The sequence below is a fragment of the Capsicum annuum genome, chromosome 2, assembly GCF_002878395.1.
Source record: "Capsicum annuum cultivar UCD-10X-F1 chromosome 2, UCD10Xv1.1, whole genome shotgun sequence".
Lineage (NCBI taxonomy): Eukaryota > Viridiplantae > Streptophyta > Magnoliopsida > Solanales > Solanaceae > Capsicum > Capsicum annuum.
In genome coordinates this window covers 28,531,895-28,603,983 of record NC_061112.1, presented here as the reverse complement: position 1 = coordinate 28,603,983, position 72,089 = coordinate 28,531,895, and the positions used below count along the sequence as shown (strand labels likewise).

The window sequence follows — 72,089 nt, the reverse complement described above, 5'->3', positions numbered from 1 at the left end:
AACTCATTTAATATTTTTATTGGATTGATTTCGAGGTAAAAGACCAAAATGCCCTACAGAAACTGAAGATAATTGAAATTTGGCATCACTGTGCCCTTAGGACTAGCATGGCCTTATCGCGCCACACCAAGTGTGGCATACCCTTATTGCAGCAACTAACTGGAGCGGCATTCCCTTATCGTGTTAGGCCATCAATTTTCACATTAGGGTAGGCCATGCCTCTGTGGAATTTCCTTATCACAAACCCTTACTATTTTGGGGTCCCAAAATACCTCAAAACACATTCCAAAAATTTTGAAACACTCCCTAATAGTGTCGTTAACATTTCTTATCATTATTCAACTTAGCAATCACATTAAAACAAAACAGAACTATAAAAATAAAATTGGAATTTTTGGGGTCCAACACACTCTCTCCCTTAGGACCATTCATCCTCAAATGAAGGTTGGTATGGGAAAAATCTATTTTATGGGTTCTTTAGGCTAATTTATGGAGCTTAACTTTTCTCAAAACTAAAACTACTCAGCCCAACTACAAACTTACAACTGAAATGACTTACTACACATGAACTTCATAGGTTAAGACTAATATGAGTAAGAGTATTGGATAGGATAATAGAGGTGAAGGGGATTCTTAACTTAATTTGACTCCTTTCTAGGAGAAAATAGGTGAGGATATCAACTGATCATGTCTTCTTCTACTTCCCATGTCACTTCCTCTAATAACTACTTTCTCCATAGAAATCTTACTAAAGATACTTCCTTATTCCTGAACCTTCGAACTTGTTGATCAAGGATATTAATTAAAATCTCCTTATAGAACAAACTATCTTTTACCCCAGTACTTTCTACGGTCACTACCAAGGATGGGTCTCTAATGCACTTCTTCAGCATAGAAACATGGAAAATTAGATGAACGACGGTAATTTTAATGGAAGAGCTAGCTCATAGGCAACATATCTGATACACATTATGATCCCATAAGGACCAATATAACAGGGACTGAGCTTTCCTTTCTTTCAAACCTCATTACCCCCTTCATGGGTGGCACCTTAAGAAATTCTCAATCACTAACTATGAATTTTATATCTCTTCTCCTAACATCTACATATGATTTCTGCCGACTTTGAGAAATTGTCAATCTCTCATGAATCAATTGAACCTTCTCTATCACTCAAATAATAGAATATGACCCAACTAAATCCACTTTACCCAATTCAAACCAACTTATAGGTAATCTACACCTACGCCCATATAAGGCCTCAAATAAAGCCATCTGAATACTAGCATGGTAGGTGTTACTAAAGGCAAACTCGATCCGGGGAAGATGATTATCCCAGTTCCCCTTGAATTTAATCACATAATCTCTCAGTATGTCCTCTACATTTTGGATGGTTCGCTCAGCTTGACCATCTATTAAAGGGTAGAAGGTGGTACTAAACTTTAACTTTGTACCAAGGCCTTTCTAAGTGATCGCCAAAAATGTAGAGTGAACTAAGTACCTCAATCTAAAATGATGGATAAGGAAATCCCATAGAGCCTCACTAACTCATGAATATATAACTTAATATAATCTTCAGTCGAATCTGAGGTCTTAACTTGTAAGAAATGAGCTGACTGGGTCACTCGATCTACAATGACCCAAATCAAATCATGCTAACATTTGGTGTGAGGAAGTTCATAATGAAATTTATATTAATGACTTCCCACTTCTAAGTAGAGATGTTGATATCCGAAAGCATACCTCTATGTCTTTGATGCTCAACTTTCACTTGTTGACAGTTGGGACACTTAGCGACAAACTCTGCTATACCTCTCTTCATACCATTCCACCAATAAATTTCCTATAGATTGTAGTACATCTTGGTGGCACCTGGATGAATCAAATACATAGAACTATGAGCTTCCTCTAGTATCCTTTATCTTAACCTATCGACATAAGGAACTTATACCCGACCCTGATGATGAGAACACCATCTTTCCTATAGGAGACCTCAACCTTTCATTGATAAACTGCGTCCATTAAATGGATAAGTATATAATCATTACATTGTTTATATTTCATTTCATCTACTAAAGACGACTCTGAACCATTCTAAACCACTACACCACCATCATTTGTGCCAAGCAAATAAAATCCCAAATGAGTTCATCTATGCATCTCTTTGGAAAACTCCTTCTGCTCCTATTCCACATGAGCTACACTACCTATAGATAACCTACTCAAATCATCAGCTACTATATTTGCCTTACCCAGATGGTAGATCACATTTATGTCATAGTCTATTAGCAATTCCAACCACCTTCTATGACAAAGATTTAATTCCTTCTAGGTGAACAAGTATTGGAGACTTCTATCAATAAAAATATCCACATGCACCCTATAAAAGCAATGTCTCTAAATTTTCAAAGAAAATATTACAGTTGTTAACAACGAATCGTGAGTCAGGTATTTCTTTTCATAATATATCAGGCAAAGCTAATACCGGTGCTGAAGTTAATCTATCCTTTAGCTCTTAAAAGTTTTTCTCATATTTGTTTGGCCATTAAAACTTCACCTTCTTTTATGTCAACTTAGTTAAAGGTGTAGCTATTGAGTAAAAAACCTCAATAAATCTCTGATAATAATTGACTAAACCCAGAAAACTCCTAATATTGAATGGGGTGATGATCCTAGGCCAGCGCTTCACTACATCTGTTTTTCTAGAGTCTATATGAATACCTTCACCTAAAATCACATGCCCTTAAAAGGTAACTGGCACCAAGAAAAATTCACACTCATTGATTTTTTCAAACAACTGATGATCCTAAAGGGTCTTCAGCGCTATCCTTAAATGGTTTGAATGCTCCTCCCCTATTTGAGAATAGATAAGTATGTCATTTATGAATACAATGACAAATATGTCTAAATACTTCTTGAGTACCCTATTCATCAAGTCCATAAAAGTTGCATGAGCATTTATTTGAACAAAAGACATAACAACAAACACAAAGTAACCATACCGAGTTCTAAAAGTACTCTTCAGAATGTCACACTCCTTGACTTTCAACTGATGATATCTTGACCTGAGATCTATCTTCGAAAAGCAGAGTGCATCCTAAAGCTGGTCAAATAAGTTGTCAATTTTGGGGATGGGGTACTTATTCTTTATTGTGACCTTGTTTAGCTATTTATAGTTTATGCACTTTCTAAGAGTGTCATCTTTCTTACGCACAAAAAGAACCGAAGCACCCTATGGAGAAACACTAGTTCTGATGAAACACTTATCTAAGAGGTCCTTAAGTTGCTCCTTCAACTCCATATGTTTAGTCAAAGCTATCCGGTAGGGAGGAATGGAGATGGGTTGGGTATCTATAGTAAGATCAATCCCAAATTTAGTTTCTCTATTAGAGGTACGTGGAGTAGATCTGCTGGGAAGACTTTAGGAAACTCATTTACTACATGGACTGGCTAAATGGTTAGGGTCTTAGACTAAGTATCTTTATCCTAAACCATATGATGGATACACCCTTTTGATATTTATTTACTTTCTTTAAGATAGGACATGAAATGACCCTTGGGAGATATGAAACTACCCTCCCACTCGAGAACTGACTCATTAGGAAACTAAAAATTCACCATTCAAGTGTGATAATCAACTGAAGCACAACATGAATGGATTCAATCCATACCAAGAATGACATCAAAATCGATCATCTCTAGTTTTGTAAAATCTGCTAAAGTAACCCTATGAAGGACTATAATAACGTACTTTCTCTATACTCATTTAGCAACAACTAATTTGCTAATGAGAATAGAAACTAAAAAAAGGTCCAGAAAGACTCTCGGGACTTATACCAAAGTCTACAACAATAAGTAGGGTCATACAAGAAAACGTTGACCACAAATGTAACAACACATTAGAATCAATATGAAAGACACAAAGCATACCAGTGATTACATCAGGGGAGCTCTCCTGCACCTGATAAGAAGGTACAACATAATAATGATTCTAACGCATTCCAAAAATTCCAAAACACCCCATACTGGTCCCGTTAACATTCCTTATCATTATTCAACTTAGAAATCACATTTAAACACAATGGATCTATCAAAATAAAATCAATTAAATTTTTGGGGTCTAACAATCTTTATAAATAGGTAGATATTGTTAGAGAGGTTGGTTTCCCCTATTTCTTCTCAATATGTTCCTCAAATCAAGTACAACTAGACAATTTGCCTCCTATTGTCTAGCCATCTTTTCCCTTGTTGAATGGCTGGTAGCTGCTTGCCTAACATTTTTCTTAACTATTAACCATGCAATGATTTGTTCCACAGTTTCTTGAACATTATGTTGCTATAGTGGATGATTCAGAATTATTGGGTCATCATAGAACCCTTAGAGCGGGGACCCTTCATATGAACTCCTTCTCTCTCTATCCTTTAATTTTGTCTCAAAGTTCTCTCAAGTTAAGGATCTAATGGAATAAGGAAAGTACCTTGACTACAAGTTTGTCCATACACCAGTGTGTTCCTTAGAAATACTAGAAAAGTAAAATCAGCAAGGGAAACTAACTACCCGATTAACACAATCAATCAACTCTATAATCATATTCCTCAACGACGATGCCAAAATTTTATGTTACCCAAATTACACCTCTTAAAAAGTGTAAAGTGGTCACTGAATCAAATATAGAACCCAACTAGATTGGGCTTGATCCCATAGAAAATAGGTTAAAATTAATCAAATATTTTTCTAAGTAACTAGCAAATAAGTAAAAGACGGGGGATTTTTGTGAAACAAAAGAGCAACAGTAACAATTATTGGATGCTGGAGTTGTAAACAATATTAGAAAGCACTAGCATCGTAATACCCATGTCTTCATAACTACACAAGTTTCTCGTACTAGCAAACTATTTGATCTATTGTATGCAAAATCTAACAAGATAGGTTCTTCTAAATGTCTCTCGACATTAGTTAGATGAAATTCACCCTTCTCATCTTAGTATCCAAGTGTATCACTTTTTAACCCTTGTTCTTGATCTTAGATAACTATCCCTTTATGGCTCAAGTTATTAGATGAAGGTTGATAGCTTTAAATCACTATTTTTATTTTCTTTCCTAATCTACCTCTATGTAAAGCAAGTTAGAATATAGGTGAGTTCCTAAATTTTTCAATCATTATAAAGAAATCATAAAAAAGAAAATACCAATACATGCAAGCATACTAGTTTAGAATTGCCTCACACTTAGCCTATTTCGCCAATTCATTATGGTTACCACAACCCTAGTTGTGGTGTTTACCAACTCATAGTTGTAAGCTCACAAGGATAATTCATAGATTAAAAAAAGATTATGAACTTATTGAAAGAATAGAACTCTTAAATCTCAACTTGAATTAAAACTCAAGAAACGATGATCATAAAATTCCAAGAATATGCCTAAAAATCTCACAATATAATGTTGTAAAATATGAAAGGGTTTAAACTCATACAAATAACTCTATAAGAAGTATATATAGACAAAATAAAACCTATCCTAAATAAAACAAGAAGTTCTGGTCGGCTGCCTCGGACCAAAGAAAGGTACGATCATAGTTAGAACCCATGAACATCCTTTGCCGCTCGTAATTAGCTCATGAATTTTATCATCTTTAGATCTTCGATGGTATGACTTCTTGTATCAACATATGATAGTATAATGTTGTCATCTAATCATCCTACACTTCAACTTAAACAACTTGCATATTTGGAGTTCCTATCCATGACCTAATGATACGATCATGACTTCAAAGCACGGTCATTGAATTTTAGGGTATGAGCCTCTTTACACTTAGCTTTAGCAATCATGTTTCCAGTACATCCTGTGCACAATCGGATGGTATGATCTATGATTGATGTAAAATCAAGGGAGCTTCTCGTCTGAGCAACACCTGAGAATAATTCTCTAGATTATGTTACGATAGCAATTGCACGATCATGGTCAGATCCCACGGTCGAGGCATGGATCCTCTAATGCCCTATTTGTCCAATATTCAACATTTTCCTTCTCTAAACCTATTTAACCTGCAAACAATCAAAAACTCATCATATCCACATAGAAATACCCTTGTACATGAAAATATATAGCATTTTAAATGTCTTAAGTGTTGTAAGTCTATAGCACATCAAGATCCATATCTCCACTATTCATTCCCCTTCTTCCCATCCCTACTCTCCCTTTTGTTTCGAGTAAAGATAAGGTTAGTTCTAACATTGCACACCGCCAGAGAACAACCTCACCCAAGGAAATAACAATATATGCATTAACACCAATTGATAATTACTTTATACTATGAATTCTACTTCATTAATTTTTCATGGTTCCGACGATCCTAGTTATGGTGTTTAGCTACTCATAATTTCAAGAACACAAGATGAATCTTGATATGAAAAAATTTATGAACTAACAATAAGAATATAAAAAACTCCAAGATATCACTTTGTTATAAAACCCTAAAAGTCAATGAATGAAATTCCAAGACCAAGAATATGCCTTAGAACTCATACAATAATGTAAAAATATAGAGTATTTATAGGTAAAAATAAACCTATTGTAAACATAATAGGATTTTTATATTGGTCAACTCAAATAAGTGGAATGTATAATCGTGGATTGATATCTCGATGGTCTTTATTTCTCGTGGTACACTCATGGACTTGTTCATCTTCAAGTTTTCTCTGGTACGATCCTCAATATGAATCTATATCTTCTACCAACGATCTACAATATGGTCATCTGATCCTCTAAACTTCAACTACTACAGACTTGTTTTCTGAATCTTACTCCCACGACACTTTGGTAGGAACATCATTTCTAGGTATGGTCATGGTATCCATTCATTTAATCTTTTTATTACTTAGTTCCTATGGCCTTTCTTCCAAGTGGTCCTTTGTATGATCAGATTGTAAAATCATGAAATTAACCTACGATTGTAGGGAGCTTCCATCTGATCATCTCTTGAGAGTCTCCTCTGTTTCTTTCAATGATGCTTGAGTACAACCATGTTCAAGTTCCATGGTCATGACATGGGGTTATCCGATGCATTGTTTGTCCAAAATCTAGCACTCTACTCCTCCAAACCCATTTCTATAAAAAAATACCCCAAAACCTATTATATCCACATAGGAATACCTTTGTAATTACAAATATGTGCCGTTTTAAGCATCAAAATTATCATAAGTTCATGGCATATCAATACCCTCAACTTAGACTATTTTCAGGTCTTCAGGTAAACAAAACACAACTATACTATCACGACACTTGACCACGAGAAATCTAAGATCACTATGGTAGTCAAAGGTTCACAAAATCAGTTTTAGCACGCATTTAAGTAAAAAGTAATTCAACACCCTCTGTATATTCAAAACTTAAAAAGTGCAGTATGTATACAAACCATTCACCATAACACAACGGGATCAAGAATTGCATTCCATTATCAATAGGCTGCCTAACACTTACACTAATGACATTATCTGAACAAGTAGTAACCATAGTACAACCTCTATGCCCTTAAAACAAAGAAGTCTCTATCACTCAGAATATGCAATAATTGTCAACAAAGAGATGCAAACAAATATCTTACTCTTATAAAGAAGTCAGGGGATATGCATTTGATACCATAAGCTTGCCTTATTTTCTACACTTTAGTTATTAGCCAGTCGGATTAGGATCACTATAGTACTTTAATTGGCTTATATTGAAGGCTCAGGGGATAGGTATGGCACAAATGGGTAAGGTGACTAACCCTCCTTAACACTAAATATTTTTGGCTCTACTTTCCCTACCTTCTTTTATTATTTTCCCTTTTTCAACTCATCCAAACTTCAAGTGCAATTTTATTTCCATAGCTTCTTTTTTTTCTTCTCTTCTCTTTTTCTACTTTTTTTATTTTTCTCATTTCTTTCACACCATACCATACCCGAGTCTTGTGTTTGATAATATTTTATTAATACCAAATATTTTATGCACCCCTATGGTAGCCACCTTAACTTAGGTGACTTTCCTGAGTTGAGGTGTACAGTGTCCAAGAAGGGACCAGAGCTAGAGCAGGTTCATTGTAAAAACTGGTAAGGTGAATAGGCTAGTCAAAGAAAAGGTTTACTTTGTCTCAAATTTGAGATCAAGGGATTTTATATTTATATAGTTAGTTTTTTAGGATTTTAGTGGACTAATTAAAGAATTTTCTAAGATCCTTTCCTAACCTACTATCATACAACATTGACTAAACTAACCAGGCAAGTTCTAGATCGTACACATATGTTGACTCAATAAACCTCACACTCGGCTCAAGGCTAGGTATTCAGTCAGTACCTATTTACTTTATGCAAAGTTATGCTAGGTTATCACATTCATAATCCTAATGCCATGATGAGATCTAAACATTGGTTATAGTTCATATAAGCACACAACATAGCACAGAACCTAAAAATTTGATAGAGGTATTATTTAAGTTATTCACAACAAGTTTGTATGCTCAATTTATTTAGACTGCACCAACTTCTCTTATTTTTCTCTAAGTTACACACAAAACAAAAGTTAACAACAAAAACACATAAGTAAACACCTAAACATGTCAGTTCTAACTAAGACAGTGCAGTTAAGGAAAAAGAAATACAACAACAAAAACCCTTATCTATGGTACACCACCACCCTCAACTTAGACATCATGCAATGTCCCCATTACATAAAAACATAGAAAATGTAAAACTATGACAAGGTACATACCTGGGGTGCACTAGATGCTTGTCGTACTCTGGGGTAGTAGATGGGACTCTCCTATCTTCTCAACTATCTTGGCCTCGATTGTGGTTAAGGAACCCTCTGATAGTTAGGTAGTGGTGGTGGATGGTGCACTCAATGATGTCATAGGGGAAGGCTTTATACTCTTTCAAACCTGAAACACCATATTAATAGCAGATGATATCTCCACACTATCTAGAATATGTACCGCAGAGGTCTGCTTACTCACTTTCTCCTTATTCTTCTTACTCTTTTCCATCATCATCTTCTTATGGGGCTTCAAGTACTTCCCTATATTCTTTACATTAGTATTATCTCCTCCAACTACCGAGGCATGAGTATAAATTCAAGGACCAAAGAGTCCACATCTACCATAAGTTTTGATAGATAAGGCATAGGTAGGGTGAATGAGGTACCACTGGGATGGTCTATACTAAAAAATCCTTTACCCCATCTTTTAATGTGACCAAGTCTATCTTGATGGTGCTTATATTAGGAGCCTATAACTTCTCTAAATTAGCAATTATTTGGATATCAAATCTACCAAAGTAAGTCTAAACCACCTACTTTGCTTCCTTAATCTCATTAGCTACGTAGGGATTTACCCCTACCTCCAACTTCTGTATCAAAGCATAATGTAATATATTTACCCTCATGATCTACTCTAGTTGAGCAATATGAATCAATGTGTATCTAGATGGAACATATGGATGGGCACCAAAAGGTGTTGTGATCAGCTGAGTAGAAAAGGATATAGAACTAGCTTCAAATGTTGGGATCTCACTAGTTGCACCCCCTACTACCTTTGGACGCATATCTAATAAAGGTCCCCAGGTTTGAGCTTTCATGTTTCTAAAAGTCTATATTAGAGAAATATCTGAGATCTTAGTCAAGCAAATAAATTTGTCAACCTTTAGAATAACTGTCACCTGTGAGTCTTATAGTAACTGTGTAATGAGACATGGAAAGGGCAACGTGGTGCTGAACTGTAATGCTCAAACCTGAATATTTGTTTTAATTATACATAGAATATTCAGCTCTAGCTTTGACAAAAAAGTTGCAACCATGCCCGTATTTCTAGCACTTAATATGATGTCATTTATTTTTGGTGCTACACGATGCCTATTAATTCACCACCATGCCTTGGGAGAGAACTTCAAGATATGCTTATAGATCATTGACTTATTCACTCAGACAATATTATCCCTTACTTCTACAATATGGTCCACCAACTAATTATAATGCATATTTTCATAAATCCATAGTCAACTTCTTAACCCTCCTTAAGTCATTCAACCAAAAGTCATACACTAGAGTCTTTTTTACCAGGACGAAGGTCATCACAAAATAGGACCCTAGAAATGGCCACAACAAAGATATCAACCTCTTGATCCTAAAATTTTACTGTGTCCAGTCAAGTCTACTTTTGCATATCTTTATCTTTTCTTGATGAAGTTATGTTCTTCAGTATCATCACATAGTTGGCATAGAATTCCCTCACTATTTTTGGACTATAGTTCTGAAGTAGTCTTGTCATCTACATAGTTTTGGAGTAGTTGAGTCATCCACCCCAATTGATACTCTTAAATACCTAGACTACTTTTGGGACCCTGTCAAATGACTACAGAAATATCTGGAGATCCTCTTGATTATTATGCTTTTGTTGCCCTAATTATTTAATAAAATCCCATCGATGTAGAAGTCTCGAGCATTCAGCACAACCCATTACCATAGGTCAGCACCCATATGAGGTATAGTATAAGCAGGTCCCTCGGAGGATTCATGATTAGACTCTTCATCCTCCTCCAAGGAACTCATCTCCTCAGCATCATCAACATTGTCACCCTTATCTTGGTTTGTGTTTTACCCTTTTTTTTCAGACTAAAAATGGTTGTCGAAGGTGGTAGCGAGAATTAAGGCTGTGAATGTAGTTGACTTAAGACTTCTCTAACTCTTTTTTCTTGGCTCTAGTGGTCCTAGGTGTATGTTGGTCATCAGATGAACTAGCTAAATACTCAACCTCAATACCACTTAAGCTATAAAATTTACTCTCTAAGGCTGGAGATGTATTTTGGGTACTCTCTTTTGTGAGATCTCCTTTTGCTTTTTTTTGAAAATCTTTAAAAGAATTATACATGTACAAGTTTTAGTATCTGTTTTGAATTAATAGTATAGGTTTAGTAATATGCTTAGATAAGTCTTCCTATGATTAAGCAATATGGTATGATCATACCTTCCTATTGTAGGAAGGCTCCCCAAAAGTACTAGGTATCAGACCAGCACATAGCATTATCTTACTATAAAAGGACGATTGTAGGATATGATCATCTGATTAACTTCATACAAGTTAATATCTTGCACCCTACAATGATCCAATCCATGATCATACATTGAAATAATGATCATGAATTATGTCTCAAAGTGTCCATTGACACTTGGCCAATTTTAAACACTTGATTAGACCCTATTTTTACCCCCATTGACTGAATTTTAACAATATTGGGTACTCAAGATTCCCCATTATTTTTATTTTATTTAGTTTCAACTATCACAAAGAACCCTAACAGACTTAAGATTCCCCATTATTTTCATTTTATTGATTTTCAACTGTCACAAACAACCCTAACAGACTTAAACAACCCATTTGCAATGCAACTTAATTTAGAACTCATTACTACTTAATTAATATCATAGTAAATGCTCAAAACATGGGCATCTACTTACACTTATTTTGGATCATGATTGAGAGTTGTTAGATAGTGCTCAAGTTTGATTAATGAAGAAAGTGACCAAATCACATTAATCTAAGGTAACGAGTTGTTAGTTCTTTGATTTTGATCAATTGTTTGTGTGAGAAAAGATTTTTAAAGCTCAATGAGGTTAAATTAAGTCATAGGGTATAATTTTTAAGTGAATTAAACCCCATGTTAGTTGAATAAAGTCCAACTTAAATAAATGGACCCAACAGATAATACTCATCCATGATCAGTGGTTTGTATCATGATGGTGGGTCATACTCATACCATAAGGTCTTAAGAAAACTTACATGGGAACTGAAAAACCCTAAGGATGATCGTGATATATAATCATGACTGTTCCTTTCAAGGTGCCTGGAACCACAAGTGATCCTAAGCTAAACCATGAACTGGAATACTGCTTGAGCAATCTGAATTAAATTGTATAAAACTAAAGTTGTTAAGCGGAAACATGATCATAAATAAGTCTGAATAAGTACAACACTTATAAAGATTACATCCTGATAAAACTGAAGAGAGAACGGGAATTTACATTTCATGACTCTGACTAACTATCTATGAATTCTCTACTATACTGACTATAGATAGATGGGACATTCCTCCAACTACCACTAATCAATACACACTAATAATCAAAATAAAGTAAATGAATACAACTGGCTGGAGTCCCCAAAATAGGTGAACTCATTACCTGCTAGCTGGAAGCTACAAACTATCTGATTCTGATGTGTAGGCTACAACTGGCACCTACATTATGAGACAATGTAGCATATATACATATATTCGGATCAGTACTTTGGAATTTTCTGAGTAAGTGGGGGTAAATACAATATGTAAAACTGAATGGATACATAATCTTAAGAACATGCATGTTAAGTTCTAGTAGACTCACCAAGAGACTGAGATAAATTGAAAGATGAAGTATCTTAAAACATGAGTAACAAACATGATCTGATAAGCTGGTAAATCGCTACACTTAGTTTCTTAAATCTTTAGTTTTGTAGAATAAATAGAACTGAAGATGGGAAGCGGTAAATCATAAATGTTGAATATAAATCTTATGTAAAGTTGAACGTATTATAGAACTATACTGAGGATCATGTATGAATTCTGGGTCTGAAATTATGGGATGGAAATTTACATAACTCGAGGATCTGAATATACCAATATACTGCGTATGAATGCATGAACATACAAAAATAACATAATATGTACTGAGTTGATCTGATTAACTGAATAACTAATGCCTTTGTAACTAAATGATTGAAATCTAAGTAAAGGGATAACTAATGTCTATATACTGAGTAGCTGATAGCTGAATATGGACTAACTGATTTATGAATATTGAATAGCTGATGACTGAATATTGAATAACTGATATCTAAATACTGATCAACAGACATTTGAATACTAATTGACTAGTATCTGTATACTAATTAACTTTTATCTGTATACTGATTAACTTTTATCTATATACTGATTAACTAATATATTTATACTGATTAATTGATATCTGTCTACTAATTAACTAGTATCTGTATACAGATTAACTGGTATCTGCATGTAGATTAATTGATATCTGAATATTGATCATGTAATACTGAAATGTACTTAGTTTAAATAACTAGACTAAAATTATGGGAGGTATCATGTAACCGACATGCCCCAATCTGAGCTAATCGGGGTCCAATTTGTAACCCCAATTGAAAGGGTGTCAGTATCGTGCCACGGGTACTAACACTGGCTATGTGGATCCACTAAACGGGTGTCCCGACGTACTAAGAAATCACCCTCTATTGGCAAGTGCTCTTATGAGATATGCAGCAACCCTCAACTGGCAGGAAGATATCTTAAACCTACGCTGGCTACGTAGTTCTGGAACTCAGGGACTGCTACTAAAGGTCACACCCTCTACCGGCAGGTGATCCCCCATCCCTGGGTTTGCTCAATGCTAAATCCTACTCCTAATTGAACTGACACTGAAATCATGAACTGGTGTTTGCACTGAAGACTGATATGCTCAAACATGGTGCTCTAAAAATTGACAGTGCATACATAATCTAAAGTAACCATGAAATTATAAACTGAGGTATTTATCATGAAATAACACTAGTGGGTTCATTATAAAAATGATAATCTAGTATGGAGATAAAACCATGGTTCTGACTGACTTGTTACTTGAAAATGAAAATATGTAAAAACACATAGGTATCGGGTGTTCATAACCCACCAATACTGAATAACTATAAAGCACGTTATCAATACTTAAAATAGTAGGATGGGAATAATGGTTCAAAGACCCAATACATGAAAATTAAACAAAATATGTGAGAATCATGAACTTGAACATGAGAATGTGTTAAACATAAGAAATAAACACGATACACAACTAAATTCATAATTTGGGGATTTATTATGAAATTAATTAAATATAACATGGGAATTCGCAACACTTCAAACATGATATGGCTTATTCCACTTGAAAACACTTGTAACCATAACTTGACATTGAATTAACAAGAGATTCATGGATTTATTTCATCTTGAACATGTATAAACACATACACTAAACCACAAGAGGGTTTTTGGACTCCATGGGTGAAAGAGACCCATGGATGAAAATCCCACATACCTTAATTGAAAGAATTCTTGAAGAAACTTGAAACTGAAACTTGAACCCTTAAATTCTTGAGGAAGAAAGCTTGAATCTTGGAACTTGAATGATGAACTTGTGAAAGGAACCCTATTCTTGATGCTTTGTTGAAGATTCTTGAACATGGAATCTTAAACTCTTGATTTCTTAAGAGAAAGAGTTTGGATTTTGTTCTTGTGAAAGAAAAGGTTTTTGTGAGAGTTGATTTGAAGAAAATGGGCAAATAATTCCCTTTCGAGTGTTATAATTCGTGCCTTGGATGTTTAGGGTTGAGGGGAAAATACCAAAGTATGCTTTGACCCATAAGAAGCTAAAACAATGAAGAAATAGAGCCCACGTCGCTCTCCTTAGTTTGGGGTAGTAGCCCTCGCACCGCCCGCCTTATCCCAGGGAAATAACCTTCGCGACGTGGTCTTATCACCTGCCCTTCTTCCTCTCATGAAAAAGGCCATAACATTTTGCTCGTGTATTGGATTAAGGCAAAATTGGTATTATTGGAAAGCTAACTCAATTATATATTATTTCGTGGGTCTTGAGCTGAAAGATTACACACATATCAAAAGGTATACACATTCAAAGTTTACCCTTGTAGAATCAAATACAAAGATTTGGTCGAATCAAAGAATCTTCGCTCAACTTCGCTCTAAGTGATTCCCATGAATATTTTTCACCTCATAAGTACTTCACACACTAGTATAATATCATTACACATGTATTCACATATAAATCATAGAATTAGAGTTTATACACATAGTAACGATAGATCAAAGTCTAGCCTAAAAATGCAGGGTGTTACATATTAGTTCTATGATTGTGGCATCCAAGTATGATCATGATGATTGATCATAATATAAATTCTAGATTTAATCCCTTTAGACTTTGTGGATAGTGTGCAAATGATTGAACTTACGATCGTAGGGTCTTTCAGTGTCGTGCAATCCTTTCTTAGGTTCAGTGTTGGTTCCAGTTCTAAATTTTCTTATCTACACAATCCTACACAAGTAACACACATTACCTTATAGAATAAAAATTACAAAATCATGGGTTACTAAAAAAAAGTGCTTGATTTAATGTCACGACACAAGTGGCTAAGTTGGTTCCTCAGATTTTACCAACTATCCCATGGGGTGTCTCCCATGAAGTGCCTGAGTTAACACTATGGCACAACTCAAGTGTTCTTGACTCCTCAATCACTATCTATATCCACGTCACATATCACCATCATTTCATCAGAGTCACCAAGGTAGTATTTCACCCTTTGTCCCTTTACCTTAAGCCTTTAGCCTTCTTTATTGTCCATCTCAATTACGCCATAAGGGAACACTCTAGTAACTCTATGCAGTGCTCTAAACTTTAACTTTAGCTTGCCCGGAACAACTTCAGTTAAGACTCAAATAGCAATACCATGTAGCCTGTGGTGAACTCTTTTTCCTTAATCATAAAATCATGATACAATTTCATTATCTCATTATACAAAGATGGTCATTAATAGGAATTGATATGGAAGTCATCCAAATCATTCAAATGCACAAGTGTCATCTTAGCTGCATCACTCCATTCTAGGTTCAAACTCTTCAGTACCCACAATGTCTTGTGCTCAACTTTGATAGGCAAATGGTATGTTTTCCATACATAATCTGTTATTGGGAAGCACCAATAGGAGTCTTGAATGTTATCTTATAGGCCTATAGTGAATCATCAAATTTGCTCTATTGGCATTAATTATCTTCGCAAAAATGGACTTGATCTCACAATTACAGACTTCAACTTGCCCATTTTTTTGAGGATGGTAAGGCATTGCCACCTTATGTTTAACACTATATTTCTGAAGTAAAGCATTGAATAGATGATTGCAAAGGTGTGAGCCCTCATCACTAATGATAGCACTTGGTGTCTCAAATCTAGAAAATATGTTCTTTCTCAAGAATGTTATGACACTCTTCCTTTTGTTGTTTAGAAGTGCAACCACCTTTACCAATTTTGAGATGTAGTCAACAACCACCAAATTAAAATTCATACATGTGAACTCATAATGGGGCCTATGAATTCAATACCCCATACATCATACAGCTCAGTATCAAGAATAGTGGTTATTGGAAGCTCATGCCTTCACGAGATATTTCCTCACCTTTGGCATGGGTTACAAGCCTTGGCATAGTAGTGCGCATCTATGTTAATAGTAAGACATTAGTATCTTATTGTAAAATCTTATGTGTGGTTCATGCACTACCATGATGACCCCCAATTGGAGATGAGTGACATGCCTCTAAGATAATCATCATCTCAACTTTAGGAACACATCTCCAAACTACTCCATCAGCACTACTTTGGTAAAAGTATGGCTCATCCCAAAAGAACTTCCTAACATCATATTTAAATTTCTTATGTTGCTGAAATGGTAGGACTTTGGGAACTACATCACCTACCAAATAATTTTCAAAGTATGCATACCATGGAATCAAATCTTGAGATGCGGTCAATACCTATTCATCTATAAAAGTATCATCAATTTTAAGATCATTCTTTAGTTTTAGCATGGCCTCTTCTCGTCACATGATAAATGGTCTACCACTTGATTCTTAGTCCCCTTCCTATCCTTAACCTTAAAGTCAAATTTCTGCAGAAGAAGTACCCAGTGGATCAACCTTGGTTTTGTATTCATCATTTCTCTAAGGTACATAAAGTTGTGTAGTCAATATGCACAATCACTTTTGTGCCAAGGAAATAAGATAAAAATTTCACAAATGCGAACACCACAGTAACGAACTCTTATTCAATACAAGTATAATTTTTTTTAACATTGTTAAGCATTTTGCTAGAATAGTATATGGGATGTAGTATCTTCTTATGCCTTTGGCTTAGGACTGCCCATATTGCTACGCCACTAGTATCTCATACAACTTCAAACAGCAGGAACCAATTATAAGACACAATAATAGGGGCTTAAATCAACTTTCCTTTTAGGCGCTCAAATGCCTTCAGATATGCATCATCAAAGAAAAATTTCACCACCTTATCCAATAACTTTCATAAAGGATTTGCAATTTTAGAGATGTCGCTAAATATCTTTCAATAGAAACTCACATGTTAGAGCTGGGTAGAGGCAACTTTTCAATTATCTCAATCTTTGCCTTGTCAACTTCAATCCTTTTATCTTATGAACAAGCACTATTCTTATTTTCACCAAGAAATAGTACTTATCCCAGTTTAAAACCAAGTTAAAATATTTGAATCTTCTCAAAACATTAGCGAGATGAGCCTAACAATCTTTGAATAAGTCACCGACAATAGAGAATTCATCCATGAAGACCTCAATAATGTCCTCAACCATGTAAGAAAAGATAGCTATCATGCAATGCTAAAATATTATGGGTGTATTACATAGACCAAAATGCATCCTCTTGAATGCGAAAGTCCCATATGGACAAGTGAAAATGGTCTTCTTTTGGTTCTTAGGAGAAATTTAAATCTGATGGTAACCAAAACAAGTATTAAGAAAATAATAAAATCCTCTTCCAGCAATACGATCTAACATTATATCCATGTAAGGCATCAAAACATAATCCTTCTTAGTCCATGCATTCAACTTTTTATAGTCCATGAACACATGCCACCCAGTGACTAGCCTTATAAGAATAAGATAATTTTTTTCATTTGGAACTACAGTATTTCTATTCTTTTTGGTACATATTGGATCGGGCTTACCCACTTTCATATGCAATCGAATAAACCACACTCGAATCTAACTAATGTGGTAATTTCTTTCTTCACGACTTATTGCATAGGAAAATCTAATCTCTATTGATGTTCAATACTAGGCACACAATTCGGCACGAGTTAGATTTTATGCTTACAAATTTTAGGTAGAATCCTAATAATATAAGCAATGAACCATCCCATGGCCCTCTTAAACCTCTTCGTCATAGAAACCAAAGCCTTATCTTGACAATCTACCAAATTAGTTGCAATAATAATGAGCAAATTATTGTCATCCCCAAAAAAGACCTAATAAAGATGTGATGGAAAGCTTTGAGCTCTAAGAATGGAGGTTCCTTAATAAAAGGTTGAGTTGTTGGGGTCATTATGTTCTTCAAATCAAGATCAAACTTTTTTGGTGCATAACTGAATGAACCCCTGGCATCAAGTTCACTAACCATCTCATTATAACCCTTAATATCATCACGATCAAAATTTATAATTACTACTACAAGGACCTCAACTCCTAGTCTATCCTCAATAGGAGCTACTAAGTCTTCTCATCAACTGTACCTATCATATAGATCACAAGAATATCCTTTTGTTGCTTTATGGTTGGAACATATTAAAAGTAACTAGTGAGGTTTTCTACCAAAATTTCATCTACCTAGTCTCTATATCAATTAACGCATGCTTAGTAACAAGAAATGGTCTACCCAAGATAATAGGAAACTTAAAGACAACCTCACAGTTAAAGATGACAAAATTAGCTGGAAAGATAAAGAATGCAACCCATACCAACATATCATATGAGATTCCCACTAGCTTCTTCACAATGCAATCTGCCTGAAAAGTCTCATCAAAGTATATTTGGGTTCCCCAATCTTGATTATCTATAAAATGCTAGTCACATTAAATTAATACAAGCACCCAGATCATATAAAGCTTTTTTGAAGTTGAAAGACCTAATAATGCATGGATTGTGAAGGCTCTATGGCCTTCTTTCTTCTCAACCAATGATCTAGAGGCAATTATACTTCAATGGTGCACATTGTCAATAGTATCATAACTCACCGTTCTTTTCTTAGTTACTAAATCCTTCATAAACTTTGCGTAAAAAGGAATTTGTTCAAGTGCCTCAACTAGAGGAATATTAGACCATCAACTTCTTTAACATAGAAACAAACTTTTGGTACTTCTCCTCTTCAGTTGTTTTCCTTATTCATAATAGAAAAGAAGGAGGAGGTCATAGGATAGAAGGTAATACTTTTGGTACCTCCCTGTCCTTCCCCTTTATTGCCTTGCATGTTCATAAATTAGATATTTTTTTATGTCCTTTCATTCACCACCAAGTCTTTAGATTTAAAAACTTTCTCATCATTTCTAACCACTGGTTTAATCTTATTATCAACAATCACTAGAGTAGGTGTATTTGTTGAAATATTGCCACTTCTAGTAGTGATAGTAAGGTCGTAACCATTACTCTTTGAAATTTAGATGGTGTTTATTGGAAGTTTACCTTTTTGTTGCTGATTTAATATTGAAAAAGTCTAACCTAACTGTTGCTCAAACTATTTTATGGCGGTTTTATATGATTCAACCTTTTGATTCATTCTTAAAATATCCGCCTTAATATCCTTAAGGCAGTCTTCTATTTTCTCTACCTCTTCCACAATCCTTGTAAGCATGACTTACATCCTTGAGTTACTCGAACCAATATGACGGTTCTTATATGGAACATAAAGGCCACTATTATCCTCGTAGTCATCCTTTATTCTCTAATCATATCTCGATCCCTACTCCTATCTCTCTTCTCGAAATTATTGTAATTATTATCTCCATTGTAGTTTTGGTCGTGATTCTCTTATCGAGAATTTCAATTATCTTAGTTAGACCCTTGGACCTTGGCTTGAAAACCCATCACCTCTCTGTTGTCTAGATATTTGCCTCTTCTTCAAAATCCAAATCTTTATACCTAGAGGCCTTAACTTGAGAACCAACCATATTTACCTTTTCCACTCTCACTGCAGCAGATTATTTTATAAACAACCCAATCTTAATCCTCAATTATGCTACTTCTTAAGCTACCATTTCATCCAATGCTTTCTGGATTATGGATTTTCCAATTCTATAAGTATTTATGCATTTTTTTGCATCTGAAGTGTACCACCCTATTGACACCCAATTTTGACCTCTCGATACTCCTTGTAGGCTGCTATTTTATCGAAATTATTTAATTTTAAATATTATTATTTTTTACACATTATTCTTGTATCAAACAGATATTGACGTGTCACACTCATGATTTAAAAAAATGTACAAATTATTTTATTACTTTTTAGTGTCATTTTTAACCATTTATTAATTCAAATATGACATTTTATATAATTTTATTAAATTATTCATAAATGAGCACACTTACAATTTATAAATGCATTGTCTTTTGTTATTACTATTTTTTATAATGTTTTACGTAACATAAATTTTACATGCGTAGTTATTTTAATAGCGACATCTTATTATTTCTATTGTTACATTTATTAAAATAGCAGTAATAAGTCAATTTAATTATCTTTTCAATCTTATTTAAATTTTAGTCATTGTTTGAACCCAATTAATGACAATTTTAGCCTAATTCAGTCAGTTTATTACAATTCTAGCCTAAATTATACCCAATTGAATTTAATTTCAATTCCTCAATTCAATTGTGACCCAATTTTAAATATCCTATACTTTAAAGTTCAGCCGTTGATCAAAAAGTGATCTACGGCTGAGATTAAATTTTTTTCCTTTGTTTTCTTTTAACCCTTAACAGCAGAAACCTACTCCCCATTTTTATTTTTTGTAGCCGCCTACCCCCTCCTCTCTTTTTATAAACTCTCTATCTCTCTAAAAGTGACCCATCATTGTCGTCTTCTCTAGAAAATAATCACCGCCAACCGCCTCCCTCCGTTCTCCTTCTGTCGTCGCCAATAGCCGTTAGCCATTGAGAATGCTTCACCGTCGAGCTTCACTATTTTGCTGCTCAGATGCACAGCAATCGAGGACCAACCCGCCGCCAGCCGTCATCTCATTCTTCTCCCTTCTAGCTACCGGTGAAACCCAATTCTCTTCTCTAGAAAATAATCACCGCCAACCGCCTCCCTCCGTTCTTCTTCTGCCGCTGCCAATAGCCGTTGGCCATTGAGAATGCTCCACCATCAATCTTCACTATTTTTCTGCTCAGATGCACAGCAATCGAGGACCAACCCACCGCCAGCCATCATCTCTTTCGTCCTTCCTTCTAGCTGCCGGTGAAACCCAATTCCAGTGAAGTAGCAAAACCTACGCCGCTGCATCCCATCCGGTCAAGCCACCAACTGCCATCATTGTTAGAAACTTTTGAATACACGACGAATTTACGGAGTCCATTTTGGGTTTGTTTTCTCTTTAAATTCTTGTCTTAATCTTTTCTATCCTACTCCATTTCCTAGAAATATTTTTAATCGATGATCTGTAGCTTTATTTTTGACCTGATTTCATCAATTGTATGTTTGTTTGATTATCTAGATTGATATACACGAAACTCTCCAAATTGGGATAGATCAGGTGTTATCCCTAATTTTAATTATATGTTAATTTCTATTTTTCTCTCAGTCAAAATCTGTATGCATGATTATTGGTCTAGTGTCGTTAAAATCCCCAATGTTCATCAATCTTGGGCTTTAAATTGGGGACTGATTTGTCTAGCACTGTGTTCGCATCTATCAATTGAAGTTATTGGTGAATTAATTTGATAGTTATGCTTATTTTATGTAATTAAAGACTAATTTTAGTTGATTCACCGTCCTACTTGGAATAACTTAATATTTAGGTAATTTTGGTAGGTTTTAACTTGGCTATTTTACTCTCTTTATATGATAGCTCTGCTATTTAGATAATTAAGGTAATTGCATAATTCGTCTGATTGAGAATATATCTGTAGTTGATTTGTTTAATTTTGAATATATTGATAGCTTCCTTATGGTAAGATATTGTGTGATTTTGAATAAATGGTATGAGTTTATTTATGGTAGCTGAGTATATTTTTTCTCCATTTAATTGATTTAGTTTAATAAGTAATTTGGAGAATATTTTGTTTTCCTTTCTAACTTTCATTGATTGAGTTTTTCACATTTTCTTCCTTTCTAACTCTTTAGCAATTCTACTGTATAAACAACACCCTTTCTTATTATTTGGGGCACACCTCTTATCATACACTCCTACTCTCTATATGAAAAACCTTTATTGACTTCTACACTCTTGTACACAAAGTGCTAAGTTTTACCTGCTGCAACTTTGAGAGGCTGATGGTCCTTGCTTGCTGTTACATATTGTTGTCTACTTTAAAAAGCTTCAATTTCTTTTGTCATTGTGCTGTAACCGGTTAGTTTTCTCTAGCCATGTATTAGTTTCTTTTATAGAATTCTATGTGAGTGTGTTTTTTATTACTTAAAATGCTTGATCTCACAAACCCCCTATTCATTTTATGTATCTCTATGATTTATTGTGTTCACATGAGTATTTGCTTTTGTTGATGTGATATATTTTCTTCCTGATTTCGTAAGTGAGTGTTTTCACATTGTTGTAGTGTTTTTATATGTGAATACAAAACAATCTTTGGATATCTCATAACCCCTTTGGCGTGAGCCTCCCTAGGATCCCGGAGATCCTTAGGATCTCGACATCACCAAGGGTAGATTTTGTATCGCCAAGAAGATATTTTGAATTTGGGCTATGTTTTTAGTGTTTTCCTTGTGCTCACATATTAAAGACAATTGGTTAGACAAGATAGAGTTGCCATGAATTTGAGGGTCGCCGAGGGCTATCCAATCTAGACCCTTAGGCTTTCTTTTAATTCATTCATTGTTGGTCTGTAATAATTTATTGTACGAACATTGATGCATAGGGAAAATTGGGGACTGCTTGGGGTGGGGTTTTATGTGTTTTATGTGCTACATATCACTTAGGCAAACAAACCTAGGATTCATTAATTAATTGGTTGTTTAGGCAAATTTAATTTAGGACTTATTTTAATCACCTAGAGATCATGTTTTTAGGAGTTTAATTAACGTTTAATTAAGGTTCGCTTTATTAAATTACGTTTGAATCCATCAATTTAATTTAAGACATGTTTATTTACTTTTGACTTATTTAGCAAAGCTTTGACATATTACAAAAATGATATTTTAACACTTTAAATCACATTCTCAATATGAAATTATTTGTGATATGCCTCATTTCAATCTTTATTTTTTTCCTACTTTGTTTATGCAAACATTTTAAAAATACAGCATTAACTGTTAACATTTTTGTCAAAAATCATAGTTTAATTCTTTTTTTCTTTTTTACAACTTGAATAGGACAATGCCTTTTTAAAATCATTAATTACATAAATACTATCTCCTAACCTCTATTTAGTAGGATTGTAAAAAGGAATTAAGAGGTCTAATTTCTATGTTTTAAACTAAGTCGACACGTCCCCGCGAATATCACTCACCAAAGTTTTTTTGAAGATCATGTGTGTCTATACATATATAAATATTTTTGTGTATTATCAAACTTTCACTTGTCTTTAAAAATTATATTACTATTATTTAACTTAAGACCGACCTCCTATCAAAATTGTTGCTACGGTAAAAGGGCGCGATTAGTAATATGTGAAATCTTTCCTATAAATGCAACAAACATTTTTTTCAAATAACTTTATTCAAATTGAAAATGGTTTACTTTATTAACTCAATTATTTTTTTTTTTTTAGAATATTTATATCTCTTAATTTAATATAAATATTTTCTTGTAATCATGTCGCTTCTCTCTTCTTGCTCGTCTTTCTCATGTGTTTGATTGATTTTTATCACTTAGATAATCAACAATTAGAAATAACGAAAATAACATGTGTTCTCTTATTAATTATTTTATCACTTAGTTAACATTTAAGTTAAGAAAACATAAGACTTTTATTTGAGCACATAGAATCCCCATGAAAAGTATGAATTCGGTCGTGAACCACCTTTGTGGACCTCTAAAGGTGTCTAACACCTTCCTTTCGAGGTAATTTGAACCTTTACCCGAATCTCTGGTGAACTAAGACAAAATAACAAAAAGGTTCGTAGTTGTCCTAGACCAGTGCCCTAACACACCTTAATATGTAAGGTGGCGACTCTTCACAATCTCCCTCTACACAATCTCAAAAAGAGTGGTCACATTGAATATTGCTTTTTGCGAGGAAAATAGGACACGACAGAATGGCCACTCTACTGGAGATCTTAGGTTTTAACCATTATGAGTTTGTGTTTTATGTGGGATTTTATTGTGTGTCTGAATTTTATTTTTGATTATGACTTTTCATGATTATCGTTGGTTTATTTTTTCACATGTTAGCCCTTTTCTTTCCCCTTTTATGTGTTTTTATATTTTTTCATGCCTATCCTTTTCCCTCTTCTCTCTTTTGATGGCTATATTTTTTGATATTTATTTGTTTTTATGTTGCTAAGAATGTTATTATATTTTGCTATGTGCTATATGTTACTTCTTTATATAACTGACATTCATCTCATACTTTCCTCCAATTGGAACTTCTTTTATTTTTGTTTTATGAATGATTTCATCACAGCATTAATGTTCTTTCCTAAAACATCCTTCGGGAAATGCCTTGTGGATCAGTCGATTAGCGGTTTGTCGACAGTCACAAGCTCTCCTACTCTCGAGTTGTCCACTCGAGGTAACTATGTCATAAACCCACTCTTGTCCTTTAGGACTTGGCTACATATTTCTTTTACTAGGGAATATGTGTCCCATTCAACATAGGATGGCTTGGCATCCTTGATGCGTTGAATGTTAGCCTCATTCAAAGTCCAAAAAGGTTTACGACATCAAAAGAGACTCACAATTATTTGCTATGTGTTTCATTTCTATGTATGTATTGATATATTACGTATCATGTGTTTCCGTTCTGGTCTTAGTCACTCTTTACATTTAGTGTTCCTCACCTTAGAATTCTTTACTCTTAACATTCTTATCATATTAGGACCCTAAAATGCATTCTTAGGGTCTATTCAAAACCTCTCTTTATCCATCCGTTAGAGCGTCATAACTCCTATTCACCCCGGATGAACAAAACTCATTATTTTCGATTGAGTAGAATATTCATCCTAGACTCCCATGCATACCTTTGTTTCTAATCGTAAATCCTTTCTTCTAAGATTGACTAAAGTTGAACATAAAAAATATACAGTCAAGCAATGTTCATCGATCTTGTCAGTAGCGAAGATGAGTATGAGAATTTGGAGTTACGTCATAACAAAGTTATTTCAAGCATCAGAAGGATGAAAGAAAGAATAGAAAGAATAAGGGGGATAATGGCTGATCTACGAGGTTTCGCTGAGATGCCACCAGATTTTCCAGAGCCCCTATCTGAAATTGACTTCATTGCTCCCACCTACACCATGTCATCCCCTGGCAACCTTACCCATGCCTGATTTTAGGGCACAAGGGTCTCCAAGTCTATATTCAATCGCACTACAAGAGGTACTTAGTGGGCTGACAAATATAAGTAAAGAGAAGGAAGGACAGGTTCCTAACCATGAGGATAGATCATCTCAATAGCCTAAAATGAATAATATATCTAAATCAAGGAAAGAGGACAAGAATAAAATTAAGGACTTAAACTTTCCATCAAATGATGGGATTGGAAACCCTCATTCCCACTTGAAGGAGTACCTTGACGAACTAGTGGTTATAGGACAAAGTGATGGTCTAAAAAAGAAACTCTTTATTTGTTCACTTACTAGTCCTGCATCGATATGGTATGCATAGAAGGACACCAGCAAGTGGGCCTTTTGGGACAATTTAGCAAATGACTTTCTTAGGCGGTTTGACAATAAGCTTAAGAGAAAGTTCACAGTCGAGACCAATTTGGATAGGGGAAAGATGATCATTGATGAGATATCAAAACCTTCAAATCCTGAAGTAATCATACCCAAACCTCAACTAATATGGTACCAAGATCCGGAAATCCTTCCAATATCCAATTATGTCCAAGCCTATTACCCCTTAATCCTTCACAAAACCTCCTCCACCGACTATTTGGTATCCACCTTCATTTATTGCTCCAACATTAAACTACCTCCCAATGTATTACCAAAATACACCAACAAATCAACAACCTAATCAATCCACCAAACCTCAACACGAGCTCCAGAAAAATCCACTAAAATAATACACTCCTCTAGGTAAACCCATAGAACAGTTGTATGAATGACTCAAGGAGGTGGGCTACATCACACCCATTGTTGCTGTACCTACTGATACTAAGTATAGGTGGTATTTACCTGACCAATTCTGCTCCTATCACTCTAAGATGAGAGGACATCCTATGAAGGCGTGCTTCACCTTGAAGAACACGATCCAAAAGCTGATGGATGCCAAGGTGATAAACTTGATGAAGCCAAATCTTGATGTTTCTTGACTTTCTAAACTTGTCTAACACTTGTTGACATTGGTGAAGAAGATATCATGTTGATTCTCTACTCCAGACTCACAAACATTTGAAATTTCCTTATGTTTTACAATTTGTGGTTTCCTTTTTTATGTTTTCCTACTTATGTAATTTGAACTATGATCGACCTGATTCCCTTGTGGATACGTAGGCACTCATTTAATGAGTTTGGTCTCACCTTAATAAAGCTTTTTTTCCCCCGTTTTATCATTTTTCTTTACGAATATGGATGAATCAACAATATGATGTGAATCAGCAAATCTGATGTTCAATGAAAGTCGACCTTGTTCATTTCCTATCTCTCTTACTTCTTTTACAATCACAAATGCAATTTTCCTATCACGTTATATTGCTATCCTTTTTTGTGCATTAGGAGCTTAAATCTTTACACTTAGAAGACTCATTAAGTCTCAGTCTTTATCCTAGAATGCCTTTATTTTATTATATTTTGAACTTACATGTACTGTGTGGTAACTTTCATTTGGGCTTGTTTATTTTATTTAAGTTTGTCTAGCATTTGAACATCAAACTCAAGTGACAATCTACAAAATGTCAAATATGCTCAATATTCGAAAAGACTCTAGCCCCCCTTCTTCTTTTAGAAGATAAAATATTGTGCCTCCTTATCCTCACCTTATGCATACACCATCTCAACAATTTAATTCTACCCACAAGAGTCGATTTTGATGCACATCATCAAGGGTTTCAGGACCTAGAGAAAATGTTGGATGAGGAACTGCGTTCGAAAGGCATTTATGACTTGAGGTATGAAAAACTGTGTCTATATCTAAAAGTCGAGTTATCTCTAGGATACATAGTTCCAAAGTTTAACATGTTTGATGGGCGTGGAGATCCAATCACACATCTAAAGGACTACTATGGAATACTAGTTGGCATAGGACATAACGAGGCTCTTCTGATGAGATTATTTGTTTGAAGCCTATCAGGAATTGCGTTTACTTAGTTTGCCCTACAAGATTTCGACAAATAGAATAACTGGGAAGAGTTGGATAGAGATTTTGTAAAGCAGTATAAGTTTAACATCAACACTAGTCCAACAATATGGGATTTGCTTGAGGTAAAAAGAATGTACCATGAGTCTTTTCAGGAGTACGCAATACGGTGGCGGTTAGAAGCTTCTAAGATACGTCCTTCTGTACTTGAAGAGGAGTTGGTCCAAATTTTCCTCAAATCACTAGATGGAATATACTTTCAAAAAATATTCTTCCTAATCGGTCACAGTTTCGAGAGTCTAATTTTGATTGGAAAAAAAATTAGAATACGAAATTTAAGCAGGGAGAATTATTGATAATTCTACAAAGTTGGCCAGTGTTCAAACACCAAAGTGTCCATCCGAGGAAGGAGAAGAAAATTCATCACCCTCCATACCTCAGACACAAGGCTATCAGAATAATGAAGGGATTCATGCTATTTTTGGTTCTCATGGGGTTTATATTGAACCTTATGAGTCACAAGATTCTCAAAGCAAGGCTTTTCAAATCCAACCCTACTCTATCCAACAAGATACTTCTCGATCACAACCCAAATTTCAACAAGGTCCTTATCCACAATATAATGTTTTCCATCAATTAGAGAAAGTGAGGTCTCGAGCTTTTACTCCCTTGGCTGAGCCCTTGGCAAACATATTTGAAAGATTAAGGGCCCAAGGTATCGTGGAACCTAGAAGAGGATGAATCCCTGCACATCCGTCCCCTCATTTTGATCCATCTAAAAATTGTGATTATCTCTCGAATATTCAAGGTCATGATACTAAGGAATACTCAGCACTAAGGTTCAAGATTCAGAATCTGATTAAAACGAAAAGGATAAAAGTGCAATGAGACCCAATAAGCAATAATATTGTTATTATGGGTGAAATCTATGTTCAAGCTGATTCGATAAAAGTATTTTCAAGACTTTCACGAAAGAAGTGTAAAGCACACCAAATGAGTTGACATGCAAACATTTCTTATTTTTCGCCATTCTCCTTTGATATGACTTATGGACAATAATATATTCTTGTTTTCTCTATATCTCTTTGTACTCACGAACTATGTTTGACCTGACTTCTATTTGGATACGTAGGCAGCCCCTTTAGGTTTGATCTTAATTTCATAAAACATTTCCTTTTCTCTTTCAAATTCCTACACATCCAAAAATGTCAGGCTAATAGGCCCAACTCTTGAGCATATAAAGACAGATTATAATTGAAGTTACAATATTCAAATGTAGGACAACTATTTCTTTTTGACTAATGTTTTGTTTGAGAGGTACAAGAATATAAGACCCCAAAGACAAAACTGGGACAGAATGTTTGAGGTTTCAAGAAAACCTCAAAAATTTCACAAGTAAACAATATATCAATTCACAATGACGTACGAAAGACGCCTCTCATTCTAAACCGAAAAGAAATTTTTGAGAACTTCTCAAAAATTTCACCATGATGAAGTACAAGTCCCAACAGACCATGAAGCAGAAACAATAACCAAGGAGTCAAATTGAGTAAGGTACAAAACAACATTTTTTTTTGAATGATGATTTTTCTTTGAGTGCAGACAATAGGTACTAAATGCAGCAACGATGCTGTGATGTCATCAAAGAGGCCAGGATTACATCCCCAGTAAGGGAAATGAGATAAGTAATTCTATCTTTTAACTTTGACGATATTTAATCTAATATTATATTATTAACAATATTGGGTTCCTGTAGAACCTTATTAAACAATCTTGGGTTCCTATAAAACCTTAATTGAACAATCTTGGGTTTCATAAAACTTTATTCCATAATATTGGGCTCCTGTCGAACCTTATTAAATAATATTGGATTCCTGTAGAACCTTATCCATAGTATTGGATTCCTATAGAACCTTAATCAATAATATTGGGTTCCTATAGAACTTTAATCTCAATATTGGTTTCCTATAGAACCTTAATCAATAACATAGGTTCCTGTAGAACCTTATTCAACGATATTGTGTTCCTGTAGAACCTTAATCAATAATATTGAGTTTCTGTAGAGCCTTTTCCACAATATTGGATTTCTGTAGAACCTTATTAACAATCTTGGGTTCCTATAGAACTTAATTGAACAATTTTGGGTTCCTGTAGAACCTTGTTCAACAATGTTGGGTTTTTGTAGAACCTTATTCCATAATATTGGGTTCCTGTAGAACCTTATCAAACAATCTTGGGTTCCTATAGAACCTTAATTGAATAATCTTGGGTTCCTATAGAACCTTATTCAATAATGTTGGGTTTTGGTAGAACCTTATTCCACAATAATGGGTTTCTGTATAACCTTAACAAACAATCTTGGGTTCCTGTAGAACCTTAATTGAACAATCTTGGGTTTCTGTAGAACCTTATTCAATAATGTTGGATTTTTGTAGAACCTTATTCCACAATAATGGGTTTCTGTAGAACCTTAACAAACAATCTTGGGTTCCTGTAGAATCTTAATTGAATAATCTTGGGTTTCTGTAGAACCTTATTCAATAATGTTGGGTTTCTGTAGAACATTATTCCACAATATTGGGTTCCTGTAGAACCTTATTCAACAATAATAGGATCTTGTAGAACCTTAATAAACAATAATGGGTTCCTGTAAAGCCTTTATGGGTTCCTGTAAAACCTTGATGGGTTCCTATAGAACCTTAATGGATAATGATGGGTTCCTGTATAACCTTAATAGACATTAATGTATTTCTGTTGACAATATTGGGTTCTTGAAAGCTTACGTTTTGCATGTTCTTAGCGTGTTCATATTCCATGCTTCAAAACTTCTCTAACCTTGTCTATTCGTGCTATCATTATTCAGATCCTACCTTTGTTATTACACCTCTAAGCTCATTGTTATTACAAGTTCTATTTACTTCAATCACACCAACCTATAATATCATTGTTGACGTCCCTATCCTTTATCATCTACACTCTTTAGAAATATTATTCATTCCTAAATCTAGAATTACACATGTCCTGATTCTCATAAAACCCGAGATATGTAGGTGACTTAAAGCCAAAGTCTCGGCCACATTATTTTTAAACACCTCCTGTTGCTTTTTTCCTAACAGACCGTCATCTCGGTGGGACAAAATTGGCTACAAGTCAACTTTCGTTTCTTGACAATTCTTTTATCATTCCCAAGCAACAAAGGGGCAGCTGTTGACACCCAATTTTGACCTCTCAATACTCCTTGTAGGCTACTATTTTATCACAATTATTTAATTTTAAATATTATTATATTTTACACATTATTCTTGTATCAAACAGATATTGACGCGTCACACTCACGATTACAAATTATTTTATTACTTTTTAGTATCAATTTTTACCATTTATCAATTTAAATATGACATTTTACATAATTTTATTAAATTATTCGTAAATAAGCACACTTACAATTTATAAATGCATTGTCTTTTATTATTACTATTTTTTATAATGTTTTACATAACATAAATTTTACATGCGTAGTTATTTTAATAATGAAATCTTATTATTACTATTATTATATTTATTAAACTAGCAGTGCTAAGTCAATTTAATTATCTTCTCAATCTTATTCAAATTTTAGCCATTTTTGAACTCAATTAATGACAATTTTAGCCTAATTCAGTGAGTTTATTACAATTCTAGCCTAAATTATACCCAATTGAATTTAATTTCAATTCTCCAATTTAATTGTGGCCCAATTTTGAATATCCTATACTTTAAATCTGAGTCTTTGATCAAAAAGTGCTCTATGACTGAGATTAAATTTTTCCCTTTGTTTCCTTTTAACCCTTAACAGCAAAACCCTACTCCTTATTTTCATTTTTTGCAGCCACCTACCCCCTCTCTCTATAGACTCTCTATTTTCTCTCTCTAAAAAGAACCCCATCATCATCGTCTGCTCCGGGAAAAGTCGCCGCCAACCATCTCCCCCCGTCCTCCTTCTGTCGCTGCAAATAGCCGTTAACCATTGAGAATGCTCCTCCATCAAGCTTATCCAGTCCAATGCTCCGATGCACAACAACCGGCGACCAACCCGCCGCCAGCAGTCGTCTCCTTCATTTTTCCTTCCAGCCGTTGGTGAAACCCAATTCCGGTGGAGTAGCCAAGCCTACGCTGCTGCATCCAGTTCGGTCAAGCCATCGACTGCCATCGTTGTCGGAAACTTTTGAATACATGATGAATTTACGGAGTCCGTCTTGGGTTTGTTTTCTCTTTAAATTCTTGTCTTAATCTTTTCTATCCTACTCCATTTCCTAGAAATATTCTTAATCAACGATGTGTAGCTTTATTTTTGACCCGATTTCATCAATTACTTGTTTGTTTGATTATCTAAATTGATATACACGAAACCCCCCAAATTGGGATACGACTCGTGCTAGCCTTAATTTGAATTTGATGTTAATTTCTATTCATCTCTTAGTCAAAATCTGTATGCATGATTATTGGTCTAGTGTCGTTAAAAGCCTCAATGTTCATCAATCTTGGGCTTTAAATTGGGGACTGATTTGTCTAGCATTGTGTTCGCATCTATCAATTGAAGTTATTAGTGAATTAATTTGATAGTTATGCTTATGTTATGGGATTAAAGACTGATCTTTAGTTGATTCGCCCTCCTAATTGGAATAACTTGATATTTAGGTAATTTTGGTTGGTTTTAACTTGGCTATTTTACTGTCTTTATATGATAGCACTATTACTTAGATAATTAAGGTAAGTGCATAATTCATGTGATTGAGAATATATAGAACTATTACTTAGATAATTAAGGTAAGTGTATAATTCATGTGATTGAGAATATATTTGCAGTTGATTTGTTTAATTTTGACAATATTGATAGCTTCCTTATGGTAAGATATTGTGTGGATTTGAATAAATGGTATGAGTTTATTTATGGTGGCTGAGTATATTTTTTCTCCATTTAATTGATTTAGTTTAATAAGTGATTTGGAGAATATTTGGTTTTCCTTTCTAACTCCCATTGATTGATTTTTTCACATTTTCTTCATTTCTAACTCTTTAGCAATTCTACTATATAAACAATACCCTTTCTTATTATTTTGGGCACACCTCTTATCATCCACTCCTACTCTCTATACCAAAAACCTTTATTGACTTCTACACTCTTGTACACAAAGTGCTAAGGTTTACTTACTGCAACTTTGAGAGACTGTTGGTCCTTGCTTGTTGTTACATATTGTTATCTACTTTGGAAAGCTTCAATTTCTTGTCATTGTGCAGTAACCGGTTAGTTTTCTCTAGCCATGTATTAGTTTCTTTTATAGCATTCTATGTGTGTGTTTTTTTTATTACTTAAAATGCTTGATGTCACAAACCCCTATTAGTTTTATGCATCTCTATGACTTATTGTGTTCACATGAGTATTTGCTTTTGTTGACGTGATATATTTTCTTCCTCATTTTGTAAGTGAGTGTTTTCATATTGTTGTAGTGTTGTTATATGTGAATACGAAACAATCTTTGGACATCTCATAACCCCTTTGGCATAAGCCTGCCTAGGATCCCGAAGATCCTTGGGATCTCGACAGCACCAAGGGTTGGTTTTGTGTCGCCAAGGAAATATTTTGAATTTGGAATGTGTTTATGGTATTTTCCTTGGGTTCACAGATTAAACACGAGTGGTTAGACAAGACAGAGTTGCCATGAATTTGAGGGTCGCCGAGGGCTATCCAATCTAGCCCCTTAGGTTTTCTTTTTAATTTATCGTACGAACATTGACACAGTGAAAATTGGGGACTGCTTGGGGGTAGGGTTTTATGTGTTTTATGTGCTACATGAATCACTTAGGCTAACAAACCTAGGATTCGTTAATTAATTGGTTGTTTAGGCAAATCTAATTTAGGACTTATTTTAATCACCTAGAGATCATGTTTTAGGAGTTTAATTAACGTTTAATTAAGGTTCGCTTTATTAAATTACGTTTGAATACGTCAATTTAATTTAAGACATGTTTATTTACTTTTGACTTATTTAACAATGCTTTGACATATTACAAAAATGAGATTTTAACACTTTTAATCACATTCCCAATATGAAATTATCTGCGATATGCCTCATTTCAATCTTTATTTTTTTCCACTTTGTTTATGCAAACATTTTAAAAACACAACATTAACTGTTAGCATTTTTGTCGAAAATCATAGTTTAATTCTTTTTTTCGTTTTTTGAACTTGAATAAGACAATGTCTTTTTAAAATTATCAATTACATAAAATGTCTTTTTAAAATTATCAATTACATAAATACTACTCCCTCTGTTTCGTAATAAGTGAATTGTTGGGGTATTTATTGGTGTTTCAAAATAAGTGAATCATTGATTTTTTTTTTCAAAGTTAGAGGGCTCAAAAATGAAATAAGTGTTGGAACACTTAGTCAAAATTCTAAGTGTTAAGCTTCTTTTAACTTGCTTCGAAGGCTTTGATGACGAGGAAATTTTACGGGGTCTTACAATGGTTTTCTTATCTTATGTCTTACACTTGTTTTGGATTGGGTTTTGGCTTTTGTCGGGGGCTTGTCTCGACATATTATTGACTTTGGATTTATAGAGGTTTGTGGATGAATATGGATTTGGGTAGATTGGATGTGACATATTGATATTAATGAATGGCTAGACTTTCTTAACTTATGATTGTTGGTTTTATTTTTGCTATCTTATTATCTTATTATATGTTCGGACTTTATTCGATGCTTGTGGATTGATGTGATGGTTAGGTTGGGTTAATGAGATTATCTTCTCTCTTAGTTGGGCTTGAGATGCCCAACGACAAGGCCTGATTTTGGGTCATGTCAATTCATTTCCCGATGAGCCCCCGAGCCCAAAAATGACAATTTCAATTTTTTTGTTTTACTAGTTTCTAACACAGACCGAACATTGTGTCATGGAATATGGATTTTATACTTTGTTTTTATGATGACTAACCCCCTCACCAAATCAAGACCCTAGGGATTAAAAACCTTTTTATATTTGCACATCCTATTTTTGAGTTCAACCTTCATGAACTGTATAAATCCAATGCCAAGAATGATATATGGGTGTTAGAAATATAAAATAAACTGGCATTCTTCGAATTTACTTCTCTACAAGGTCAAACCAAATCCTTACCCTAAAACCTTAGTTTTTCTTCAAATCAAGCAAATTAGGCATAAATAATACAATGTAGAAGTCCTAAGTAATGAAATAAAGTAATAAAGAGAGAATTACCTGAAGAAAATTATGGCAAGAAGGGAAGGTGTAAAGAAGATTCTTGAGAATGAGGGGGTTGGTTTTGCAAAAAATAAGTAACTAAAATACTTACTCCGCCCTTAAATTGGCTAGTGTTTTTTTCATAGGACCATTACATATTGCAGTGAACATTCTATAGTGAGAATGCCATTGCCGAAGCAGCTCGTTTATCATCCCTTTCTATGATTTTGTGGCACTATGCATTGATGCCTACTTCTATTCCTCCAAATATCATGATTCCTTTTGTAATCTTGTGTAAGATAAATTATGTACCCAAACTAAGAAGTTACGAGGTAAATAAGTTGTCTTATGCATAGTACTTAACCCAACACTTTATTATTTTGAGGGGTCTCAATAGAGAGATCGAGTGTGAAACATTATTTGGTTTGATTAATGTGAGCAATACGAGTCAGGTAAGAATGCTGAATAACTAACCTTAAAAGTAATATCTTTCAATTTTGACCACTTACTCTATGTCACATTAGTCTGTTCGAGGGAAAATAGTTGTTTTACTGGTATCAGATGTAATAACCTGTTCCATCATTATTAAAATATCCACGATAAAGGTCTAAGAATTAAAAAAATTTCTACTATGAATTAGAGTTTGTGATAAAAATTTATTTGGTTTAATAAATGGTGAATAAAATGGAGTCAAAATAAATGGGCCTACTAGGCGAGTCCTATGAAATCAAAATCTTGAGTTTAAGTTAATTTGTTCTCATTCTATAGTTGGTTCTCTCCTAAAAATTCCTCCTGGGTTATTTCCAATTTAAATGTAATAGTCCAAGTTTTAAGCTCTAGGCTCACCAATATGTAGATAATTTGATTAGCTTTCCAACACTACCTGTCTCACCTTAATCCGAGATCGTAGTAAAAAGTTATGGAAAATTTTCTATGGTTCTATCAAACTACCAGTTACAATGACTATGGCAATGAATCTTGTCAGACACAACTGTTCATAGTGAACACTCACTATCACGGTAGTGAGGGACCAAGAAAATAGCCCTTTGACAATGACCCATCATGATGACTCATGGTCAGATTAAATGAGACATCAGAAGATGATTCGTTGTCATAACAGTATGGTCCCAAGACTTAGGTCCTCAGATCACGACTTCAGGCCACGACTTGTGACCGAACCCAATGAATCGTAGCCTGAGTCATCACGATTGTTTCCCTAAATTTCTCAATGTTTTAATAAGGGCTTTTTGGCCTTTTCCCATTCTTTAAACCCCTAGGCTACGTCATTTAGGCTTTCCCAAGGCTACAATATAAGAGGAAAATGCCTCAAATTCCTTATTAAGTCATAGATTCAATTGACAACAAGAAAAGAGGCAGTGATTCTTCTCCAAAATCCAACTTAGGGTTCCTCAACTTCAAGCATGAATTCCAAGGAGTTCTTCGAGAAATTTATCTCCAGCTATGTGGAATTTCATCAATGGGTTCCTTTCATCCATTGAGTCCCAAATATTTCTCAGATTCTAAAGCTAAATTCACTCTTCAAGTTTAGGGCTCCTTAAAAACCATGAATTTCATAATTCTTTAGTTTAATTCTTGAATTTAACCATGTATATGTGTTTCCCTATAAGTACTCAGAAGCATAATATCTCTTTATATTGATAAAATTGTTAATTATTCTCTATCATGTATATATGTTGATATTGTCATGAGTAGTTGCATTAGTTAGAGCTGGTGGGTTATGAACACCCGATGCATAGAGATTCATGCATATATCAATTTACATGACTTTGAGTATTTTAGATTATTTGCTATCAATATTTTTGAAATGTAATCATAATAAGCAATCCAGTCATCAGTGTCATTCAGTTGGGAGTAGTACTTAACACCGAGTGAACACAGGGATGAAGGCTCACCCATCAGTTAGTACTGAAACCTTTAGTAGAAGTCCCTTATTTTCTACAACTATAGCACCATCATAGGTTATAAAGGGGCACCCGCCAGTTGAGGACTAACACCTTAGTCCATTGGGACATCAGCTAAGTGGATCCATACCAGTTAGTGTTTGTAACCTTGGCAAGGTACTAAACACCCATCCAAATGGGGTTATAGGTTGGACCTTGGTCAACTCAAATTAGGGTATGTCAGTTAATGTTATCTCCCACAGTCCTCAGTTTATGTTTCAGCTTCAGATCCAGCATGGCCTTGTATTCAGTTATTCAGTTTTCATTCAGTATATGTTTATACTTGGTCTTACCTCAGTTCACCATGTTTCATGAATTTATGTTCAGCTTATGTTAGTTAGTTTTCCATCTCACATACTCAGTATATTCTAAGTACTGATCACATACTTTTCTTGTGCTATATTGTTTTATAGTATAGGTTCCGACACTCAACATCTACATCGTGCTTAGTATAGTTTGGTACTACATCAACAACAGTGGTTGGTGAGTCCGCAACATTCAAGGACTATTTATTAGTATTTATTTTAATTGTTCTTTTAGTTTCAGTCAGTTGGAGTTAGTTGAGGGCATGTCCCAACAACTCATATGAGTAGATGCTTTCAAACAGACAGACAGTTAGTTATATTTCAGCATGTTGGTTTTTGTTAGACAGTTCTATTTTTGATCTTATTCAACATTGATCCTTTTATCATTATTACCAGATTATTTTCATTTATCCTCCATCCAATTTTTTTTATTTCTATAGTATTTTTAGTGTTATACCAAGCCATGGGTTAGCCTAGGGTCACTTGTGACTCTAAGCTCCATGTTACAACAGGGGTAGTCTCGAGTCGTGACATTAAAATACAAATAATAGAGAGGAAAAACTCTTCAGAAAATACAAACCCATTTTCCATCTCATGGATGCTCAGTCTGCAACTTTGGATCGAGAATAAGGAGCAAGGTTACATGCATCTTATGGTAGCAGATTAGCAACGAGAAAGGTTATGGTTTGTTGAGTAGTACACTTTGATTAGTGAATCATTTATATTATGTATAATTGATAGAAGAAAGCATGACTAGGTCTTCTGGCATAGCGTTTAGATGGATAAACATAGAATTACATAAGAAAGACTGTGTGTCACGACCTGATTTTTGAGTCATGATGGCACCTAATTTATCCCGCTAGTAGGTAAGTCAAAATATAGCCCAGAGTTACATACAATGGGCTAACTTGGTGGAAATTTTCCTAAAAGCCAAAATTTAACATTTAAAGAGTTGAAAGCTGCAATAAAGCAGTCACAACAATCTGATAGATAGCTAAAAGGGTAACAACCATCCTAAGACTCAGTAATCTCAGTACAAAAACTACATGAAATGTAAGTACTGAGTAGTGAAATACAATCTATCTCGAAAATGAAATACTAGACATAGATAAAAAGAAGAAAAAAGGGTAACTCTAACTCCAAGAGCTCACCTAATCACTGAAATCAAACCCGCACAAGCGTTACATCAACAACGACAACTAGTACTTGAATCTAAACCAAAAAGGTACAAAAGTGTAGTATGAGTACCAAAACCATGGATACTCAGTAGGCATCATAGGGCAACTAAGCTAAATCATGATATAAATATGATAAGATACAAGATAAAATAAACTAAGTCAAGGTAAAAGGGAAAACCTGGAATTACAATCCAACACTGTTGTACATAAATAAATAAATACAGAATTATAATGTAAAATCACACAACTATAACTGCAATATTGGCTCCAATAAGCCAATTAGTGCAAAAAAGTAAATAACCAAATGTAGTACCCCATAATCTAGAGGGTATAATCAAGAGAAATAAATGATTGAAGGTCCATAATTCTATTGAATATCATCTATAACCATTAGACCATACATACCGCATCATATCATACCCAACTTTTAATTTTAGGATTAAATCGAAACTCATATCATAATCATCTTAACATCCCTAATAGTATCATCATTAAAACATCATTTGCCAGACTTGAATTGGAACTCATATTATAAATATCATCATCAATTGTTGGACTTGAACATGAGCTCATACCATTATCATCTTAACATCCTAATAGTATCATTATCATAACGTCATTTGCCAGACTTGAACCAAAACTCTTATTATAAATATCATCATTAATTATGGGCTTGAACCAAAACTCATATTTATAAATTGTATTAATGAACCATAGCAATAAGTCATATCAATAAACTATCTCAACAATTATATCAATAAACTATATCAAATAACCATATCAATAAACCATCCCTTTCCTCATATCTATACACCGAACCAAGAGTCATATCCATAGGTCATACTAATAACCATATCCATAAGCCATACCAACACAATATCTATTAAGTCATGCCAATAACTATACTATAAGCCAAATATGCAATCATATTTATAAGTATAATGACCTGATCTTTGATGATTTATATAAAATATTTATTTATGTTTGATTTAATTATTTTAACCCTCACCGTGGTTGCGTTGTGGAATTTTTGGGGTGTGGAGATTTTTGGCATAATTATCAATATGTTTCGATATGATTTATGTGATATTATAGTTTCTGGTGGCTTGAATGCCTTATAGTTGACTTCAATCACCATTTGTTGATCTGTGCATTGGATAGCAAAACGGACTGTCCCAATAGATTCAAAACATCGATTTTAGGATGGTACCATGGTTAGTCTAATTTTATGGATTTTAAATCTTATTTCGACCCTCGATTTGAAAAGTTGTAAAATTGGGTCTCGAGGGTTAACTTTGTGAAAATGATAATTTTTTGAAAATATAATATCACCATTGAGTTTAAAACATTGAATTTGATAGGGTAGAATATCTCGATTGCATTCACGAGGTTCTGGATGAGTTCCGAGGGGTCTGCGGAAACTTAAGATTCTCGAAGTCTCCAGCTGGTGCTAGTACCATTACAACGGTGAGTGGCTGATCACGTACGCTACTCGATAGATCAGCGTAAGTGTCGTATATATGACATCTCAACCACAATCTTAAGTCATACATATGCAAGGACTAGGTCGCGATAGCAATACCACCAATAGGCCAGGTATTGTGTATACGACACTTGTTCACGTATGTGATGCCGGGACAATATATACCTTATTTTTTCTATTTTTTACTAGTTTTGAGACTTAGATCTTAGGGTTTTGTGATTTTGAGAAATTTTTTCCACTTTTAATCTTTGTTAAACTCCATAACACCGATTTCAACTACTTTTCTTCAATATCATCCTTTAATTCTTATTCTAAATTCAGAATAAAAAGTAAAAAATAAGGATTTTAGCTCGGAAGGCTTAAAAATTGAATTTCATTGATTTAAACCCCTATTTCAACCTATTTTTAATTGACTGAGTTTCTAACCTTATAATTATCATTTTTTTCTTTTGATTTTATCTTCAAAACAACTTCAGTTCTAGATTTTAAAATGGATTTCAAAGACTTTTATCAGTAAAACTAGAAAAGAATTTTTTCTTTAATTTGAACCTTGTTTTTAACTCATTTTTCTGGGATTTTTAACGCTAGACTCCTAAATATATGGAAAACATATTTTCAAAATAAAATTACAATTTTGCTCTTTTTTCTGAAAATCCATTTTGGGGGTTCATTTTGACCCTAACTTGACGATAGACAATATGGGTGTTGTTGGCTTTATTTTAAAACATAGATTCTATATTTCTATATTTTAGTATATTTTGAGTCCGTTCATGAGGAGTAAGACTTCAAATTGAAGGCTTCCAAATTGGGTTTTCGGCATTTAAGGTAGGTTTTGGCTTAACTTTCTTCAGACTGGGTTGAGTAGCTAAAATTGATAAAAAATCATGTTAAGGGTGTGGGAACTATTCATGAAAATGAATATATTATAGTGTTGTGCCTGGTGAGGGCTTATATATTGATATTATTTAGTGGTTTGGAATATTAATTGTTATTTGTGACCGGGTGGGGTCTTATATGATATTGTTGGTCTTATGTCTGTGAAATTAGTTGTATCTTGTCTAATGAAAAAGCCTAATGTAGTATCAATGGTGTATTTTGATGTATTTTACTCTTTTGGCATATTATTCATGTTGGATTTCATGGATGATTGGAAATATTAAGTGGATTATTGGCTCACTTGGTTGGTACATAGGTTGGTTATTAAAATACTTATTCTGGTTGGTTGTGATCATTAAATCCTCATATTATATGCATTCATGAGACATTGATACCACCATAGAAATACTAAAATATTAAAAACACTGGCTTTTTTTGATAGAAACTATGACATCCTTAAAACTCTCTATCGAAGTATGTGTCAGGTAAGAGTTAAAGATATTGGTTGTATACGAATTGGCAAACCCCTCATGGGTCCTATATCAGGAAGCTTTAGCTTTGTAGGTGTATACGGAGGTTGTGTGACAACCTCAGGCATCATCATCATCATTATCAATATCATTATCATCATCATCTCCATTGTATTTGTTTTTAATTTGTATATTTTTATGATGTATTTATTTTCTTGATGTGATACCTACCTATGTGTATTTTTTCCTTTATATTCGTGTATGTGGTACCTGCCTACTTATATTTCTCTTTTCTGTTGCTATGGTGTATATAAATATTACAGAAATGTTAGTAGAGACGGTGTGGGCTACCATTATGGGATATTTTTTAGTTGCAGGTGACGTGCCCGTATTGTTTATTTTGTATGCTTTATTTTTTTCTTTGCTCAATCGGCCTATCATACCTACTGAGTATAAGTGACTATACAATATATGATGGCATCTTGAGGTGCCAAGGTAGGCTATGTATTCCTGATGCCGATATATTGAGGGAAAGGATTATGGTCAAGGCTTATGGGTCTCAGTATGCTATTCGTCCTGATTCTACAAAGTGTATCATGATCTTAGGGAGTTTTTTTGGTGGAATGATATGAAGTGAGATATAGATAGCTATATGGCTAAATGTATGGTGTGTCAACAAGTCAAAGTTGATCACTTAAGGCTCGGTGGTTTGTATCAAGAGATAAAGTTGCCCAAATAAAAATGGAAAGTGATTAATATGTATTTCATCACTGGTCTTCCCCGATCTTGGAATCAATGTCATTCTATTTGGGTTATTGTGGATAGAATTATCAAGTCTGCTTATTTCTTGCTGGTGTGAACTAGTTATTTGGTGGAGGATTATGCTAAGCTGTATCTTGCGAAGATTGTAAAATCGTATTGTGCTCCAATTTCTATTATTATGGATCATGGTACTCCATTCTCCTTGTATTTTTGGAAGTTGTTTCAGAAAGGTTTGGTCAGTAAGGTATACCTTAGTACTTCCTTCCACCCACAAATGGATGGATAAGCGGAGAGGACTATCTAAATATTGGAAGATATGTTGCGTGCTTGTGTGGTTGATTATGGTGGTAGTTGGTATGACCATTTTCCCTTATTAAGTTTGCTTATAATAATAGTTACTACTCTATTATATGGTAGGAGTTGTCGATCTCCTATAGGGCCATATAAGGTTGAGACGGTAAGTTTTTTGCCCCGGTTTGATTCATCAAACCTTGGAAAAAGTGAAGTTAAGTCATGATAGGTTGAAAGCCGCTCCAAATCCCCAAAAGTCCTTTGCGGGTGTGAGACGTTTGGATTTAGAGTTTAATATTGGTGATTTGGTATTCTTGAAGGTATCTCCCATGAAGGGAGTAAAGTAGTTTGGTAAAAGGGGAAAGTTGAGCCCTTGATATGTTGGTCCCTACTTAATTTTGAAGAAATTTGGTAATGTCGCCTATGAGTTGGAGTTACCCTCTAGTTTGAGTTCCATCCATCTGGTACTCCATGTGTCCATGTTCCAAAAGTGTATGGGTAATCCTTCATTGGTTCTTTCTTTAGAGGTTGTTGGTATTTCAGACTCTTTTTCCTATGAGGAGGTCCCGGTGAGGATCATAGATTGAAAAATTTGTGGGTTACGAACCAAAGAGGTGCCTTTGATGAAGGTTCTATGGAGAAACTAAAAGTCTTAGAAAGCTACTTAGGAGGCGGAAGAGGACATAAAGTCCAACTATCCACATTTGTTTCCCATTTTGGAAACTCGTGATTAAGGTATGTGTTAATCTTCGTAACTTGATTTATGTATTTGATAGGCCATGGGTTCAAGTCTCTAAATTGTGAATTAACCAAGTGTTTTGATAGACATTGGGTTAGAGTCCCTGTGTCAATTGAATGAATGGTTGATTAATAATGATCATGGCATATGTTTCATCCTTGTTGTGTGTCTTTTTGTTCTAACATGGTTAATAGTTAGTTTGATGTGAAATAATGTGTTATCACATGATTGTTCTTGCCTTTCTCATCATTCAAGGATGAATGATCCAAGTGGGGGAGAATTGAAACACCTAGGCTTTGGATCCAGAGAAAATTCCCTTAGTTGAGCTTCAGGACTAGGTACAACTCCAGGGTACAGTCGTACCCTTGGATACAACTTAGTGACCCCTTACTCGTATACTAGGCAGTGTTGTAGGGTTACACATTATCCAAGATATCCCCTAGCCTCTCTATGATTGTATATTAGCGTATGAGTCATACACTACCTAGTCGTATAGAGTGTTAAGCTTGACCTCGATGAAACTATCTTGGGTATGATTTGGGGATATGGTTTCGGGTACCATCCGTACACTTAGGTATGAGTCATGAACACATGGTCGTACCTTTGTTAGTATAGGGGTCCTTAGTGAGACCTAGAGTACGATTTAGGGTACCACTCGTACCCTAGGGTACGGTTGAGCTAAGTGAGTCGTACCCACCTAGGAAGTCACTTTTCAGTTTTTAAGTCAAGGGCTCTATGGATATTTCCCACCCCAAAAATCCTTAAGTCCCCTCACTATATAATGTATTGTGGCCTCCTAAACACTTATCTGAAAGACCAAAACATTCCAAATACTCTCTTAAAACTCATTCAACATGAATTGGAGGCTAGGGTTTCAAGTGTGATCATCTAGAGACTTAAAGACCAAGAACTCTTCCATAAATCATCTTGTATAAGTCAAGGGTCTCTAGTATGAAATGGAATTATGTTTGAGAGTTTCCTTTTAGACCATCACTTTTCCCTATAACCGCTAGTTCTTCAAGGTACTCTTTCAAGTAGGAATGAGGGTTTCCAGACCCATCATATGATGGAAAGTTCAAGTCCTCAATTTTATTTTTGTCTTCTTCCCTTGATTTGGATGACTTATTCATTTTGGATTGTTGAGATGATCATGCCTCATGGTTAGGAACCTGTCCTTCCATATCCTTACTTATATTTATTAGCCCACTAAGTGTCTTTTGCAGTGCGATTGAATACAGGACAAGAGTGGGTTTATTACATGGTTCCCTCGAGTGGACAACTCGAGAGTGGGAGAGCTTATGACTATCGATGCACTGCTGATCGACCGATCCACAAGGCATTTCCTGAAGGGTATTTTAGGAAAAAACATATGTGCTACCATTCAATCGTTCATAAAACAAAAATGAAAGAAGTTCCAACTGGAGGAAAGTATGAGCGGAATGCCTATTATATAAAGCAGTAGCACGTAGCATATAGCAAAATTTAATAACATGCTTAGCAACATAAAAGCAATAAATATCAAAACATATAGTTAACAAAAGGAAGAAGGAGGGAAATGATAGGCATGAACAAATATGAAGAAACATAAAAGGGGAAGGAAAAGGAATAACATGTGAAAAAATAAACCAACAATAATCAAGAAAAGTCATAATCAAAAATCAAAAATAAAATTCAGGCATACAATAGAATCCCATATAAAACACAAACTCGTAATGGTTAGAACCTAAGATCCCTAGCAGAGTCGTCATTCTGTCGCACCCTATTTTTCTCACGAAAAGCGGGATTTGACATGACCAATCTTTTTGAGATTGTTTAGAAGGAGATTGTGAAGAGACACCACCTAACATATTAAGGTGATTGTGAAGAGACACCACCTAACATATTAAGGTGCGTTAGGGCACTGGTCTAGGCCAACTATGAACCTATTTTGTTGTTTTGTCTTAGTTCACCAGATATTTGGGTAAGGGTTCAAATTGCTTCGAAAGAAAGGTGTTAGGCACCTTTCGAGGTCCTCAAAGGTGGTTCCTGACCGAATTCGTACTTTACGTGGGGATTGTATGTTCTCAAATAAAAGTCTCATGTTTTATTAACTAAAATGTTAACTAAGTGATAAAATAATTAATAAGTAAACACATGTTATTTTCATTATTTCTAATTGTTGATTATCTAAGTGATTAAAATCAATCAAACACATAAGAGAGACGAGAAAGAAGAGAGAAGTGACATGATTATAACAAAATATTTATATTAAATTAAGAGACATAAAATATTCTAAAAAAAATTAATTGACTTAATAAAGTAAATCATTTCCAATTTGAATAAAGTTGTTTGAATAAAATGTTTGTTGCTTTTATAGAAAAGATGTCACGATATTACTAATCGCGCCCTTTTAACTTAGCAACAATTTTGACTGGAGGTTGGTCTTAAGTTAAAATAATAGTAATATAATTTTTAAAGACAAGTGAAAGTTTGATAATACACAAAAATATTTATCAATGTATAGATACACATGATCTTCAAAAAAACTTTGGTGAGTGATATTTGCGGGGATGTGTTGGCTTAGTTTAAAACATAGGAATTAGACCTCTTAATTCCTCTTTACTTTCCCACTAACTATAGGTTAGGAGATAGTATTTATGTAATTAGTAGTTTTAAAAAGACATTGTCCTATTCAAGTTGCAAAAAAGAAAAAAAGAATTAAACCATGATTTTTGACAAAAATGTTAATAGTTAATGTTGTGTTTTTTAAATATTTGCATAAACAAAGTAGGAAAAAAATAAAGATTGAAATGAGGCATACCGCAGATAATTTCATATTGGGAATGTGATTTAAAGTGTTTAAATCTTATTTTTGTAATTTTTCAAAGCTTTGCTAAACAAGTCAAAAGTAAATAAACATGTCTTAAATTAAATTGGCGTATTCCAACGTAATTAATAATGCGAACGTTAATTAAACTCCTAAAACATGATCTCTAGGTGATTAAAATAAGTCTTAAATTAGATTTTCCTAAACAACCAATTGATTAACGAATCCTAGTTTGTTTTCCTAAGTGATTCATGTAGCACAAAAAACACATAAAACCCCGCCCCAAGCAGTCCCCAATTTTCACTATGTGTCAATGTTCGTACAATAAATTATTATAAACCAACAATGAATGAATTAAAAGAAATTCTAAGGGGTTAGATTGGATAACCCTCGGCGACCCTCAAATTCATGGCAACTCTGTTTTGTCTAACCGCTCGTCTTTAATCTGTGAGCGCAAGGAAAACACCAAAAACACATTCCGAATTCAAAATATCTCCTTGGTGACACAAAACCAACCCCTGGCACTGTCGAAATCCTAAGGATCTCCAGGGTCCTAGGCTGGCTCATGCTAATGGGGTTATGAGATGTCCAAAGATTGTTTAGTATTCATATATAACAACACTAAAACAATGTACAAACACTCACTTTCTAAATAAGAAAGAAAACATATCACGTCAGCAAAAGAAAATACTCATGTGAACACAATAAGTCATAGTGATACATAACGAATAAGGGGTTTGTGACATCAATCATTTTAAGTAATCAAAAACACACTCATATAGAATGCTATAAAAGAAACAAATATATGACTAGAGAAAACTAACCGATTACAGCACAATGACAAAAAAAATTGAAACTTTCCAAAGTAGACAACAATATGTAACAGCAAGCAAGGACCAACAGTCTCTCAAAGTTGCAGCAAGTAAAACTTAGCACTTTGTGTACAAGAGTGTAGAAGTCAATAAAGATTTTTTGTAGAGAAAGTAAGAGTGAATGATAAGAGGTGTGCCCCAAATAATAATAAAGGGTGTTGTTTATATAGTAGAATTGCTAAAGAGTTAGAAAGGAAGAAATGTGAAAAAATCAATCAACGGAAGTTAGAAAAGAAAATAAAATATTTGGATTATTAAACTAAATCAATTAAATGGAGAAAAAATATACTTAGCTACCATAAATAAACTCATACCATTTATTCAAATACACACAATATCTTACCATAAGGAAGCTATCAATATATTCAAAATTAAACAAATCAACTACAGATATATTCTCAATCACACGAATTATGCAATTACCTTAATTATCTAAGTAACAGAGCTATCATATAAAGAGAGTAAAATAACCAAGTTAAAACCTCCCAAAATTAACTAAATATCGAGTTATTCCAATTAGGAGGGTGAATCAATTAAAGATCAATCTTTAATCACATAACATAAGCATAACTATCAAATTAATTTACTAATAACTTCATTTGATACATGCGAACACAATGCTAGACAAATCAGTACCCAATTTAAAGCCCAAGATTGATGAACATTGGGGCTTTTAACAATACTAGACCGACAATCATGCATACATATTTTGACTGAGAGATGATAAGAAATTAACATCAAATTCAAATTAGGGCTAGTACGAGACCTATCCCAATTTGGAGGTTTTGTGTATATCAATCTAGATAATTAAACAAACATACAATTGATGAAATCGGGTAAAAAATAAAGCAACACATCATCGATTAAGAATATTTCTAAGAAATGGAGTAGGATAGAAAGATTAAGACAAGCATTTAAAGAGAAAACAAACCCAAGATAAACTTCATAAATTCATCGTGTATTCGAAAGTTTTAGACAGTGATGGCAGTAGGTGGCTTGATTGGATTGGATGCGGCGGCGTAGGCTTGGCTGCTCTGCCAGAATTGGGTTTCACCGGCAATTAGAAGGGAGAACAAAGGAGAAGACGGTTGGCGGCGGGTTGGTCACCGATTATTTTGCATCAGAGCAGCGGACTGGAGAAGCTTGATGGTGGAGCATTCTCAACGGCCAATGGCTACTGGCTGCAGCAGAAGAAGGACAGATGGAGGCGATTGGCGGCGACTATTTTCCAGACCAGACGGCAATGACGGGGTCCTTTTAAGAGAGAGAAAATAGAGAGATAAAGGGTCTATAGAGAGAGGAGGGGTAGGCGGCTGTAAAAAACGAAAATGGGGAGTAGGGTTTTGTTGTTAAGGATTAAAAAGAAACAAAGGAAAAAATTTAATCTCAGTCGTAGATTACTTTTTGATCAACGACTGAGATTGAAAGTATAGGATATTTAAAATTGGGTCACAATTGAATTGAAATTAAATTTAATTGGGTACAATTTAGGCTAGAATTGTAATAAACTGACTAAATTAGGCTAAAATTATCATTAATTGGGTTCAAACAATGGCTAAAATTTAATTAAGTTTGAGAAGATAATTAAATTGACTTAGCACTGCTATTTTAATAAATCTAATAATAGAAACAATAAGATGTCGTTATTAAAATAACTACGCCTATAATATTTATGTTACGTAAAACATTATAAAAAAAAAAAATAATAAAAGAAAATGCATTTGTAAATTGTGATTGTGCTCATTTACGAATAATTTAATAAAATTTTGTAAAATGTCATCTTTTAATTAATAAATTGTAAAAACTGATAATAAAAAGTAATAAAATAATTTATACATTTTTTAAAATCATGAGTGTGACACGTCAATATCTGTCTGATACAAAAATAATGTATAAAAAATAATAAGATTTAAAATTAAATAATTTTGATAAAATAGCATCCTACAAAGAGTATTGGGACCCCAGGTCAAAATTGGGTGTGAACAACAACACCAAAATTTGATGTCGCCCAAATTATACCTTGCAATGAAATATAAAGTAGCCACTGTAAAAAATATAACCCAATCAAGGTTGGGGTCGATCCCATATATAATAGGTCAAAATATCAATCAACGTATAGTTGAGGGGGATCTGATAAGTAAATATTTTAGTAGTAACAGTTGTTGATTTGTTGTATTTGTTATTAGTATGAGAGGGGCATTAGGACCATGTTCCCCAATAACGTTATAACTCCATTGTTTTTTCATATTTCATAATCACTCTAAATGTTCGATATGTATAATTGATAGGTTATGTATACTTAGAACAACTTTACGCTCTTGTCTAAGTAATTCCTCAAGTAAATTTTCTCTTCTCTTGAGCTTGATTTACTAACCCCTATCTGGGATTTCTCTTCTCTTGAGCCTGCTTTACTAACCCCTATCTTGGGTCCCAGATAGCTATCCTAAATTATCGACTCAAGCTATTAAGTAGAGGTTGGTAGCTCCAAGTATCTATTGTTTATTTTGTTCTTCCTATCAGTACTCTCTCTTTTATTTTGGGTAAGGATAAGGCAAGTTCTAACGTTGTACACTGCTAAAGGAAAATCACACCCAAGGAATAATAATACATGTATTAACAACGATTAAGAACTACTTCATACTACAAATCCTACTTTGTTAATCTGTTATGGTTCAATCCTACTTGTGGTTTTTTTCTAGTCATAATTGCAAGAATTCTAGATAAATTCTGATGCGAAAAAATAATTATGAACTTAAAATAAAAATATGAAAAACTCTAACATCTCACTTTGATATAAAATCCTAAAAGTTGATGTATGTAATTCCAAAACCAAGAATGTGCCTTAGAACCCTTACGATGATGTAAGAATATAAACTAATACAAAATAACAAATACGAGTATATATAGGCAAAAATAAACCCAAGCTAAACATAATAGGATTTCTATGTCGGTCATCTCGAACAAGTGGAAGCTATCATGATCATCCTTGGTGCCCATGGTTTTCTCTTGGGCTTGCTCAACTTTAGGTTTTCTGTGTTACAATCCTCAATATTACTGTGTATAGTTTACTTACGATCGTACAATAGGGTCATTTGATCCTCTAAACTTCAACTCTTGCAGACTTGTTTTTTGAATCTTCCTTCTATGACACCATACTATGACCATTATTTTTAGGTATGGTTATGGGATCCAGTCATCTAATCTACTTCTTACTTAGATCGTGTAGCCTTGCTTCAAGTTAGTAATTTCTATGATCAAGTTGTATGATCGTGACATCAACCTACGATCTTAGGGAGCTTTTATCTAATCATCTCTTGAGAGTCATCCTCTGTTTCTTCTTATGATGCCTGAGTACGACCATGGTCAGGTTCCATGATCATGACAGGGGTTATTTGATACATCCAAAATCCAGTGCTCTAATCTTTCAAACCTATGTGTCCTACAAACACCCAAAACCCCATTATATCCACATAAGAATACCCTTATACTTGCAAATATTTATCATTTTAAGTATCTAAAGTGTCGTACGTTCACGACACATGACCCCATCAAAGAGAAAGAAAATAATTATAGTCTAACAACCTCTTGGCTCACTCCAGGTAAATTGTAGGAATTGCAAATGCCTCTAAGTTCATCACTTAGAGATTTGCATTAGCAATAGCAAGTCCTGTAAATACCCTTTTTTAGTTCAACAACTGTACCCTAGCACTGGTGGTGTCAAACTTAGTTCCTGGAGACAATGCTGGTGGAATAATAGCTACTTTCTCAACCAGCTCTAAATAGTCTAGATTATGTTCTATATCATCAAACTAAGGAAGATACTTATTTCCTTCTCTGCCTTTCTTGTCCCTCAAGTGCATTTAGTTAGTCTGCTTTATCCTGTCTATCCTTTTCTTCCCTTGCTACCTGTCTGGCAGTTTTATATCTTGCATTCTCATCAGCCATTAATTGAGTATATGTTTGCTCTATATTTTCCTAAACTCTTGGGTTTTCCAACCCTTGGTTTAGAACCCTTCAGTATAAACTCTTTCATTAATCGTTCTTCTTCTAGCTCTCAGAGTTCTTTTAATTTCTAGATCAAGCTAAATTAATGAATTGTCTTGACTCTAAGTATTGGGCATGCATCGGTGTGCATCTAAGAAATAATAAAAAAGTAAAATTATTAAATAGAAATCAATAGCCCGACAAAAATAATCAATCAACTTCGTAATCGTATTTTTTGGCAATGGTGTCAAAATTTAATGTTGCCAAAATTACACATTGTAATAAACTATAAAGTGGTCATTGTAAAATATAGAATCCAACAAAGGTTGGATTCAATTCCACGATGAATAAGTCAAAATCTCTATCAAGTATTTATCTAAGCGATTAGTAAATAAGCTTTAGTGAAGAGGGGGGTTTTGTAAATCAGAATTCCAATGGCATCAATTACCGATTTCATTGGAGTTGTACTCAATATGATAGAGGCACTAGGATTTTTTCCATAATAACGTTATAAATCCATAGGTTCTTTGTGAATAGTGATCTCTTCTGGTACTTGGTATGCAGAATCGATAGGCTATGTTCATCTAAATGACTTTACATCCCTATTAGATGACTATTCCTAGTTATAAATTAATGACTCATGGGTTTTGAATTACTAACACTTATCATTGATCACATGTTAGTCTATCTTATTTACTAGCTCAAGTCTAATTAAATAGAGTTTGATAGCTCCAAGTCTTCTTTATTCCTTTTTCCCATCTGTTACTCATCCACTCATCTAGAGTAAAGATAAAGTGAGCTTAAATATCTAAAACTGTTAAAAAGAAATCAAACAAAAGATAACAATAATACAAGCTTAAATACCCTTTGAGAATCACTTGGTACTTTGAACACTACTTCATTAATTTTGTCATGATTTCCACAATCCTAGTTATGGTATTTAGCTACTCAAAATTGCAAGCACGCAATAACAATTCTGAGAAAAAATCATAATGATTAACAACAAGAATAAGATGAAAATTACTAATCTCACTTTGAATTAAAACCCTGAAGATCAATGTTAATACTTCAAATAATAGTAATCAGATTTATTGAGTCTGCACGTTGGACCAATAAAGGTACGATAGTGGCTAGATACCACGATTGTCTTTCGCGTTTGTAGGTAGACTCCTAAAAAATTTGATCTTTTAGATCTTCACTAGTACGATGCTCAGTATGACCTTGTGGTTCCTAGTACGATTATGACATCATCTCACAGCTTCTATCTTTGATTTTTCACTTTGTAGAACACTTCTTCCATGATCTTCAGTACAGGCTTATGGCATCATGATATGGTTGTAGAAAGTGATCTCTTGTTCTTCTTCATACCTAATACCTAAAATCTTGTTATCTAAAACTTTTTCCCATGATCTCTCTCATAATCATAGCATCTATATTCGATTATTGGATGTTTTTGTCTAGAGAACACCTGTATGTCAACTTTGTGATTCAACCCATGACATCTATGGGATGATCGTAGTCAGATTCTACAATTGTAGGATGTCTTGTCTAATGTCCTTCCCTAAAATCAAAACTTTACTTCTCCAAACTGATTTGACCTACAAATACCACAAAACCACATCATATCCATATAAGAATACCCCTGTGCTTGTATTTTCATAGTTTTAAGTTTCGTAAGTCCATGGTGTATCACTATTATGAAACACTTGAGAGTATGTGAGCTTGGTATAAGCTTTTGGTTGATATTTTCTTAGAAACGTTGGTTTACAAGGAAAATTTGATTTTCTCAAGGTCATCCTAGAGATTAGTGCTTAGTGTAGGTGTAATTGTTGAGGTTCTTAGGTAATATACATTTGAGTTGCTTGGATTTCCTCTCTATTTTGTCAATTTATTTTAAATTTTTCTTTCTTATCTTTTTATTTTGTTTTGTTCTTATTTTGTTAAGTCAGTTTCTATCATTTTTATGGTAAATAGTCACATGCCAAATGTCCTCTTCCACCACATCGAAAGCATGTACTTTCTGAGCCACTTGATCATTGTACTTCTCATCCTTCTTTTTACCTTATGATGGTGATTTTTCTTTGATGAATTATTAATATCATGTAAAAAAATTCTTCCTTGACCATGATTAAGAGCACGACAAGAGCCACAATCTTTTCTATACCTAGGATGGTGGCATATACCTTATTCACTTCAGGGGATGACCAGTGGAGAGCCAATAGTAGGTTCTCATAATTTTTTATTAGCAAATCATTATATTGTTCATCCATAAAAATATGAGAAATTAGTTTGAAATACTTCTTGAAACCTTACTCTCGATATTGTTGCTCCAAAAGATGAGAAATTAGTTTGAAATACTTCTTAAAATGTTACTCTCGATATTATTATTGCAGGAGCATGTTCGAGACATCAAAGATGGAGAACAACTTTCCATTATATCAAAATTACTAATCATATCTCCATATAGTTTTAATTGAGAAGTAATTATAAATGTAGCAGAATTGTACACACGGATAGACTTAAAGTCTTGTGGCCTTAGATGGATTCAATCACACCAACTTATGGGAGGACTACCAACTTCAGGTAGTCATATCTTTCTTTCAAGATATTGCACAAATCGAGTGGATCCTTGAGATAAGAAGTTCAATTTTCAAAGTTTCGTCAAGGTGTTGACACAAGAATATCATTGCTTTAGAACATTAGCTTGATGTTTTATTTTTATCCTTCATGGTGTCTCCAAGACATATTGCATCCAAATAAATTTCAGCATTCAATACCCATGAAATTTTTTTCTTAACCAAACCTTCAAAAGCAATGAACTGAAGTTTTGTAAGATTAACCATATAGAAGAGAGAAGGAAAAATAACCCTTAGCCTTCTAAATAATATCTTGATATGGTAGAGTCTCATGCTGATAATTTGTTACAAAATAAGAATATGAAGAATATTGTATGGAGAAGAGGAAAGACTTCTTATTGTCTTGAGGAATAGAATACAAATTTAGGATTCCTAATTTTTCTCCAAAGAAATAGATATTCAATATACAATAGATACGTTGATAACATTTTGTTTTAATTTTAACATTTTTAAAACCATCTAATTAATTTAGTTTCCTCTTAATTAAAAAAAACAACAACCTAAACTGTATCATCAATACCCCTAGTTTTGGATAATCTATAATATAAAGATTATTTCTCGATCTTATGATTTATAAAGAGATATGTTTATATTTACCCACCAAAAAAGTAAAATGGGAAATGCATGTGCAATGAACAGATTATATGTATTATGTGGGAGAATTCTATTAAAGAATAGTAAACTACAACTCATGTTTGATTTTATTTTTTATTGAACTAAAGTTCAATAAATTAATAATGCATTTCTTAGAAAGGTTTTGTGGTAGTGTATTATATTTCGTTATAAATTTTTGCTCAATTGATAATGAGTTATCAGTGATGATAAAGTGAACATGTAATGAATTGTAGCTTTCTGGTGGTGTTATTGGGGAAGAAGATGAGATTGATGGTGGAAGGAAAAGGAATGTTGTGACAAAGAAAGAGACATATTTTTTTGGTTTTAGGCGTAACTTTTTTTTGTTTCTATAACTATCATCAATCATTTTTCAGAAATCTGGTAAGATTGTATAAGAATTGAAAAAGAGTTTGATAGTTTTCACAATTTATAGATATTCATGTTTATAAGAAAAAAAATAGAAATTAAAAAATCCAAATTTCTTGTCCAAACAAAACATCAAGTTCATATAAATTTGATTTCATGTCATGATTTCATACTGCATGTTCAGTTGTCTATAAATAATAAACGTAATTATATTTAACATATTTATTTTATATTCAATTATTAGAAAAGGTTAGGTATATTTAATCCTCTTTCCATCTCAATTTAAGTGTCTTCTTTCTTTTGGTCTATTCCAAATTAGAAAAAGGGTGTTGTTTTCTATATTTGGTACTATTTTTAATTTGAACATTCTATATGATAAATTTAAGATTACAAGATAGAGGACTTCACATATCTTTAATTTACTATCACAAGATTCAAAAGTCACCTTTTGTTTCCTTAACTCCATATCCAATTAAACCAATAGTCTATTTGGTCAAACTTCTAAAATCAGCTTATTTTGAAAAATATTTTTCAAAAAATACTTATGGTGAGAAGTAATTTGTGTTTAGACAATAAATTTAAAAGTACTATTGAGAAGAAATTAGTGTTTGGTCAAGTTTTTAAAAAGTGTTTTTTTAAAAATGTATTTTTTGAAAAAAACTACATTTCAACTTTAAGAAAATACTCTCTTTCACCTCTGGACTATAATCGAAATTGCTGAGACACACTCAAACTTAAAGGGTTTTATTACCCCTCCTCCCCATGGACTAATTAAAATTATATTTTTGACAATCTTAGTGCCTATTTGGCACATATATGTAACAACACACTGAATATCCACGTATGTGCCACATAGGCACTAAGATAGTCAAAAATACGATTTTAATTAGTTCAGGGATAGTTGTAATCAATTCCTGAGCTAACAATACATTCTCTATAATTCTCCTCTCTTTTAACAAAGCCCGATTGATTGGGAGAAATCAATTTGGGAAGGATATTCTCCAACCTATCGTGCACAATTCTAGAAAGTAACTTATTAACAAAGTTACTGAGACTAATTGGCCTCAGGTCTTAAAAAGATTAGACAATGTTATTTTTAGGAATGAGGACAAGGTTAGTGTGAGTAATGGATCTAGGAAGGGTATTACCTGTAAGAAAATCTCTCACCATTCTAGTCACATCAATACCCATAATATCTCAACAAACTTGGAAATATCTTCCTAATAATCCATCTGGCCTAGCAGAACTACCCCCTTTAAATCTAAAAATAGTATATCTTATTTTAGTTTTATTTAGAAAAGCTTCTAGAGATCCATTTTCCTCATCTGTTGTAACTTAATCTGGAATGTGTTGTAAGAGTGAAAAGTCAGATTCATCTCTCTCTTGAGTAAATTTTTTTTGATAATGAGCAATTGCTGCATCTGCTATACTCAGTCTAACAGCCCTGCTCATAAATAATTCACCTAACTTTCATCTTACTTCTTCTCCTTTTGACAATGCTGTGGAAAAATCTTGTGTTTCTATCCCCATTTTTAAACCAATCATACCTTGCTTTATACTTCCAGTAACTTTTCTCCAAATGTAGATATCTGATATACTCTACTTTGGCCCTTGCATTACCACTCTATTCTCTTAAGATGGAATCTATTCAAATAACTTTTCTTTAATTATTGCAATCTCCTTCCTAATTAGAATTTGCTAAAAAATATCCTCGTATGTCTGTCTACTCTATGATGGGATAATCCTGGTACATATCTCTAACGGCTCTCATCTCTCTCTAACGGCTCTCTCTCTTCCTCCCTACCCCCTCTTTCGCTAGCTCCGGTCACCGGCCCCCGTCGCCGTAGCCGACCGTCGGCGCCGACCCGACCCAACCTCCGGGCCCAACCTCCGGCTCCGGCGCCGACCTCCGGCACCGACCTCCGGCGCCGACCCTCTCTCCCTCTCTCCCGCACCGGTCCCCGGTCCCCGGCGCCGCCGCTGTCCTTCGGCGCCGATCCGACTCCACCGCCGGCACTGACCTCCGGTCTGCGGCGCCGATCCCGTCGCCGCTCCCCGCCACCCTCCGGCGCCGACCGCCGGTTCCAAGCCGGTCCCCCCCTCCCCGCCCCCTCCGGTTGTGCAGACCCCCACCCCACCCTTACCTGTCCTGCCTGTACCCCCTCCCCGGCAGGGTACACCAGCCCATCCCTCCCCCCAGCCGCCACCCGGTCCCCAGCCAGCCGCCGCCCGGTCCCCAGCCGCCACCCGCCGCTCCGTCTCCAGCAGCTGCAGCCCCAAGCGTAATCCGGTGACCTCTAACCTTTGTTATTTTCGTTATTTCATATTTCATTGTATTTCATTATTGCATATTCCATTCTTAGTACTATTTCAGTATTGCATATTCCATTATTGAGTATAGTTTTGTTTCGGGAGTATTCCTTTGAATTTGTGTGAGCCTTGTATTTCTTTGTTGCTGCTGCTTTGATACTACCACCGTGTATATCTGTATATTTTTTTATACTTTCGTGTAGTTGTGGCTGTGGGTGGTAATGGGTGGATAGGGTCATGTCCGAGGGGGTTGGGGCGTGGGGCCGTGGTGGGGGCAGGGGATGAAGAGAGGGCGGGAGTGGGAAGGAGGCCAAGGTTTGGCCGCGGGGCGGGGGGGAGGGCAGTGGAGGGCGGGACGGTAGGCTGAGGGTTAGGTCTTGGAATATAGGGACCCTTCAGGGTAAGTCCATAGAGCTCGTGAATATTCTTAGGAAGAGGAGGATCAACATTGCGTGTGTCCAAAAGACCAAGTGGGTAGGGTCTAAGGCTAGGGATGTGGATGGTTACAAGCTGTGGTACTCTGGGAGCGACAGGCGTAGGAATGGAGTTGTCATCTTAGTAGATGAAGAGCTTAGAGGTCAGGTAGTGGAGGTGAAGAGGATCAACGATAGGTTGATGACTATTAAGTTGGTCATTCGGGGGTTTACCCTGAACGTGTGTAGTGCTTATGCGCCGCAAGTGGGATCGGAGGGGGAGGAGAAAACGCGGTTTTGGGAGGCTTTGGAGGAGGTGGGGAGAGGCGTGCCTAGTTCGGAGAAGATTGTTGTAGCAGGGGATTTCAACGGGCACATCGGGGCACTACCGGGAGGCTTTGGGGATGTACATGGTGGTTTTGGTTTTGGGGAGAGAAATGAAGAGGGGGCGACCCTATTGGAGTTTGCGAGGGCCTTTGGGCTGGTGGTGGTGAACTCGGGCTTCCCGAAGAAGGACGAGCACCTGATCACCTTTTGAAGCGCGGTAGCCAGGACTCAGATTGACTTTTTGTTGCTTAGGAAAGGGGATAGGGCGTTGTGTAAGGACTGTAAAGTCATCCCGAGTGAGAATCTTTCGACCCAGCATAGGCTCTTGGTTATGGATTTGGGTATAAAGAAGAATAGAAAGAGGAGGAGTAAGGAGGGTAGACCGAGAATTAAGTGGGGCGGCCTGACGCCAGTGAATGCGTGGGAGATAGGGGAGAGGTTGGCGGGAATGGGGGTGTGAGAGTGTAGGGGGGACGTGGATAGTATGTGGGACAGGGCGGCAAGGTGCATCAGGGAGAATGCAAGTGAGGTGTTGGGTGTTTCTAGGGGCCGGGCACTATCGGGGGGATTGGTGGTGGAATAAAGAGGTGGAGAAGAAAGTGGGGACCAAGAAAGGGGCGTATGCTATGTTGGTGGAAAGTAAGGACGAAGAGGAGAAGCGGGTGTACAGAAAAGAGTACAAGCTAGCGAGGAAGGAGGCGAAGTCAGCAGTCACGGCTGCTAAGACGACCGCTTTTAAGAGCTTGTATGCAGGTTACAGGGGAAAGGAGGGGAGAAAAAGTTGTTTAGACTCGCTAAGGCTAGGGAGAGGAAGGGTCGTGACCTCGATCAGGTGAGGAGCTTTAAGGGGGAGGACGGTAGAGTGTTGGTAGAGGACGGCCACATCAAGAAGAGATGGCAGTTGTATTGTCATGGGCTCTTGAATGACGAAGGGGATAGAGTTATTGTGTTAGGGGAACTGGAGCACTCAGAGGAGTGTCGGAATTTTAGCTATTGTAGACGTTTTAAGGTAGAAGAGGTTAGACAGGCTGTCCGCAGGATGCGAAGGGGTAGGGCGACGGGGCCGGATGAGATACCGGTGGAGTTTTGGAAGTTCGTTGGAGAGGCTGGTGTAAGGTGGTTGACTGGATTGTTTAATGAAATTTTCAGGATGGCAAAGATGCCCGAGGCATGGAGGTGGAGTACCATGATCCCTCTCTATAAGAATAAGGGGGACATTCAGAGTTGCGATAACTATAGGGGGATTAAGTTATTGAGTCACTCGATGAAGATCTGGGAGAGAGTGGTCGAGGTGAGGCTGAGACGGATAGTGTCTATTTCGGAGAACCAGTTCGGATTTATGCCCGGCCGCTCGACGACGGAGGCAATCCACCAGGTACGGAGGTTGGTGGAGCAGTATAGGGAGAGGAAGAAGGATCTGCACATGGTGTTTATCGACCTGGAGAAGGCTTACGACAAAGTCCCCAGGGAGGTGCTTTGGAGATGCTTGGAGGTGAGTGAGGTACCGCTGGCATATATCAGAGTAATTAAGGATATGTATAATGGAGCGAAAACCCAGGTGAGGACGGCGGGAGGAGACTCGGAGCATTTCACTGTCCTGACAGGATTGCATCAGGGATCTACTCTTAGTCCCTTTTTATTTGCGTTGGTGATGGATGTGTTGACGCGGCGTATTCAAGGGGAGGTGCCGTGGTGTATGCTTTTTGCAGATGATGTAGTTCTGATAGATGAGACTCGAGGGGGTGTGAATGACAAATTAGAGGTGTGGAGGCGAACTCTTGAGTCTAAAGGGTTCAGGGTGAGCAGAAGCAAGACAAAGTATGTGGAATGCAAGTTTAATGACGTGAGGCGGGAGAATGAGGTAGTAGTGAAGCTGGAAGCTTAGGAGGTATGTAAGAGGGACAAGTTCAAGTATCTTGGGTCCGTGATCCAGAGAAACGGTGAGATTGATGAGAATGTCTCGCACCGTATTGGGGCGGGATGGATGAAGTGGAAACTCGCGTCGGGGGTGCTGTGTGATAAGAAGGTGCCGCCCAAGCTTAAAGGCAAATTCTACAGGGTGGTAGTCCGTCCGGCCTTGTTGTATGGAGCGGAGTGTTGGCCAGTTAAGAACTCCCACATCCAAAAAATGAAGGTGGCAGAAATGCGGATGTTGCGCTGGATGTGTGGACTGACTAGAGGGGATAGAGTTCGGAATGAGACTATCCGGGAGAAGGTTGGTGTGACTTCAGTGGAGTGCAAGATGCGGGAAGCACGATTGAGATGGTTCGGATACGTGAAGAGGAGGAGCATGGATGCCCCGGTCCGTAGGTGTGAGAGGCTAGCGTTGGATGGTTTTAGGCGGGGTAGGGGTAGGCCGAAGAAGTACTGGGGTGAGGTGGTTAGGCGGGACATGGAACAGTTACAGCTCACCGAGGACATGACCCTAGATAGGAAGGTCTGGAGGACGCGAATTACGACAGAGGATTAAGGCCAGTTCGGGTCGCTAGTGTAGGGAATTACTTGGTGGGGTTTTTATTCTTGTCATGATTCCGTGTTCCGTGTTCCATGTTGTATTACGAATCTGTGTGCTTTCCCCTGCTTTCCTCTGCTTTATATTACTTATGGGTGTCGTATTTATGTTATGTAATCTGCTTCTGTGCTGCACTATGTGTTTGTGTGGTATCTCGTGCCTTGAGCCGGGGGTCTATCGGAAACAGCCTTTCTACTTCATCAGAGGTAGAGGTATGGACTGCGTACATCTTACCCCCCCAGACCCCACTAGGTGGGAATACACTGGGTTTGTTGTTGTTGTTGTTGTTGTCTGTCTACTCTATATAGTGAGGTCTTTTTTCACCTGTTTGATCTACCTTTAAAAGTTTAAAGAAGGATTCTCTGTATAACTTAAGTCCTAGTCGTTCCCAACCACTTCTTTGAAATTAACATTATCTATCAAGAAATTCAAAAATTTAAAAGGCTTTTGGACTCTACTATTTTTATTCTCTCAACAAAGTAATAGGGGTTCATGATCTGATCCATCTCTAGGTAACCGCTCCACCTCCAATGAGAGAAAAGCCCTTGAAAATTAGAATTAGAAAAGATCCTATCATGTCTTTCAAAAATGTACCCATCTCCTACTCTACCATTCCACCATGTGAAAGGGCTATCTTTGTGTTGGATTTGCATAACATCACAGCCACCAACAAAATTATTAAAATCTTTTGTATCAGCGTCCGTCACAGGAATTCCTCATATCTTATCTTCCCTACTCAACATTGCATTAAAGTCTTCACCTAGAATCCATGGTCTTCTGGTTTCATTAAATAAAGAAATGTAATTATCCCATAAGTTCAACCTCAAATTTATATCACACTTTGCATAAATAATAGTTACTGAGAAGGATATATCCGAAGACTGGTTGCACAATATTAGTGATAATTGCTGGTCATTTTTGCTTACCAAGGTGGCAGAAAACCATGATTCACAAACATCCAAATTTTGCCATTATAGTTGTGAAACATTAAAGGCATTTGGAGTCTATTTCTATACTTGTTGAAAAGGTTCTAACAATGCCATAAAAGCAAATTAATGAAATTTGTGCCGCATCTGTACTGTATGAAAAGCATTTTGCGACTTAATAGATCTTATGGTTGAATTCTAACAGTTTGTGAAAGCTCTGTTTTTTCCTTACATTTTCTGTTTTTAGCTAGTTTAACATTCTTAATAGCTCTTAGAGATAAATTAGCATCATGAAAAATCTGATCTTCTAACTACTCAGTGGTTTTCATTATTGTCCCTGATTCCAGTAGACCACTAACTTCTACCTCCTCTTGGAAATTGTGGGTTAGGATACAATGAAGCACATCATGGGTTTTCAACATTTCTCCAAGGTATAGATTCTTCAATAGCTAGGGGACATCCACAATTACTAACTTATTATCCTTTGTTTTATTTCTATTGTCTGTTTCCCTCCATTCTATCAGTTCTTCACTTTGTACCTTATTATTTAGCACATACGAAGCTTCTTCTTGATAATTGTATTGACCACTTGACTGATTTTTTTCAGTGTTGATGCTTTGATCAATGACTAGAACTGTGTTGAACCTAGGTAAGCTACTTGAAATGATTTCCACTTCTGCTTGAATATTTTGTACTAATTTATCCTCTAATTTTCTTTGTTTTGCAGTGAAGCCTGTTCTTTCTACTGGTGATGATGCTTGTTTCTCTTTGCCTTCAGCATTGATCAACTTGGATGTCCAGTCATTGGTGGTTTTCTACTTATCAGTCCTGTCCCCTTTATCATTAATTTCCTGTGTATCAATATGTTGTGTAATAAATTATTATTAACTTGTGTGTGATCTTATCCTTCCACCATTAATGTTTCAAAAGGGTTTATATTACAAACCCCTTTGTCATGTGTGATTGCTTTTTCACTCAGATAACCTTATTGAAGAACATTCTCCTAATAGGGTTCCATTAGTGTCTCTGATAATGCCTTTGGTGCTTATTTATTGATTCTTGTTTCTTTATTGGTGTTGCCTCCACTTTACCATTAACTGCAATTGCTTCTTTTTCCTCCTTCCCCGATAGCTCATGTCTTAGTTGTGGGTGAAGAGTTTTATATTCTTGCTCATTGTGACCTTGTAACATACATTTCCTATAATATTAAGGAATATAACCATATTTAATTCACTTGTTCAACTTTTGACTCCTTGGTATGAAAATTAATGATCTCGATTTCCATACACTCCGGCAAATCAACCAAGAGTTCCAATGCATGTTCAACAATAGAGTAAAAATGTTCTTTAAGGCATTTTATCAAACATGTTGAGGGCATACCTTTACCAAGACCAAAACCAATGTGTAAATCACCATAATTAGGGTTAATAAAGACCCATTAGTTAAACCATAACTAACAACCAACCACATATGCAAATCATTTCCAAAAACATATATAAACGTAGTTTAAACTAATACCAAACCATATGCATAAATTCCCTCAACAATATTTCGAAATTCAAGATTCATAAACAAACATTTAAAACACAATACACATGCCTTTAATTTGAAATAACAATGAGGGAAGGAGTACATGCCTTACACAAGAAGATTCATGGAAGAAATCTTAACCTGTGAGCCTTTTGAAGAGCACTTGTGAAACCCCAACCTCCAATCTTTAGAGAGAGTATTTGATGTGTTTTTATCCTTTAATAAATGTTATGGAGGGTCATATAGGGTTATATAACATGAGGACATAAGGGTTTAGGAGTAGAAAATATCCAAACTACCCTTGACTTAAAAATTAAAATAATTCTCGTCCAGGTATGACTCTCCTTACCATTTGTAACCAAGGGTACGAGTGGTACCCCAACTTGTACCCCAACCTTACCTTGACCTTACCTACTGGTTTCTATACGAATTACCATTCCTAAATCTTACCAAAGGGTATGAGTGGTAACCTCAATCATATCCTCCAATCGTATGTAGGTCAGACTCCACAAGACCAAGGCCTTAGGAAACATACGACTAGGCCTTACACCACTCGTATGCATCTATATGATCCGTAGCCTAAGAAGTCGTATGTTGGGCACTCGTTAAGCCATCCTTACTTTATAGGGTAGGATTGGACAACCTAGGCACCCTAGACTCGTAACCAAGGGTACGAATGAGTCCCTTGAGTCGTACCAAGTCAAAAAGGTCAAAACTTTGGAAATTTTCAAGGGTCCTATTTCTGGGATATTTTAGTCTCCCTCACTAGGATTCATTCGTCCTTGAATAACGGGTAAAGGTAATAATAAGCACGAGATAACACCTTACCCCTACCAAAACAGAGGACAAGAACACAAGCCAAGATGAGAAGATCATCACCTACCCCAAGCACGATTTACACACCAACTCTTTCATTCCGACATCTAATTAAGTTAGAAAACAAAAAGGTGTTGTAGAACACTATGCACGAATTCATCCAGAACAAAAAACCAACATCGATCATTAGACTCCATGTCCACTTTCGCATCCCAAATGACTTTCTCAAATGTTTTAGTTCCACCAAGGAACCTTCACCAAAGCCACACCTTTCATTCACAATCGATGAACTTACCAATCCAAGACTCCCCTTACAGAACAAAGGAATTTCAAGATATACCGCCCAAAGGAACCAACCATACCTTACCCCAATAAAAATACATAGGATACCGGATGAATGGACTCATGCTAAAGAGTAAGTTCATTCCAACTTAGAATTTACCAAGGCACATCACCACGAGAGCCAGAGTATAACTATACACCCTTACTTTTATGTTCAAGCCTATTTAAAGCAAAGAGGATTTAACTTAAGCCACCGGGCTCTACTTCTTACATCTATCCTGAAACACTATTCCTCTTTCATCACCTTTATATTATGGAAACCATGAGTATAGGACATGAAAAAACTATATCCAACCAATATAACTGTAACACCCTAAATCTCATACCAGGAGCGCTATATGGTGCTTATGACCTCGAAGGACCATAAGCCAACCCATGACTAATATATCTACCTGAACACTACATAATATACTGTATAAATGCCGAAATAGTAGGCAGAAATATGCCATAAGGTTCAAAACTAATAAACATATGATAAAACCATATCTGAATAATGTGGTAAGACAATACCAAAACTGAAACAATGTTTGAAAACATCTAGTCTGAAAACATTGTAGTCTGAAAGCCTCTAAACTATCTGAATAAGAAGTTGACGGGACATGTCCCCAACTAAATCCGACTACTAAAATAAACTAAGTAATAAAGAAATAAAGTAATGATCATGTCCTCGAAGGATGAGGATTCACTGCTGACTCTGACTGCTGAAACTAGAATGCTACTGATGCTCTGGAGCTTTTGCTTCTGAACCTATGGTATAAAATCCCATAACATAAATACGTCAGTACTTTTGAATGTACTGGTATGCAAGTGAGGTTGGCTGAATGGAAAGGGTTTAAAAGTATGAACAATGCTAACTGACTGAATAACATGAATGTGAGAATACATGCATGAATAAGTGACTGTGACTGAATTCATGATGGTACTAACTAATGAGTCTGATTACTAATAACATGAGTCACTAATAACTGATATAACTAATACTAAGTGACTGTATCTAATGGTCTAGGTTCTGATGGAACTAACTAAGTTCCATACTATTCTGAGTTGACTGTATCTAACAGTCCTAAAATTCTGAAGAACTGTCTGAGTTCTATTACTAAGATTGAGTCTGAAACTGTAAATGTGGGAAGCAGTCATCTAATCGGCATGCCCCAAATAAAGCAATATAGCTAGGTTGGGGTCCAATTTGTAACCCCGATTGGAAGGGTGTCAATACCGCACTATTGGTAAAGACAAGCTGTGGGTGACCCTCATCTGATAGTGTTCCCAAAAGAGAATGGTGGGACCCTCATATGACAGTGTTTATCCACCTCATCAAACCTCATCTATCACTGTTGATGTCTCAACCTATGCTGGCTACATAGTTCTGGAATGCAAGGATTGATTCTAAGGATCACACCCTCAACTATCAGTATATGTCCTCATCCTTAGGTTCACTCGGTGCTAAATCCTACTCCGATCTGAATAGACACTGAACATGATTAACTAAACTAGACTGAGTTCATTGAGTTTCGTTAACTGATGAAATACTACTGAGATTACTGAAGTACTGAGCTTTCTGAGATTACTGGGAGTACTGAGTTTACTGAGTTTTCCTGAGTCACATGACTGACTGAATTAAATATGGCTTGACTGAGGATATCATGAAAACATGACACTGGCTCTAGGCAGAAAGCTAAATTATCGGGTACAAGCTAAATTGACAAGACGTGACACTTCTTGAACACATGACCAATATTAACAATTCATAATAGAATAAGTTGGGGATTTCATGAAGTACATGGTTATCATAATCTTGTACATGGAAGGAATGCATATAATCAATGTCATAATTCTATATTCTAACATCATGAGCAATTCAACAAACATCTATATTGCACATCAATAGCATGGCAGTAATTTGAACATAAGGGTAAAATATGAATCCATCACTTAAGTCACAATTGAGCTATATTACATAATTTCTAGTATTCTAGGCATTTTATCAAACACCTTCATGCACCACTTAGGGAATAGGTATAATCATTAATTAACACCTCATAACCATTCAATTCATGGATTTAAACTCATATACTAACGTAATTCCATAAAAACACATTGAGATTCCAACTTGGGAACCATACAACAAAAATCACATAAACATAATCAACCCACAACATAGTATTCATAATACGTGATTTAAAACTTGATTCTTGGGCTTCATGGATGAAAGGAATCCATGAATGAACACTATGCATACCTTGATTATAAGTATCTTGAAGTTTGTGGAGAGATTCTCGAAATTGGCTTTGATTTCTTGAAAGCTAGGGTTTTGTTTCTTGGGAGAGAATGTTCTTGATTTGGGAAAAAAATGAGTAAATAATGATTTGAAATGTTTTTAGGGATTAAATACCGCACTGGTCATGTTAAAAACTTGGGAAAAGACCAATTTATTCCTAGATAAAATATTTATTTTTATCAAAATTTTCTGATTTGGTAGGCTGGCGCGACGCGGTGCTATCGTGTTATGTCGTGTCTCTGGAATTTAAAGACTGGGAAATTGAGAGTTTGCGTGACACGAAGCTATCGCGTTTCTACTTTGTTTGCAACCTGAAAGTTTGGCGCAATGTGGATACATCGCGGAGATTCACTAGAAAAAGGATAATTGGGATTTAGGAGCCCTCAGCGACGTGGTGTAATCTCAGAGTCTTACTGGAAACTGACAAAAATCATTTTGGCTTATGGCGCGACACGCCACTGGCTGAAATGATGGTGTTTTATGATGGAAACTTTAAATTGCCATAACTTGTTACCCAGTTATCGGATTTAGGAAAATTTGGTATCGATGGAAAGCTTATTAAATTTCTCACACAACAAAAAGTTAAAATCTTAAAAATTCCACATATATAAAAGTGTATTCATCTTTAGAGCATGTCTTTCCCATTTTTGGGATGAATTAGGTAGAAGTACGGGATATTCAATATCTCCTCCTTGGGAACATTCGTCCTCGAATGAAACTGACTGAGGTGGGAGAAATGATAGACTGAAGTACATGCTGAACATAAACAATTGAAACATGATTTCATGACTAATATAACTGATAAGCTGAATGTATTATACTGAATATGCATATCTGATGCATGAATAATGGATTTATGGCTGCATGACTGAATTACTGATAAGATAAGTTTCTCATCAAACTGATCATGCATATCTGATGCATAAATACATAACTGAACTAACATATGAATGAATGACTAAATATGCAATGGTAATTGATACCAAGTTTATAATGGTATTCTGAACATGAACTGGACACCAAGTTGTAACTGAAATCTAAATATAAAACTAAAAGGCTTAAGGAAAGCTGTTACCTTAGGCTGAGTCTGAATTAGCAAAGAAGAGGTGAGGATACTTACTACGCATGTGTGCTTCTACTTCCCAAGTAGCTCCCTCAACGGGCTGATTTCGCTAAAGGACTTTTACTAGAGATACTCCTTTGTTCCTAAGTCTGCGAGTTTGATAGTCAAGAATTTCGACCAGAATCTCTTCGAAAGAGAGGTTGTTCAGAATATCTATGATCTGAATAGGGACTACAACTGCTGGGTCACCTATGCACTTCTTGAGTAGAGAGACATGGAAGACTGGATAAACTGGGGTTAGATATGAAGGCAATTCAAGATCATAAGCAACTTTGCCGAAGCGACAGAGAATTTTGAAGAGACCGACATATCGGGGACTGAACTTTTCTTTCTTGCCGAATCTCTTCACAACCATCATGGGAGAGATCTTTAGATAAACATGGTCACCAATCTTGAACTCGAGATCTTTTCTACAAACAACTGCAAAAGACTTCTGTCGGTTCTGAGCAATCGGAGTCTTTCTATGATCAACTGGACTTTTCTAAGGCATCAAATACTAAGTCCGGCCCTATAACTGAGGCCTCACTAACTTCAAACCAACTGACTAGAGATCTGCACCTCCTACCATAGAGAGCTTCAAATGGAGCCATCTTAATACTAGAATGATAGCTATTGCTGTATGCAAACCCAATCAAAGACAAATGGTCATCCCAACTACCCTTGAAATAAATTGCACATGCTCGCAGCATATCTTTTAAAGTCTGAATGGTCCTTTTTGCTTGACCATCTGTATGAGGATGGAAGGCTGTACTGAGATGAACTTGGGTACCAAGACCCTTTTGGAATGCTTTCCAGAAATAAGAGGTGAACTGGTACCTCTATCTGAGATAATAGATAACGGAATACCGTGCAATCTGACTAACTCTCTGATGTAGAGTTTGGCATAATCCTCAGCTGAATAAGTGGTATGGACTGGAAGAAAATGGGCTGATTTGGTCATCCTGTCTACAATGACCTAAATCGAATCATGTTGATGATGAGTACGAGGCAAACCTATCACGAAGTCCATGTTCACTTCTTCCCACTTCTAAGTAGGAATATTAAAATCTTGCATAGACCCACTAGACTTCTGATGCTCTATCTTAACCTGCTAATATGTAGAGCACTTAGCCACAAACTCTGCCACATCTCTCTTTATCCCACTTCACCAATAGATCTCCCCACAAGTCGTGGTACATCTTTATGGCCCCTGGATAAATAGAGTAGCGCACACTATAAGGTTCTACAAGAATTCATTGCCTCAAGTCATCTACACCTAGAACACACAGACGACCCTGACAACGCAATACACCATCTCCCCCTTGAGATAAAACCTCAACCTTACGATCCTTGACTGACTCTTTCAACTTGACTAGACTGAGATTCTATCTTGCTTTTATTTCACCTCAGAAACTAGAGATGATTCTGAACTACTCTAAATCCATACATTACCCTCCTCTGTATCGACTAAGAGAACACCTAGTCTGGCAAGCTGATGGACTTCCTGAGCTAACTTCTTCTTACTGTCCTAAATATAAGCAACAGTACTCATAGACAGTCTACTGAGAGCGTCGGCTACTATCATGTCATAATCTTTCAAGAGCTCTAACCACCTTCTCTGACAAAGATTAAGATCTTTCTAAGAAAACACATACTGAAGACTCTTATGATCTATGAAAACATCTACATGAACTTCGTATAGATAATGCCTTCAAATATTTAAGGCAAATACTACGGCTACTCTCTCAAGATCATGAGTCAAATAATTCTTCTCATGGGGTTTAAGCTGTCTGGAGGCGTAGGCTATGACCTTACCGTGATACATGAGGACACAACCCAAACCTACTCTGGATGCATCACAATACACTACAAAACCATCTGAACCATTTGAAAGAGCCAAAATGAGAGCTGAGGTGAGTCGAATCTTCAACTCCTGAAAACTCATCTCGCAAGGATATGATGACTGAAATTTGACGTTCCTCTGGGTCAATCTGGACATAGGGATGCAATAGAAGAAAATCCCTCAAAAAACCATCTGTAATAGCCATCCAAACCCAAGAAACTCCTGATATCTGATGGAGAGACAGGTATGGGCCAGTTACTTACTACTTTGGTCTTTTAAGAATCTACTTTAATGCCATCACCGGAAATGATATGACCAAGGAATGCTATTGACCTTAGCCAAAATTCGCACTTACTAAATTTGGTGAATAACTGATGATCTCTGAGAATCTAAAGTACAATTCTAAGATGGTCTGCATGATCACGCTGACTGCAGAAATAGACAAGAATATCATCTATGAATACTATGAAAAACATATCTAGGTACTGCTTGAACACACGGTTCATCAAGTCCATGAAATCTATAAGGGCATTGGTAAGACCAAAGGACATGACTAGGAATTTGAAGTGACCATACCGAGTTCGGAAAATTGTTTTTGGAATGTCACATTCTCTGACTCTAAGTTGATGATAGCCTGATCTGAGGTCTATCTTAGAGAAATAGCTGGCACCCTGAAGTTGGTCAAACAAGTCATCGATTCTGGAAAGTGGATACTTGTTGTTAACCATGACTTTATTAACCTTACGATAATCAATGCACATTCTGAGAGAATCGTCTTTATTGAGCACGAATAAAATTGTGCACCCCACGGGGACACACTAGGTCTAATGAATCCCTTATCTAAGAGATCCTTCAACAGCTCTTTTAGTTCTTTAAGTTCTGTTGATGCTATTCTGCATGGAAAAATAGATATAGGTTGAGTATTTGGAAGAAGATTAATGTCAAAGTCTATTTCCCTTTTGGGAGAAATTCCTGGAAGATCTTCGGGAAAGACATATGAATATTCACTCACGACTGGGATTGATTTAAGACTGGAAGTTTCAGAACTAGTGTCCTTATCTCGAAGGTATTATTTTCCTTGCTCGAAGGTAGTAAATAAGCTGACCTTTAAAAGCTGAAGTACTACCCCTCCACTCTAGGATAGGCTCATTCAGAAACTAGAACTGGACTATTCTATTTCTGCAGTCAACTATGGAATAGCAAGAATGAAACCAATCCATGCCAAGAATGACATCAAAATCAGTCATCTCTAATTTGACTAAGCCTGCTAAGGTGACTTTCTGAAATATCATAATCGGCCAGTTCCTGTATACCCACTGGGCTATGATGGTTTTAACCACTAGGGTAGATACTGAGAAGGGTTCTGCTAGAATTTTAGGAATGACTCTAAAATTAACTGCTATATAAGAAGTAACAAAAGACAAGGAATTTCCTGGAACTAGCAAAGCGTAAACATACAAGCGAAAGATCTGTAACATACCAGTAACTACATCAGGATAATTTTCCTAATTTTGTCAAGACTGGAGAGCATAAAGTCTATGTGGGCGTTGCCCACTAGTAGCACTGAAAGTGGCACCCTGCTGATTTGGGCGATTGAACTGGGCTAAGAAACGGTTAAGCTGACCTTGAGGACCTGGCTGAGGACAATGTCTGACTCTATGGCCTGGCTTTCCATATCTGAAATAGACATCACTGCCATTTTTGCAAGCACCCTTGTGGGTCTTACCACAAGTCTGACAAAGAGGATTGGTTCGGGCTCTGCTAATACTGCCCTGAGATTTAAAGCCTAGCGCCTTATCTCTATTACCATCCCTGAACTTAAGAGATAGAGCACTAGCTAAAGAAGGAGCTGGAATGGATAACTTAGGACGGAACTTAGAACGGTTCCCTCCCTCTGACTTAGGCTGAGCAAAGTTGAAACTACCTGTCCTTGCTTTCTTATTCTGCCTCTCTCTCATCTTAATCTTTTGCTCTTCGATCTATTGAGCATGGGTCATAAGCCTGGCTATGTTTATATCCCTATTCAATATTGCGGACCTGTACTCATTAACCACACTATCATTCACCCCAGAAACAAACTAACTCATCTTGGCCCTGCTATATGCAACCACATGAGAAGTATATCTAGCTAATTGAGTAAACTTAAGAGAATACTCTTTCACCGTCATGTTTCCCTGCCTAAGGTTGATAAATTCTAACACCTTAGATTCCCTTAGCTCTTAGGGAAAGAATCTATCTAAGAATGCAGTGACAACCTCCTCCCACTCAATAGGCCCTGAATCAACTTACCTCTCTGACTTTCATTATTTGAACCAAGTGTGAGCAACATCCTGCAACTGATATGTATCTAGCTCAGCACTCTCACTCAAAGTAAGCCTCATGATGTCTGTAACCTTTTGAACCTGCTATAGGAACTCCTAACGATCCTCTTCTAACTTAGACCCAAAAAAGGATGGAGGATTCATTTGGCTGAAGCTGCAAATCCTAGCTGAAGCTGAATTGGCCACTGGGTTTTCCAAAACAACAGCTGGTAGTTCATTCTAAGTACCAACTAAATTAGCAAGAGTGGGGTGAATGTAGCTCTGAACTCCGCCTGAGAAACGTGTTCTTCCAATGGATTTACTTAGACGGGCTGAGAGGCTGACTGATTTTCGATTCTTCTTTTGGGAGGCATGTTCTGTAGAAGAAAGGGAGAAATGGATTAGACTGAGAGTTAAATTTAAGCTCACGCTCAATGGTAAGACATGAATACTGAAAGAAGGGAAACTATTCCTAAAATATCTCATAGCCTCCTAAACATAAATGTGGCGCACAACACACCCATGTACAAGACTCTACTAGATGCGACTTTTAGACTTCCTAGGACTCTATTTAACCTTAGGCTTTGATACTAAGTTTGTAACACCCCAAATTTGGTAGCCAACATGCTACATGATACTCATGACCCCGAAGGACCACAAGATAACCCATGACTGATATTTGTACCTAAACACTGCATAATATACTATATAAATGCCAAAATAGTAGGTTGAAACATACCATAAGGTTCAAAACTGATAAACATCTGATAAAACCATATCTGAATAATGTGGTACGACAATACCAAAATTGAAACGATGTCTAAAAATATCTAGTCTGAAAATACTGTAGTCTAAAAGCCTCTAAACTATCTGAATAAGGAGTTGATGGGATAAGTCCTCAACTAACTCCAACTACTAAAATAAACTAAGTAATGAAGAAATAAAGTAATTACCATGTCCTCGAAGGATGAGGACTCGCTGCTAACTCTGACTGCTTAAATTGGAATGCTATTGATGCTCTGGAGCTTGTGCTTCTGAACCTATGGTATAAAACACCATAGCGCAAATGCGTCAGTACTTTTGAATATACTGGTATGCAAGTGAGATAGGCTGAATGCAAAGAATTCAAATGCATGAACAATGCTAACTAACTGAATAACATGAACGTGAGAATACATGCATGAATAAGTGACTGTGACTGAAATTATGATGGTACTAAATACTGAGCCTGATTACTGATAACATGAGTCATTGATAACTGATATAACTAATAGTGAGCGACTGTATCTGACAATCTATGTTCTGATAGAACTAACTGAGTTTTGTACTATTCTAAGTTGACTGTATCTGATAGTCCTGAAATTCTGAAAAACTATCTGAGTTTTATTACTGAGACTGAGTCTTAAACTATAATTGTGGGATATAGTCATCTAACTGACATGTCCTAAATAAAGCAATATATCTAGTTTGG

General features: G+C 35.6%; 1 long non-coding RNA gene across 2 annotated transcripts; it reads left to right on the top strand.

Annotated features, from left to right (window-relative positions):
* The first annotated feature begins 30,929 nt into the window (after positions 1-30,929).
* Positions 30,930-61,477, top strand: LOC107858460. 2 transcript variants are annotated; one of them, XR_007051445.1, is made up of 4 exons: positions 30,930-31,576; positions 60,797-60,838; positions 61,015-61,056; positions 61,135-61,477. It is a non-coding gene; the product is annotated as an uncharacterized LOC107858460 (long non-coding RNA). The 2 variants fall into 2 exon arrangements; XR_001670998.2 differs by lacking the exon at positions 30,930-31,576 and having other exon boundaries at positions 58,411-60,838.
* Positions 61,478-72,089: the final 10,612 nt, after the last annotated feature.